The sequence below is a fragment of the Polypterus senegalus genome, chromosome 5 (genome assembly GCF_016835505.1).
Source record: "Polypterus senegalus isolate Bchr_013 chromosome 5, ASM1683550v1, whole genome shotgun sequence".
Classification (NCBI taxonomy): domain Eukaryota; kingdom Metazoa; phylum Chordata; class Cladistia; order Polypteriformes; family Polypteridae; genus Polypterus; species Polypterus senegalus.
Genome location: NC_053158.1, coordinates 52,913,779 through 52,985,867, shown reverse-complemented (window position 1 = coordinate 52,985,867; position 72,089 = coordinate 52,913,779). Strand labels below are relative to the sequence as shown.

Below are 72,089 nucleotides of genomic sequence, written 5' to 3'. Positions count from 1 at the left end.
AGTCTTTATGGGCTTCCTAGCTGCAAGACAAAGGGTAAAAAAAGAATCAAGTTTTTTGCCAGTGAGAGGATAGGGATAAGTGGGAGAGATTCCAGCATACTAGGATTTGGCAATGTGCACTGGTTCTCGAGACATGAAATTACAAATTTTCCCTGCGTGAATGAGGATACTATATGATAAACTGGCATCCCTTTAAGGTCTGCCTCCTGCCTTGTGACCGATGCTGCCAAGATAGGTCCTGGCTCTTCACAATCCATTAAAAGAATAAAGGAAATGCAGAAAAAGGAAAGACAGATGATTTGAGAAAACCCTTGAAATAGGCTGCATTAGAATGTATCACTAGGTCTTAAAATAGGCAAGTTTTGCTTCTGCAAATCAATACCACATACTTTTTTAATTTGATTATTTTGCATACATGATTTGAAGGAAGTTAAAACTTAAGGAAGTTGAGTTTCTCCTCTAGTAATCTTTGACTCTTGCGGTTAATTCATATTCCCTGAAAAATACGTCATGATTTGTTCATACAACCAAGGTGTTTAATGTGTGGTGTAAAGTGACTTTTGAGACTGCAGTTTACTTAGAGTGCTATAAAAAATGTAAACAATGACTGATTGATAATTTTTATGGATTGGTTGAAGGAGGAAAAGAGCTGAATAAGAGCCTGCATTAAGGTTAAACCAAAGCTTCTGCCCTCGAGATTCACAATCACACACTCTTAAAAACAGAATGTTGCTCAGCCTGTTTTTGGCCAAATGGATTCTAGTAAAACAAAAACTAAAAGTACTGGGAAGTGCTCAAGCTACACTTCTAATCGGTGTTTGTGTTTATGTTGACTTTGTAAACTTTCTGCTTGTGGAAATCTCAGCTACTGCAGCACTCTGAGAAGACAATTTTATTTATAAGGAAGTTCTTACAGCTTACATGGTAGGATAAGCAACATTAAAAAACAGAATTTATTTAAGAATATGTACTCAGCACAAGTAGATGTAAAAACAATAGCTTTGGCAGAGAGTTCCAGAGCTGCAGGCATATTGTACAAACGTGTCAGTTTGCATAACAGAATATCAATTTTCAGAATATACATTTTATATTGTTGCAGGAGATCAAACCCTATACCAGCAGTATCAGACCCAAGGCACACACCATCTCTGAATAAAACACCTTTCCAGTGCAGGACACAGGCACTGTGAAGAACAGCAGAGAGGTGAGGCACACTGCAACAGTTTTTCCCTCCCATCCACGAGTTGGCATGGGCCACTCCCTAGATGGGATGCCAAAGAAATATCTGAGAATTGGTATGGATCAGTGTCAAGATGGAATGCCGTGGAGCTGTCCATGAGTTGGTCCAGACTACCGCCAAGACAGGATGTCAAAGGGATGTCTGGGGGTTGTAAGAGGAGGCAACATCCCAGACAGGATAGTAAAGACTGTTAGAGGAGGAAGGGGTTTAGTCCTCAGGGCTTGTCAGAAGCAGTAGAAGGCCATGGCTATACTCCGATCACAGTTATGGGTGCCTAGCCATTTAAGAGGAAAGCTGCACTCCTCTGAAAGAATATACCTTAACCTGAAAGTACTTCTTGGCTGGCTAGCTGACTGCCTGCCATTAGCTCCTGAAGTCTTGCTGGGCCCGTCTATAAAAGGAGCTCCAATTCCTCATCCAGGTGAGCTTGCAGTTGGGAGAGAAGAGCAGAAAGTGGCTAGGAGGAGGAAGGAATGACCAGAGGGTTAAAATGAGGCAAATAAGTAGGAAGAGGTGTTTAAGTTAGGCCACAATGGGACAGAGATTTGTTATTTTTGTTATATATACATATTTACCTTCCATTAGATTCTCTGAGGAACACTAAGCTTCTGTTAATAAACCCCTATTTTATTTGCACTTTGGTGTGTCTGGGCATCATTCTGGGATGTGAGTCTCTCAGGAGTGCCTCCCGCAGGTCACAGCACATACCCTCAGACTTCTTCTTCTTTCGGCTGCACCCATCAGGGATTGCCACAGTGGATCATCTTCTTCCATACCTTCCTATCCTCCGCATCTTGCTCTGTTACACCCATCACCTGCACATCCTCTCTCACCACATCCATAAACCTTCTCTTAGGCCTTCCTCTTTTCCTTTTGCCTGGCAGCTCAATCCTTAACATCCTTCTCCCAATATACCCAGCATCTGTCATCTGCACATGTCCAAACCAGTGCAATCTCACCTCTCTGATTTTGTCTCCAAACCGTCCAACTTGAGCTGACCCTCTAATGTACTCATTTCTAATCCTGTCCATCCTCGTCACACCTAATGCAACTCTTAGCATCTTTAACTCTACCACCTCCAGCTCTGTCTCCTGCTTTCTGGTCAGTGCCACTGTCTCCAGCCCATACAACATAGCTGGTCTCACTACCATCCTGTAGACCTTCCCTTTCACTCTTGCTGATAGCCGCCTGTCACAAATTACTCCTGACACTCTTCTTCACCCATTCCACCCTTCCTGTACTTTCTTTTTCACCTCTCTTCCACAATTCCCATTACTCTGTACTGTTTATCCCAAGTATTTAAACTCATCCACCTTCGCCAACTCTACTCTTTGCATCCTCCCCATTCCACTGACCTCCCTCTCATTTACACACATGTATTCTGTCTTGTTCCTAATAGACTCCCCAGACACACACTTGACCTAAGAATTTAAACCTTTTCGTTTTTCTTATTGCTTTGTAATACGGAATGAATTCAAGCAAGTCAGAAATGCGATGACAAATTTTTAAACAATGCAATGTAACATTATGTAGTAAAGAGAAAGGAAATCTCAAGTTCAGTATGTGTAGAAAATGTATGAGGAACACAAACTCCAAGCAGGCAGACATTATATCCAGAAGGCAACAATCTTTTCCAATATTCTGGTAAATGGTGGTTTAGGGACTGGAGCCAAGGAGTCAACAGTAATTTGGATAATTACTGAGGAATTTTCCACAGCTACAGAAACACTATGTGTACCTTACTAACTTCTTGTTTAAACAAAAATAATTATTACTATCACACAAATCTGCCCATGCTATAGATGTGTTGTCTTGTGTGCCATTATTGGTAGTGTCATAATTTTATTTTTTTTCAGAACCTTGTTACTGTTTACTCTGAGATTCTGCACTTTTGTTTTGTTCCTTATGTTTTTATTTCCTGACATATTATTGATTTAATTTTATATTCCCGCAAAGCCATTTTGTGTTCTTGTAGCTAAGATGTGGGTGTCTGTTATTATACCCCTAGAAGTAATGTCACATGATGTAATTGGCACCGCATGGGAATTAGCATCTGAGTTTGGAGAGATTCTCTAAGCATTGTGTTTTCTAAATATCTGCATCTTTTGGTATTAACAATTTCTGACTAGGCATTTTAACTTTTATTTTTGGATACCTATTGGGTTTCAATGATATTCTTTTGCCCAGTTTTAACCTTAATAAAATTCATCCCCTAGTTCCTGTTCCTTGCCTTTGTGCACTGCCATTCTCCATCACTGTGGCAGAACAGGTAGAAGGTTTGTCTGCACTATTAAAACTCAAGACAATACCATTAAAAGATTATAGAAGGTATTATAATAATAGGTTTCATACTTAAAGTAGGTTTGCAAGGATTTCAAGAAATGATTCATCTTTAATTGTTTAGTCTCATTTACAGAGTATGAAAGAATGATGCAATTTTAGAACATAAATGGTTAATACAAGACACTTCAAATGCATTTTAGAGTTATAGGCTACACTACATATAAGTAAAGAAGAACAGAAATTAGAATGAAGCAGCCAACCTCTCAAGAATGGCATCATGGTAAAATAAGAAAGCAGAATAATACAAAACATCAAGGAGATTTAAACTCAAAAGAAGGTGTGACAGTTTAAGTGAAAAAAATAAAAATAATTACTCAGCATTAATGTTTATCATTATAAATCAAATAGCAGTTTACAATACACTATTTTCTCCAAACTGGATCTAAGAAATGTTGAAGTATATATGCACATACAGAAAGGAGACGAATGTAAAACTGTTACAACTTGCTGTGGACTCTGATAGTGGCTCCTACAAGTTTTTAATTATGTGTTCTGTCTACATTTGTCTAAAATCCATTTTTGGCTCAGTCTGTTACAACAATTTGTTTATTAGGTTAAGTGCTTCAGTGGTGCTCAGGCCTCATATCCTGCAAATCCCTTATCTTATTAGTAAACTGTGCATACTAGGCTGGGCCCACAGCTAAAAAGGAAGAAACAAGGCTTGTAGATTACCGAGCTGCTGCCTTTTTGTAATTTGCTTAGAGTTTTTATTGTTTTGATGGTATTGCCATTCTTCAGAAATGTAGACCTCTGTGTGTTTTCTAATATTTTAAGTTCAGAATTCAAGTTTAACCTTTCCCTATTTGGTATTGTCATAGCTGTAGGCCTTGTTATTTAACTATAGTTAAAGTACTTTCTGCTTTTTGAGAAGTAAAATTTAGTTTTGTTGGGTTTTTTTTAATATTTTTATTTTGTATTTTGGTCTGCTTCAAGTTTATTTTTGTATGCTTCTCTGCTTTTTCTACTGTATTTGTTTTTTTTGTTTCATAACATCATTTTTTTCTTTAACAAAAAGCAGATAGAATTAGATGCTTTGTTTGCAATGTATCCTTTGTTAAATAGATATCACTTTATTAATACTAATACATTCTGAAATACATCTGCAGTTCCTTTTTCTTTTTAATAGGGCCCTTGACATCATATGTAATGGTTTTCAGCAGAAAACAGAACTACAAAATGGTGTCATGATGATGTTACAGTAAGTCAATACCAAATATAAACTAAAATTATTCAGAAAAATGCAAAAATACATTCCTGGACAAAAACATAGGTTTTATAACACTGACAAAAAAACAAGTGAAAATGCACCTACTGGATGTTATGAACAACATCATTAGACTTTTGATTTTTCCATAATCTGTTGGGTGTCTGTGTTATGGTCTGTGCTGATGGCTTTCCAAATTATTACAGATGTTTTTTTTTTAATTCTGCACCCATAATCTCATTGACAAAAATATGACAGAAGTTCAAGATAGGCACTAAAAGGGCATACCATAAGCAACAAAAAAATGAATTATCAAGAAATACCTAATTACATGTATTTTGTCTAGTAGTTGGTTACTATATGAATGAAAAATGGCAGCACTGATGTGTTCACAGCAAGTTCAGATACCATCTGAACATTTGCATTAGCTATTATCCATTCATTTTCTCTGCCCAGCTTTTCCTGATTAGACTCACAGAACACTATAGTATATCCCATCTGCAATGGGTGCTAAATATGAAATAGTTTAGGTTCCATACGATCAAGTCAAACTTAACAAAACTAAATTCAATTCAACTCCTACCCATCAGAAACAGAGAAAGGCCAACAGACAGAGTAAAACTTTGAAAGTAGTAAACAGGGAAAGACGTCCTTCACCCCAATAGAAATGTTTATTCTAAAATGGTATTGATTAGATCCTGCCATGTTTTAAAAAAGGTGAGAATTAGATTTTTTCCAATTTCAAATAGTATATAACATCAGTTACCCACTGACTTAAAAGAGGTGGGCTACCCTTATAGCAACTTAACATAGCTCATGTACAACTAGACCACAAATAGTTAAGGTGACTTGCAGAGATCAACACATATTGTTTAATAATATTGTTGAATGTCTTTTAGTATAATTTACATCATCTTTTCTTTTTAGAACATTAGAACACTCTAGACAAGAACAGTCCATTCAGTCCAACAAAGCTCATCAGTCTTATCCACTTATTTCTTCCAAAAAAACATCAAGTCGAGTTTTGAAAGTCCTTAAAGTCTTATTGTCTATTGTACTATTTGGTAGCTTATTCCAAGTGTCTTATTGTTTGTGTAAAGAAAAACTTAATCAGCCTAGTCGCTCTTCTTTGGACCTTTTCTAGCACTGCTATGTCCTTTTTGTAGCCTGCAGACCAAGTTTTAGTTTTAGCTAATTATTGTATTCTTTTTAGATCTTTCGTCAATTTCTCCATCCATCCATTATCCAACCCGCTATAGTGTGTGAAAAACATGCCCCCAGACACAGACAGACAGACACCAGAATGTCCAAAATGCACACTTTATTAACTCACAGCACCACAATATTAACAGACTCAGTCCTTTCTCTTTCTCTTCTTCACAATGATTTCCACTCCCCTCCTCACAAGCTTTGTCTCCTTCCTCCCAACTCCGGCTCCACTTCTGGAGGGAGACGGCCCCTTTTATAATGACCTGGATGGGCTCCAGGTGCTCCATCTGACGTCACTTCCTGGTGCGGCGGAAGTGTCAATAGAGCACCCACATCCGGGCGCCCCCTGGCGGTGACTCCATCGCAGAGGGTTGAGCTTCGCAGCTCCATGACCCACATGCATTCCAGGGAGGCCACCCACCTGCGCTCCAGGGAAAATATTGTCCCATTTCCGGTCCCCTGCTTCTTCCGGCATCCCAGCGGGGCAACGTTCCCGGACGTCTATGACAAGTGTCAATTTAATTATATATATTTTATGACATCATACTTTTTAATATTATTTCCTGCTATTATTTGATTCCTGTTACATTTTGGGCATCATCTTATTTAAGAATTGAAGTCTGCTATCATCCCTGATCTGAACTTAAATAAACAAAAATCAAGTAAAGAAAAAACTCATCTAAAAAATAGAGATTAAATAACATGATTATGAGAACTTCATGTTTCCAATGTTATTATTCTGCAATTGCAGGAATACAATGTACTTCTGAAACAGTACTGTTTATATATGGGAAGTTTAGACTTAATATTGGGAAGAAATTACTTCCACTTTGCCATATTGTATAATGACTTTAAAAATACAAATTTAACTAATTTGTAGCCAAAGCAATAGTGCACAGCCAACCACTGAATGTTTCTGTGGCTATTTTTGGAAAGTAAGTATAAAAGTATTACATTATGGAACTAAATAGAAAAACAAACACACAAAAATGTATACATATACTTGAAAATCCAGTTCTTACTGAAAAAATAACATTTTAAAATGCAAAGCAAAGTTCAAAAATTAACAAAATACTCCAGGCTGTCAGGGGCAAGAGCCAGTCCTGACAGCAACAGATGTGCAGTCAATCCCAGGCCACACTCGTACATATATACAGTATGCATTCATTTACACTAGACAAGCATTGAGGAGTTAATCAACTGTTGAAAAATTACACAAATTAATTATGTCATTATTAATAGCCATATGGAAGCCACAGAGACATGAGAACAGCATCCAATCCCTGGGGATATCCTTACTGTAAACAGAATCAGAGTCCAAGAGCTTTAAAGCAGCAGCCTGACCTGATGCTCTCCTTACTGGCTCAGATAGATGTGATATATAAAGTGCATGGCCACTGACCTCAAAAAGACTGTAAATGCAAGTCCTACAAACAGATCATTACAAATACACCACTGAAAAGATGACATGATGATAATCTAACTTTATATTTCTTTATATAACTAGGGGGCAGCAGTCCTCCTTGTCTCGCAGGATGTTAAAGTATCTCCGAGAAAATCACGTCTCAAACCAAGATTTTTTTATATAATAGAGAGATATACAGGTGCTGGTCATAAAATTAGAATATCATGACAAAGTTGATTTATTTCAGTAATTCCATTCAAAAAGTGAAACTTCTATATTAGATTCATTCATTACACACAGGCTGATGTATTTCAAATCTTTATTTCTTTTAATTTTGATGATTATAACTGACAACTAATGAATTCCCAAATTCAGTATCTCGGAAAATTAGAATATCAATTAAGACCAATGCAAAAAAAGGATTTTTAGAAATGTTGGCCAACTGAAAGGTATGAACATGAAAAATATGAGCATGTACAGCACTCAATATTTAGTTGGGGCTCCTTTGGCCTGGATTACTGCAGCAGTGTGGCGTGGCATGGAGTCGATCAGTCTGTGGCACTGCTCAGGTGTTATGAGAGCCCATGTTGCTCTGATAGTGACCTTAAGCTCTTCTGAATTGTTGGGTCTGGCGTATTGCATCTTCCTCTTCACAATACCCCATAGATTTTCTATGGGGTTAAGGTCAGGCGAGTTTGCTGGCCAATCAAGCACAGGGATACCATGGTCCTTAAACCAGGTACTGGTAGCTTTGGCACTGTTTGCAGGTGCTAGGTCCTGTTGGAAAATGAAATCTGCATCTCCATAAAGTTCGTCAGCAGCAGGAAGCATGAAGTGCTCTAAAACTTCCTGGTAGATGGCTGCGTTGACCTTGGACCTCAGAAAACACAATGGACCAACAACAGCAGATGACATGGCACCCCAAACCATCACTGACTGAGGAAACTTTACACTGGACCTCAAGTAATGTGGATTCTGTGCCTCTCCTCTCTTCCTCCCGACTATGGGACCTTGGTCTAACCTTCTCCGGGAATAAAATTCCACTCCTATTATGTCTAAGAATGTTTTCTGTGGCGCCCTGCCCAGGGTTTATTTCCTGTCTTGTGCCCTGTGTTGGCTGGGATTGGCTCCAGCAGACCCCCGTGACCCTGTAGTTAGGATATAGCGGGTTGGATAATAGATGGATGGATGTTTTCTATAAGTAACCAGTTTGAAAATAATAAACATTTCATTTTGGGGTGCACTGAGCTAAAATGATAAGTATAATTTGTGAGTGGTCGTTGCTGATTCCGGTGTAGGGTGATTGATCGAATAGGTGATGTTAACCTGAAGTCCTGTGTGTAAAAGACAATGTAGAACAGTATTGTATGGTAAATCATGACTTCTTTGACACTTTTAAAATGCAGTCATTTTATAGCTCAGAGGTAGGTGCCATTAGAATGATGTCTTGATATGTAAACGCCTTTATTATATTGTCATTTTTTGGATGTTCACATTTTAATCTAAAAATCTTAGCTGATATGTAATCTATAATTGATAAGTCATGTCTCTTAAGCCAATAAAGAATTTTAAGTATATTTCAGTATTTTTCCATGTATTACATTACATGAAAGCTGAGATTTTCAGCACTGGTCCCCATTGCAATGGTTAGCAGGACAAGTAGGAACACTACAGGGGTTTGTTTGTGCCATCCAGCAGCTGGGTGGAACCCCTATCTTGATGGGAAGCCAATGGGCTGTTCAGGAGCTGGTCTGGAACATTGCATTGATAGGAGGCTAACGTGCCATCTAAGGGTCAGTGAGTTGCAATGCCTGGATGGGACACAAATGTGCCATCTGAGAATTGCAGATCCTGTCCCAGGCAGAGTAATGAAAATGGCCAAAGGAAGAATAGGCACCACCTATTAGTCCTCCTCTACATGGGGGAGTGTGTGCCTAGCCCTTTAAGTAAATAGATGTATGCTTCCCAAAGGGTCACATACAGTATGACCTGGAACCATTGGTCAGCAAATTGGTTTTATCCCTGGAATCAGGCAAAGGCTGCACTTTAAGAGAAACCTCCTTTCCTCAGTCAAGTGAGCTTGCAGTTGTGAATGAAGGGCAAGGGCTCATCTGGAAAAGAAATGAAGAAAGAGCAGAGAAACCTGCCAGTATCATTGTTGAGACAGAAGAGAGAAAGAGAATGGCACGCCAAGGACAAAATATTATGTCTTGAGGAGACGGACCCAGAGGTGACTAAACACTCACTCTGTGTACCTCTCTGGAACCTTTTGGTCTATAGATAAAAATCCTTTTATTTGGACTAAGTGGTAACTGTGGGTCATTTTAAGTGAGGATTTGGCTCAAGAGCACCTCATGCTGGTCACATCCTCTTTCTGCAGGATTTCTATTTCATTATATCCATCCATCCATCCATTATCCAACCGGCTATATCCTAACACAGGTTCACGGGGGTCTGCTGGACCCAATCTCAGCCAACACAGGGTGCAAGGCAGGAAACAAACCCCGGGCAGGGCGCCAGCCGACCGCAGGGCACACACACACATACACTGCGAGGCGGCAGTGCTACCGCTGCGCTACTGTGCCGCCCATTTCATTATATTTTTCAGCTAATTGTTTTACCAGAGGTAAAATGCTGCATTCTGTAGATTTTCCTGTCTAATGAGGCTTACACCTCCTTGTTAAAACAGAAAGTTGGACATTGTTTATCATTTGTTTTCAAATTAATTATTCTCACTGTTTCTGATTAATTCGCATAGATAAAATATGTTGAATTTCTCAATATGCACATTCCCTTGTCAAAGTCTTTAACTCTTTTCAAAGGGCATTTTATTTTCAGCATTACATTTTGCTTTTTCACTTAAATAACATTTGTAATTACTGTGTAGTGTATTTTGAAAGCAAAAATCAGGGTTAGGAGAAAGACAGCCTGAGATTACTTTACAGCCAGCATTCTTTACCTGTGTTGATTCAGCAATCCCTTTGTAAGTGTGTAATGTTTGTAAGTTTCAATGTTCAGATTGTGACCTTTGCTTTAGGTTTTTTTTTTTTAACACTTCAAAAAGTTAAAGTCATGAGTCTATCTTGATTAGTTCCTGTTAAAAGCATTAAAATATTTTATTATTTTTTTAATCTCAGGTGCACAACTTGTTATTAAGAATTAAAGTATTGTATTATTTTTTTAATCTTAGGGGTACACCTTGTTATTAATGTAAATTACAGAGCGGTACACAGTAATTTCAAATAAATCATTTTCTATCAACTGTCGCTAACACAGTACACTGTGTTATGTAAGTTGCCCTTTGCCTTGAATTTCAGTATGGTATGTATGCAAAGGGAAGGTAAAGGGGAATATGTAGTATATGAACATGCAGGAGGAAAGCAAACGCATGGTATCCTATGCCCTACTTGCATGATAACTACAGTATCAAACTATGTTACCAACTGGTTCACATAAACTATATACTGTACAAGACTTCTGTAGTACTAGGGTGTTGGCCATGTTAGCCATCATGAATTTAGTGAGAAGTCAAGCAAAATGACACCTTTCACTGGCCAACTAAAAAGATTACAATATACAAGCTTTCAAGGCAACTCAGGCCCCTTCTTCAGGCAAGATGTTATCATTTTGCTTGAGTTCTCACTACAAGACTTCTGAAAAGTCTGTCTTGATGGACATAATTTAAAGCAAACCCTATACTGTATTTAATTGAAGTCATGGCTTAAATTAGACACTGCTCCATTATAGAACCTCTGAAACCATTTACAAGCTGGAGAAATCATGCCAATTCAGAAAGTGGTTAAAAGGTAATATTTTAGGTCATTTAATGAAATGAAGTAATGTTTTTAATGCATTATTGTTTTCATGGCTCATATTAGTTTTAGTGTTGGTCAGGCATGCAAGTAACAATTCCACTGTACTCAAGTCAAGTTGATTATACTATGGGCATCGTACAATGAAATTCTTATTTGCATGTCTCCTCAGAACAGTTGACAATTATACAATAAAAATAAATCATTAAATAATATACATAGCATGCAACATACAGTGCCATGAAAAAGTATTTGCCCATTAATGATTTCTTATATTTTTGCCTATTCATAATAAAACTTGTGTAATAAAAAATGTAATTGCCCCCAGTCACTCAATCAAATGATGAACCAAATTAAGATGATAACGAGTTAAATTACACCCTAGCATGATTGTTGTGAGCCCTATTCAATCCAAAAATCACTTATACAGAACTTTTCCACCATTATGAATGCCTTAATCAAATGAAACTGTATGTATGAAGGACATACAAAGCAATCTCTAAAACCCTGGGACTCCAGCAAACAATTCGTAAGAGCCATCATCTCCATAATGGAGAAATCTTGGAAGAGTGTGTACTGTATGTGCTGTGCTCCGGTGTTTTCCCCTGTGCTTTTGTGGCTCTCATTCAGTCTTCTATCTATCCATTTTCCAGCCCGTTGAATCCGAACACAGGGTCACGGGGGTCTGTTGGAGCCAATCTCAGCCAACACAGGGCGCCAACCCACCGCAGGACACAAACACACCCACACACCAAGCACACACTAGGGACAATTTAGAATCGCCAATCCACCTGCATGTCTTTAGACTGTGGGAGAAAACCGGAGTACCCGGAGGAAACTCACGCAGACACGGAGAGAACATGCAAACTCCACGCAGGGAGGACCCGGGAAGCAAACCCAGGTCTCCTAACTGCGAGGCAGCAGCAGCACTACCACTGCGCCACCGTGCCGCCCTTCAGTCTTCTACAACATGGATTATAGTGATTCTACAGAGGTGATGGCTTTATTTTATGTCCAGATTAATGCTGTATAATGCTGTTGATACAATTAAACAAGAATTTTAGGCACTACAGATATATGATATTCATCCATGTTTAGAATTATAAAATATTTACAGTGGTATGAAATTTGAATATTGTCAGCCTATAGACAGTTCTGTTCTGTTGAGTGCTTAAATAAAACAGGGGTACCTCATATGCGTTTCAGTCCATATTTAAGCTTAATGTGAAGTTAGTGTAAGGTTTCACCAGCATACAGTACATCTTTTGTCACAAACATAAGCATGTTATAAAAATGAAGAGACACCAGCAAACAATTTTAAGGTTATACCATAGCATACTTCATTGACTTTTTCCTCTTCAGCCATTAAAATAACAAAGCAGACAAGAGCATTGAACCCACCATAGGCTTGCTCCCATCTCTACCCACTTCAGTTTATAGGCTGTGTAAAAAAATGGAGGATCCAAGATGGCATCAGTTGTTAACCAAGAGTGTGGACTGCAAATTTTCTGCTAAATGTGGTAGATGTTTAAATCCTTCATTGTAATTTGTTATTTGCTCATCCTTTATCATTTTAATTTTTCTTTTGAGACCCACAGGTCATTTTATTCCTAATAACAGAATGTTAAGACTGTTCACAGTTTTCTTCTAATCAGAATTGCAACTGGAGACATCCTGTTCTCTTAAGGTGAAACTGTACAACTTAGTAAAGCTAAGTAAGAACCAAAGACATTATCAATTTACACTTTCTCTTCTGCTTTGCCTTTAAATTGTGGATACAGTGGACTGAATGCTACTGGACACGCTTGACACCAAATCTCAACACAGTAAGCAAGCAGTCTTGCTACTGATAGCTGTTTGTGGGGCACCATGTGAAGCACATTGTAAAACAAGGCTGTTTTCAGAAAATTTGGAATGGAAAAAGGTGAAAATTGTCCCACACTAGTTTGTCTCATGGATCAACATCAGATGATATCATACATACTTTAGCCTTTTACGTTTTCCAATGCCAAGATGCCCTTTATGCAGTCTATGCAAAATCTCTTGTCTTTTTATACTTGAAATAATGGTTAGCTCCTTTCTTAACAAAATAACAGTTGTAAATTTCTGCTCTAATGTGGTAATACTGCTTGCATAAGTCACTAACTAAATATTTTGTAAGTGTTTTATAATCTTGCATAGAATTGCATCCTTAAAAGTTTCATCAGCTATCTGCTTCAATTTTTTACCAGAGACCTAAATAGTTGATGTCACAGGACTGACATGCATTTCAACTTCTTTTTCTGTGCCCGTTTTCTTAAAGTTTCTGAATTTCTCAACAATGCTTTGCACAATTTGACAGTAAATACAATTTATTTATCCTTTATTGAAGTTATATTTTTGGAAATGTATCATTATATATTCTATTCTGTGTGGCATATTACATTTTTCACTATGCAAACAGATATTTGTGGTCAGTTTCTATACCATCCTAAACAAATTGTCAGATAAATTGGGATTATTTGAATCATTATAAAGGGACTTGGACAGTATACAAGCTTGCACAGATTGTTTAAAGTACTGTAAGCTTTTACATATAGGAAGGAAAAATGTTAGATATGAATGCACAATGCGCAGTCTGAAACTATGAGACTAGGAGTCATAGTGGACTCATCACTCAGAAATGGAGGGGATCATGTATAAATATTGTCATTTCTACATGGTGTGATTGAAATGTATGCAAATACCCTTAAATTAAAGTCTACAATGTGCACTCGAATCACATCTGAATTCTTTGATTTTTGATTTTAAACTGTGGATCAGAAGGGTAAATCAAGGAAAAATGTGTCTTTGTCCCAAACATAGAGGGCACACACACACACACACATATATACTGTATATATATATATATATATATATATATATAAAACTGCTCAAAAAATTAAAGGAACACTTTGAAAACACATCAGATCTCAATGGGAAAAAGAAATCCTCCTGGATATCTATACTGATATAGACTGGGTAATGTGTTAGGAACGAAAGGATGCCACATCGCTTGATGGAAATGAAAATGATCAACCTACAGAGCCCTGAATTCAAAGACACCCAAAAATCAGAGTGAAAAATTATGTGGCAGGCTAGTCCATTTTGCCAAAATTTAATTGCAGCAACTCAAAATTGTACGCAGCACTTTGTATGGCCCCTGTGTTCTTGTATACATGCCTGACAACATCGGTGCATGCTTCTAATGAGATGACAGATGGTGTTGTGGGGGATCTCCTCCCAGATCTGGACCAGGGCATCACTGAGCTCCTGGACAGTCTGAGGTGCAACCTGGTGGCATTGGATGGACCAAAACATAATGTCCCAGAGGTGTTCTATTGGATTTAGGTCAGAAAGTGTGGTGGCCAGTCAATGGTATCAATTCCTTCATCCTCCAGGAACTGCCTGCATACTCTCACCACATGAGGCCAGGAATTGTCGTGCACCAGGAGCCACTGTACCAGCATAGGGTCTGACAATGGATCCAAGGATTTCATCCTGATACCTAATGGCAGCCAAGGTGCCTTTGTCAAGCCTGTAGCGGTCTGTGTGACCCTCCATGGATATGTCTCCCCAGACAATCATTAACCCACCACCAAACTGCTCATGCTGAATGATGTTACAGGCAGCATAATGTTCTCCATGGCTTCTCCAGACCCTTTCACTTCTGTCACGTGCTCAGGGTGAACCTGCTCTCATCTGTAAAAGCACAGGGCACCAGTGGTGCATCTGCCAATTCTGGTATTCTATGGCGAATGCCAATCGAGCTGCATGCTGCTGGGCAGTGAGCTCAGGGCCCATTAGAGGACATGGGGCCCTTGGGTCACCCTCATGAAGTCTTTCTGGTTGTTTGGTCAGAGACATTCACACCAGTGGCCTGCTGGAGGTCATTTTGTAGGGCTCTGGCAGTGCTCATCCTGTTCCTCCTTGCCCAAAGGAGCAGATACTGGTCCTGCTGATGGGTTATGGACCTTCTATGGCCCTCTCCAGCTCTCCTAGAGTAACTGCTTGTCTCCTAGAATCTCCTCCATGCCCTTGAGACTGTGCAGGAGACACAGCAAACCTTCTGGCAATGACACGTATTGATGTGCCATCCTGGAGAAGTTGGACTACCTGTGCAACCTCTGTAGGGTCCAGGTATCACCTCATGCTACCAGTAGTGACACTGACTGTAGCCAAATGCAAAACTAGTGAAGAAACAGTCAGAAAAGATGAGGAGGGAAAATGTCAGTGGCCTCCACCTGTTAAACCATTCCTGTTTTGGGGTCATCTCATTGTTGCCCTCTAGTGCATCTGTTGTTAATTTCATTAACACCACAGCAGCTGAAACTGATTAACAACCCCTCTGCTACTTAACTGACCAGATTAATATCCCATAAGTTTCATTGACTTTATGCTATACTCTGATTAAAAAGTGTTCCTTTAATTCTTTTCTTTTGAGCATATATATATATATATATATATATATATATATATATAGTGGTGCCCAAGAGGTACTGCAGCTCCTTAAGCTTCTGACACAAAGGCTCGGACACAAGTTCATAAACGGTTTCCCACACCACAACCACAACTCTAATGCTCTGACACCCTCAGTTGATTCTCCTCCACTCATGAAGGCAAGCTTTGTCTTCCTCCTCCTGACTCTGACTTTTAGGCAACACCAGGGAGTACTTCTGGCGCCCTGAATCTGTGGCCCGGGAATACTTCCAGGTAAGGCTGAAGCCCGACAAAGTAAGGCTTGTTGGTCTCCTGAATACTCCCTGGCAGCACACACAGAACCCACCAGAAATGAGCCCACCGAGTGCAGTGTAGTGGTGCTGTAACCAAGGAATGTTGCCTTCTAGAACCTTGGGGGAGACAATGCCTTAAGTACACTTTCTTCCTCTGCCCTTCCACTCTACTGTCATCCCAGCCAGGCAAGAATCCCAGTCCCTGTATGGCAACCTTCACTATATACAGTATACAGTGGAGTGGGTATAGAAAAGAATCCCCCCTTTCAAAATATTCCCATTTTTTTGCTTTACAGTATTAGATGAAAACACACAAGCCAATATTTTTTCCATCTTTATTTACTTAATCCAATTTATAACATCCCAGTGAAAGATATCAGAGCTGCAGTTTAGAAGAATTTTAAAAAATCAAAAACAAGAAATCTTGAAATTAATAAAGGACCCCAAACAAACTCAATCAGGTGTAAGTAACCAACCACCATTTCCATTGCAGACAAAAGGTGGTTCAACAAAATTACATTGACATTTGGGGTGATCCTTTATTAATCTCAGTATGTCTAGTTTTTGATTTTTTATCAATCTTCTGAACTGTAGCTGTGATATCTTTCACATTTATAATAGAGAGATTACTATGTTTTGCCAGTCTATATGATGATTCAGTGCTTTATAGACATTGATCTGTATTTGGTCTATAGCACCTCTAGATCTCTTTGTGTAAGTCAGAGTGATAAAATTAAGAGTTCACTTGCCACTCTCCACCAGATCTATTGAATAAAAAATAAATAAGTACAAATATATATTAGACATATGTTAACATATGTGCATGGAGTAGTCCACTCTGCTCACGCTCAACCACAGCTACTAGATGGCGCATGCATACAATTTAATTTTTTTGGCGCTTGCCTACACCTCATTTCTCACTACGAAGGACGCGTGGTTGTGTGTGTTTGGAGCAGTTTGCTCTGTTCAAACCCAACCACATCCATGGAAGTTGGTATGAATTTTACTGGAGATGTAGAAGCTTATACAAGTTATTACATTTTTTTGGCATTTGCATGCAACTCACTTCTCATTCAACCCAAGCAGACAAACTTATCTGTGTGGTATATGCACATTATATGTTCCGTCAACGAGTTACCATAAGTTTGCCTGAGACAGTTTCCAGCCTGTCCCACTCAGTTTGTGCTATAGATTGGCTCGACTACACGTCTGTCTCAGACAAGATACGACCTTACCCAGCTGCAGAGAAAGGTCCAAGACCTCTGCCCTGGGTAATTCTTAAGAGTTAGCTGACACCTCTACAAGTTCACCAATATTGTTTTTTGTTGCAGCTAGTATATCCCCTTTGCAGAGTGATGTTCAAAATATTTATCTAAAAGAAATCCATGACACACATCCATCATTGCCGGCAGAAGAGGGATACAATGTGGACACAGCATTTGTTACAATGATCCCTTCAGAGCTTGAGTCTGGTGGTGCTATAGTTTTCTTCCAAAAAATGTGTGAAGAACATTGTTGCAATCTTTATACCACAAAACATGCTTGGCTCAGCAACACAAAACTTGAGGAAATTGACTTGAGTGAACCAGAAGATGTTAATCCCAGACTATACTGAAGTAGATGAAAGTACAGCAGGGTGTGCAATCAGGAGCACTAAAGAGTATCAATGTGGTTCCAAATATATGTGGTTCACTTTATCTCAGTCCCCAAAACATTCCTTGAATAACTACACTCTTCATTTTCCCTGGAGTCTTAATTTCATTTTATTTTAATGGTATTGTTACATTCTGTGCTTTTTCCTGATGTTAACTAACCAGTCTGCCACTACCAGTCGCAGTCATTTTTCTTGCCTATTTTTACCTACAGCCATCGTCTCTTTGCCACCATGAAAACCTTTTCGTCTCATTACTGATGTATACTCTGACTTTTCCACTACTGTTACTAATACAGAAATTGCACTTATCCTGTAATGGCTATTTTTTTTAGATTGTTTGTGCCATTTTTGCGACATCGCTCTTCACCCACAGTGGAATTTATTCATACACATTGCCAATGTGACGCAAGTGACAACAATTTTAACATTGCAAGGTTTTAAAATTGTTGCCTTTTGTTGTCACTCAGACTTGCATTTAGAGATTGTGTTATAATGTTCTGGTACATTTTTGTGGTCCTCTTTCATTACAATGTTTCCTACAGTGCTTATAAACAGTATTCACCTTCCTTGGAAGTTTTCACATTTTATTGTTTTACAACATTGAAAGCCAGTGGATTTAATGTGGGTTTATGACATTAATCAACAGAAAAACACTTGTTAATGCTGAACTAATACACGTCTCTGCATACTGGTTTAAAATAATTCAAAATGTAAAACACAAAATATAACACACCTAAATCATCACTGGTGCAACCAGTTAGTTTTAGAAGTTACATAACAAAAAGTTGTTTTAATTGTGAAGTTATTTTTGTTTGCAGTTATGAACACAATAAAAAATGCATTTACAATGTTTATATAATATCACATTTATGTACAAAATTGAAAAGAAATGTAATTAAAATTAAGCAAATTACAAATGCATTTATGTATACAATATTGTTCTAAATTAATTTAATATGAAAAAATATTTTTTTTAATTCAATCTAATTTTTTTTAAATATATATTGTCAAAACACTCAAGCTTGGAGCATGTCAGTTGGGGTTTGGGACATGTTATGTTATGGAGAAGAATATGGAAGATACACTGCCATTGATCTAATTTGTGTTTGCCCTAGAATGGAGGAGTACTGTCGCTGCCCAATCTGTGCTGCCAGCACAATCGGTAGTGACAAGCACGTGTTTTGGAACAAACGAGCACCTGAGCTCAATTTTGAGCTTCATGGCAAAGCAAAGGCTGTGAATACTTATGTACATGTGATTTCTCCGTTTTTTTATTTTTAATAAATTTGCAAAAATCTCAAGTAAACTTTTTTCACGTTGTCATTATGGGGTGTTGTGTGTAGAATTCTGAGGAAAAAAATGTATTTAATCCATTTTGGAACAAGGCTGTAACATAAAAAAATGTGGAAAAAGTGATGCGCTGTGAATACTTTCTGGATGCACTGTATATTGTCAATAATTAAACATGCCAGGACACGGTGCCGCAGCGCTAGCTATTAGCTTGTGCTCCGTTCATGGATTGTTCCTGCCTCGCGCTGTATTCTTACTGGGACTGGCGTGACACTGGAAGGATAGATGGATAGAATAATTAAACACGTACTATAAAGATATTTAAATGTTCCTTAAAAGTTTTGAAGAATCTGCGTTCAAAGCTTACAGATGGCTTACCGTCTATTACAAAGCTGATTGTGTGGCAATTGGGTATTTGGAGAAAGAAAAGTAAGGACAGGAATTGGAGATTGTTAGTATGTTTGAAAGAGACAGTACTTCTGTACTAAAGCATTTCATCAAAGGTCGCGCATGGTGCAGCAAGCATCTGAGACATGAACAATCACTGCGCCACCGTGCCACCCATGTTTAATAACATGATTTAACTCCTATCATCATGAAAATGATATCATGTATACATCTCAGTATTTTAATTATTCAGAGAGCTGTAATATCACAACTGTAATGGATTCTGTTTCCTGTCAGAGGAAGAGAAAGCCGGTTATAAGAAGCATGTAGTGATTCACACGCGTAGAGTACATAGAAGATCAAATACAAAACAAAGCATTTAACTTGCTACTTTAGTTACGATGGGATTTGAGAAACTAATAAATTAAACAAATTTAAGATGAAGTTTATGATGTTCTACTTTAATGACAAAATAAACTATGTGATTAAAGTGGAAATTTCGAGATTAAAGATGACATTTTGTGCTTTTTTCCCCACTGTGTGCCTATTTTTTTTTTCCTCTCTGTACCCTGATAAGCTTTCATATGACACTCAGCCAGTGGGCTATGACTCGCCTGTTCACGGCGACTTTGATATGTGACAACTTCTTTTTTATTTTGGGCACTGTGCGACTTTGTGGACTTGAGCTTTTGAATTTTTCCAACACTCTGTCACTTGATCAGCTTCCTTTTGTTGTTTATACCACTGTTTAAACCAACAAATAGTACATTTTTCGTTGCCTCCACTTGGTATTCGCTGAAATTCTTATATTTTCCCCCGTGCTTTTCCCATTGTCTTTTCACAGAAGGCTGATCTTAATGGCTATTTATATCGATTTGCATATTCAAAGAGATGTAATTCTGGGAGGAGTTGGGGCAGGACAGCAGGTGCGTGCACGAGCGTTATTTTTCACGCTGACTGGGATTTATGTAGCGGAAGAACGTGGAAGTTGGCGAACACACAGATTCCTGCATCTGGAATTTTTTGTGCGTAAGTACATTTCGGCTTTTGTGCTTACGTCATGTTATAGTGCAAATTCTACACACTGCGTTATGCATGAGGCCCCTGAATACTCTGCAGTTTACCTATCAGACATATATAGGTGTGGAGGATGCTCTGATCTACATGCTCCACAGAGTCTACTCCCACTTGGACAAAACCGGCACCACAGTCAGGATAATGTTCTTTTGATTTTTCCAGTACCTTCAACACCATTCTGCCTCACTGACTAATGAAAATGTGAAATGCTTTAAATCTTGATGTCCCTACAATCTCCTGGATCACAGGCTACCTGACCAGCAGACAGCAGCTTGTGAGATTCAGGGACTGTGTGTCAGAAGCGGTGGTGTGTAATACTGGAGCACTTCAGGGAACTGTCTTGTCAACCTTTTCTGTTAACCCTGTACACAACAGACTTCCAGTACAATATCAGCACTTGCCACTTACAGGAAATGTCAGATGACTCCTCCATCATAGGCTACACTAATAATAGAGACAACTCAGAATACAGGAGGGCTGTGGATGAATTTGTCTTGTGGTGCATGGACAACAACCTGCAACTCGACATCAGCAAGACAAAAGAGCTAGTAATGACCTTTCAATGTGTGAAGGAGCCTCAGACCAGTCATCAGTGAGGAGGAGGAGGACGTTGAAGTGGTGCAGAGCTACAGGAACCTGGGGTTCACAAAAAACAACAAACTGGACTGGTGTGACAACACAGTGGCACTGTACAAAAAGGGCCATAGCAGATTTCTAAGGACACTCAGGTCATTTAATGTGTGCAGCAAACAGCTGGAAATGTTTTATCAGTCCACAGTAGCCAGTGTGTTGTTTATGCTGCAGTCTTTCCTGGGGAAGAAATTTGAGTGCAAAAGAAGCACAATACTGGCTATGGTTACTATATTTCCCAAGCCAAAAATAAGTGTGCACAAAAATTTTTAAAAAGTCAGCAGGTGGGTCCCCCTTGGAGTTTTCTCCATGTCAGAGCAAGGTGAGATGAGGTGGACTGCGGGGTTTCCATTTGTTAATTGTTTCTATAATGTGCATGGCACACTATTTGAGAAGTACTCATCTGTGGCATCTTCCATCACTGTGGGTTCATCTGAGGTTTGTTAAGAACAACACAGTAGGTAAAACTTTAAAAAATTGAGGTGAGCTGAAAAAATGGGTACAATGGGCCGCAGTGTGAAATACCCAGATAAACTGACAGTTTTGTAAAATCTGACAGATGCAAACAAAGAGAACAGATGTGTGGTAACTCTAAGCAGCCCTAACAGTGCACCATGTTTTTAAGACTTACGGTATGCTTTAAAAAAAAGATACATTTGACACCATAGGGTAGTTTCATTTCAGTTTTAAGTATTTTACTGCTATCTTAGAATTATTTTGAGCCAGCTTGGGCACCTACTGGCCCGCATAGTGGGCCTAGACCCCAGCTGTGAACCTTTGCTATGCGGTAAAGCTAGAGAACACCTACGCTGCTTTTGCAGTTCCGCCGCATACCCACTAGATGGCAATGTTTCGATATATATGAGGTGCTGTCTCTAACTAGAGTCAACAGGAAGGAACAGAACTTCGAATGCTACATCTAAATTCAAGATTTCAAAGCTTTAAGTACTGCTGCTTTAAAACTGTTTAAGTGGCAGCTACGGCTACATAAAAATGACGACTGTCCTGCCTCGGATCGAGCAACTGTCTGCAAGGGTGGTCCGAATCCTAGGCTGCAATCCAGGACCTTTTACTCTGCAAGGGACAAACACCTACTTGGTGGGGACTGGCAAAAGGTATACATAACATACATACATAATAATATAATAAGAAAGAAGTTCGGCGGCGGAAACTGTGCTTATGAGGCAACGAGCCTTGGCTGACGTTCTACTTGTATGGAGAGGGGTAGATTCTTACAAAAACACAACTTAATTATATAAGAAAATGAAACAAAATTTCTGCATGTTATGGATGTGACCGGCTTTATGGTCACGTGCGATTTATTCGACGTCGTTTTCGTTAATAAATTACGCGTGATGTTCCCGTCATAAAGTAATTCTGGGTAGCAAGAAACTGTCACAGCGCTAACACAAATTAAATCACGTTTATACACGTGTATATCAAAAACTGTTATTGGCACCTCATGCATTGTCAGATCGCTCTAAGATTTACCGCCTCTATACCTTGCACGTTACTGTATTCTTCGGAAGTGTCGCCACACCGATTTCGATTACGGGGGTGTCACTCCCCCAAAGTAATCTGTGTCAGCCGATGTAAATAAACCGTAATGTAATAATAGAATGTTTCAAATAACAGAAGAGTCTGTTGCGTAAGACGGACATGATGTAAGCGGAAATGGTCGCGACAGCTTTGACCAATGAATGGTTTGAATATGGGAAACGTCAGATTTCAATGTGAAAGGACATTTTGTTTAGCAAAAAGCAAAACAATCGAGAATGGATTCGTCGGACGAACAATTTAACGAAACTAACCCAGTAATCATACGCTAACCCGATCACGGCAAAATGCATGATAAATGAATAACGGTATGCGTTGGCGCAGTCACAGGAAGCGTATGAAACAGGATAGCAGTGTGGAGTGAGTTAATGTGTGATTGACATGTCACGTTACCCTGAAGAAGAGTGAAAAAAGCTTCAGGGCTCAATGAGCACTCGTTAACCTCCACTGCCTAAAAGCTTGTGTTTTCACTCCTCAGCAAGGCACGAAAGAGCGAGATCGGCGGTTTATAATTAGGGTCTGCATGGGCAAAACTCGAGTCACTGCAAACCTCTTATAGTATAGAACAAGGGTTCCTAAACTTTTAAATCTTTTTTTTAATAATAACTGATAGGAAAGCTGGAGTATTCCACATGTTTTATTTACTTTAAACAAGAGTCAGTTATCACAGATTTGATTACAGGTATTACAATTTTTCTGTAGCGAGTCATTCAAAAATATCAGCGACGATAGAAAGCAATTATCTGTGTTAATAGACTACATTAAATATGTGCTTTTTAATAGCAGTTTACAGTGTAGTTAAAACAAAGTACTGATAGCCTTTGTGTGGAATAGTACATAATAATCAGCAAATTACATTTCTTTACAAAATGACCAATACTAGAATAAAATCACTATCAACATTACCCTTTCAAAGCGTAGGCGCTTTTGCTAAGATTTTAAGAAGTGTTTTTTGAATGTTGATTGATGAGTGATGTATGAGAGACTTACTTTTTAGTACACTTTTTAATTTTTAATATAAATGTGGTTTTTAAAAAGTATTTTATATATATATATATTATTTTCAACTTTTTAGTCATGGGTTTATTTTAGTATAATTTTGTAATCAGTATTTGAACACTTATTTCTAACCGTTACTAGCGCCATCTATTGGTGAAATCTTGAACTATTCTTCATATGAAAATTTCATTTCTTAATTAACATTAACTAATTGATCAATTGGTGGAACTGATTGTTGATTCATGCATTGTTATCGGATGTGAATAAGTGTGCAAAATATCAAGTCATTTGGACAATAGGAAGTGGGTTAAATATCGATTACAAGATTTGTACCAGACAACAAACAGGTGAAGTTAATATAAGCGTGGTAAATAAAATAATAATAAAAAACAACTGAAAACAGTACCCCCACCTGGCAATTAATACTATTTAAAACACAATCATTTGTTGAGATTTTATTGAATAACTAGGATCTTGGAAAGAACTGATTATTGTATAACAGGAATATGAAACATGACATTGCTATCACAAAAGGTGCTTCGCTCAGTGGACTCTTTTTATTTCCTTTCAAATGTCTCTCTCACATTAATGTTATAAAAGAAAAAAGTGGACAGAAAATGTCAGTCAGGGGTCTGCTGGAGCCAATCCCAGGACACAAGGCAGGAAACAAACCCTGGGCAGGGCGCCAGCCCACCGCAGGGCACACACACACAGCAAGCACACACTAGAGACAATTTAGGATCGCCAGTCCACCTAACCTGCATGTCTTTAGACTGTGGGAGGAAACCCACGCAGACACGGGGAGAACATGCAAACTCCACGCAGGGAGGACCCGGGAAGTGAACCCGGGTCTCCTGACTGTGAGGCAGCAGCGCCACCACTGCGCCACCATGCTGCCCTGACAGCAAATGTATTGGTAATAAATCATCAATTATCATTTAAAACTGGAAATCAAATCCTGAGGTACAGTATATCTCTGGCAGTGTGAATGCTTAGTGTAAGGTTCAGTAAAGCTGACAGATGTAATTTGATAAAATGAATTTTGAAATTAAAATATAAATGTTCACATACCTTTGCTACATGATAAGGAATAAAGCTGTCAAAATTAATGGATGCAGTTTATTTACTTTGCTTTTTTAAATAACGTTTTTCAAATGAGCTCCACCAATTATAAAACATTATATTTTTCTAACTGAGTTTGGAAATACATCAGCCTATCCCAGTTTTACTTTTAGAATTTTTATTAAAATGAGTTAAAAAGTAGCTAAACTATTCCTAAAAAATGTATGTACTATTTGTTTATATGGGCGATAGGATAAATCTGGATGAAGAATTTGGCAAATAGTTCCATGTGAAATGTTTAATGCTATTGACTGTCATTATGCAAGATGTCTACAGCTTGCCTCATTCTTTTGATATTCTCTGAGGTTATTACAGTTCTTAGGGGACCAAACATGTCCTTCACACTACCAGTAGACAAAGTTAGCAACCCACTTTGAAACTGTTTCTGCTTGCTAATGCTCTTTAAACTTCATGTAATATCTCTTTGGTACATCCGTTACAGGATTAGATTCAATGTATGTTGTAACAGGAAACACGTGATGAAGCATTGACCAGTTGTCCATGGCCACAGAAACTGCTTTTTGTATACAGTGCATCCGGAAAGTATTCACAGCGCATCACTTTTTCCACATTTTGTTATGTTACAGCCTTATTCCAAAATGGATTAAATTCATTTTTTTCCCTCAGAATTCTACACACAACACTTCATAATGACAACGTGAAAAAAATTTACTTGAGGTTTCTGCAAATTTATTAAAAATAAAAAATTGAGAAAGCACATGTACATAAGTATTCGCAGTCTTTGCCATGAAGCTCCAAATTGAGCTCAGGTGCATACTGTTTCCCCTGATCATCCTTGAGATGTTTCTGCAGCTTAGTTTGAGTCCACCTGTGGTAAATTCAGTTGATTGGACATGATTTGGAAAGGCACACTCCTGTCAGAGCACAAACCAAGCATGAAGTCAAAGGAATTGTCTGTAGACCTCCGAGACAGGATTCTCTCGAGGCACAAATCTGGGGAAGGTTACAGAAAAATTTCTGCTGCTTTGAAGGTCCCAATGAGCACAGTGGCCTCCATCATCCGTAAGTGGAAGAAGTTTGAAACCACCAGGACTCTTCCTAGAGCTGGCCAGCCATCTAAACTGAGCGATCGGGGGAGAAAGGCCTTAGTCAGGGAGTTGACCAAGAACCCGATAGTCACTCTGTCAGAGCTCCAGAGGTCCTCTGTGGAGAGAGGAGAACCTTCCAGAAGGACAACCTTCCTCTGCAGCAATCCACCAATCAGACCTGTATGGTAGAGTGGCCAGACGGAAGCCACGTCTTAGTAAAAGGCACATGGCAGCCTGCCTGGAGTTTGCCAAAAGGCACCTGAAGGACTCTCAGACCATGAGAAACAAAATTCTCTGGTCTGATGAGACAAAGATTGAACTCTTTGGTGTGAATTCCAGGCGTCATGTTTGGAGAAAACCAGGCACTGTTCATCACCAGGCCAATACCATCCCTACAGTGAAGCATGGTGGTGGCATAATCGTGCTGTGGGGATGTTTTTCAGCAGCAGGAACTGGGAGACTAGTCAGGATAAAGGGAAAGATGACTGCAACAATGTACAGAGACATCCTGGATGAAAACCTGCTCCAGAGCGCTCTTGACCTCAGACTGGGGTGACGGTTCATCTTTCAGCAGGACAACGACCCTAAGCACACAGCCAAGATATCAAAGGAGTGGCTTCAGGACAACTCTGTGAATGTCCTTGAGTGGCCCAACCAGAGCCCAGACTTGAATCCGATTGAACATCTCTGGAGAGATCTTAAAATGGCTGTGCACCGACGCTTCCCATCCAACTTGATGGAGCTTGAGAGGTGCTGCAAAGAGGAATGGGCGAAACTGGCCAAGGGAAGCTTGTGGCATCATATTCAAAAAGACTTGCGGCTGTAATTGCTGCCAAAAGTGCATCGACAAAGTATTGAGCAAAGGCTGTGAATACTTATGTACATGGGATTTCTCAGTTGTTTTATTTTTAATATATTAGCAAAAACCTCAAGTAAACTTTCTTCATGTTGTCATTATGGGGTGTTGTGTGTAGAATTCCGAGGAAAAAAATGAATTTAATCCATTTTGGAATAAGGCTGTAACATAACAAAATGTGGAAAAAGTGAAGCGCTGTGAATACTTTCCAGATGCACTGTACATCACTGCCTTGGCACTATAAAGACCTCCCATAACCTAACGCACACTCCACGGCTATTCACTCGCCTTTCATAATGCCCTGAAAAACATCATATTTTTGTGCCACATCCGATATTTTAATTTTGACATTTTTGAGAGTCCCTTCACTTTTTAAACTTGGCTGTTACTCCTTCTATACCTTTTTCTTATACGTGACTTTGCAAGTTTACTTGTTACCAGGTTGCGAGAGGGTGAGGTGATGCCGTGGGGAACGTTTTCTCTATGATGCATCAATTCCGTTGTTTGACATACTACCACAATAAATGCTACACTGAAGAGAGGGCGCTGCATCATTTGGCACTGAATTCACACTTGGGTGAACTTGGCTTTCTTTATTGCACAACATTGTGGTGAACCATCACAAAAATCCTCACGACCCAAAGTTTAAGAAACGGTGGTTTTAGGATATAATCAAAACAGAATAACCATCAAGAAATATAATGTGGAGGCCATCTACCATCTCAGACAGCTTAGGAAGTTTGGGGTCTCTTCAAGGATTCTAAAGACTTTCTAACTCTGGCGTTGTGCAAAGTATCCTGACACAGAACATTACATCCTTGTTTGGAAACTGCTGTGTTCAGGACCGTAAAGCCCTACAGTGAGTGATGCATGCAGCGGAACGCTGCTGCAGGTTAGCTCTACCATCTCTGCAGGACATTTACACCAGAAGATGCAGGACCAGAGCTCTCAGGATTATCAAAGACTCATCACATCCAGGCAATAGCCTGTTTCATCTGTTAAAATCCGGTAAAAGGTTTTGTAGCATCCTGGCCAGGACAGAGAGACTCAGAAGGAGTTTCTATCCTCAAGCCATAAAACTGTTAAATCAGAACATGCCATCTCATCCATGACCCTCCACATACTTAGACTGGACTGTAATTGTACCATGCCATCTACCCATACCTTGTTTTGAGAATTGCTCTCTCCTTAATACTATGCACCTGTCTGACATTGGTTTTGCACAATGATCACTGCACTATTGCACTTTAACACTTAATTCTACTATACAGTATTTTGCTTAAGTGTGCTATATTTACTTATGTCCTATTATATTGTTATCGTTCAATCATGGACTTTTTGTTAATCAAGCTGATATTCTTCTAACTTTGCACAGATTTTGATAAGAGGATCAGGATGCATTTCACTGCGTTTTGTCCTGTATAATTATGCATGTGACAAATAAAGAATCTTGAATCTGTCAGAGCTGGATGAGATAACCACTCTTTAATGATCATGATATTCACCACACTGTTGCCTGCCATGCTACACAGAGTTGTCACTCTCCCACCTCCATTGTCCCACATCCATTAGAGGTTATTCATATCCAGTAGCTGTTAGACATCTCTCATCTTCAGTAGTAGTGGTGCTAGTAGTTGTAACAGCAAATGTATGGAGTATAGTGACATTCTTATTTGCATGTTGTCATTCTCAGTGGCCAGTTTAAACAAGAATTGATTGAAATGCATAACTTCATTTTAGTTAATGGAAAACACAGCATCAGCTTGCATCCCTTATTCCCGTTCCTATGCCCTGATTCCCTAAACCATATATATGTTTATCTACTATGTAATAAAACCTTACGGTCTGTATGTTTTGCATCCAGCTCTGCGAGCAGGTCCTCCATCTTACAGGGATAACTTGGGGGTTGGTGGCAGGATTGGCACTCCAGCCACTGTAAAAACCTCACACTGTTGCAGTGTGGTGCTGAGATGTCACCCACTGCACTCAGTTGTGTGGTGGGTACAGCAACGCGCTATCAGCACATGCTCCTAACCTCCTCCTCCTCCTCCTCCTCTTCTTCCTATGTATCCAGTCCCTCAGAACATGGTGGCATGACAAAGTGGGCTTAGAAGATGGTATGGCCTGGTATGGTGTACCATATACTATAACTTTCCTGCAGATATGTTTTGTTTCTGCCTCACTGGAGCCTTGAAAGTTTGGGGAAAAAAGACAATGTTACTAAAGAAATGAAGTAATAGCTGCCAGTGCAGGATTCAGACTGTTACGAAAATGGGATGTGTACACTTTTTCTTGTAGGCACAAGGCTTTTGAAGTTGAAGATTAATAAAAAAAGTTTATGAAGTCCATCTAGTTCTGTAATGAGCATGTCCAAACAATTCTGTAACAAAATATTCTTTTGGCAACCCTTTATATTTTCCATATACGGCACAGTGCAATTCATCTTTATTCTAAGCGGCCAGCTGATCCTCTGCCTTTCAAAGAGCAAGCTTTCTTATTAACAGCTACAACCTTTATACTGAATTAGAACAGACTGATTAACACCAGGAGGTTCTCACAAAGTGGGCCCCATGGCAGTCTGCTGCCATTATCTTGCCTGAAATTCTCCGTATCTGTTTTCTCCACAGCCATATCCACTGCAAAATCATTACAGCCTAGCTTACCATTGTCTTCTAAGCAGCACAAATCTCTATTAAACAGAAGATTAAAAACAATAAATTAGAAAGAAAGGAAAATTTGGAAGCAAGATAGAAGACAACAGCCATGTTTAATTATTTTTTTACTATCCTTGCACTGTTGGTAGCTTGTATTGTTTTTTATTTATATGCAAAAAATTATGTTTATTTAATTATATATGTTTTGTTCTTTGTACGCTATTTGTTTTCTGCAGTCTGTTTATCTGGAAAATCGCATAGTGGCTTTAAATCCAGACCAGAAACCACATCTTTATTATCTATGACATAGTGTTTCTTAGCTGGTATATGTTTAAAGCAATACTCCATGCAAAAAATGATATTTTTTATGTTACCCCATGTGTTTTGCAGTGATAAAAAAATCGTAGTCTCTTTGTTTTCATAGAAAATAGAGACACAAGTTTCAGATGCAAGCCAAAGGTAGCCATTGCTGTTTAGCAACAAACAATATAAAAAACAGCAATTGAAGAAGATCTCACTTTACTCATGTCACATTATCCAGACCTAAATTATCCAGTTGTTTGAACACAACATGCAAAAAATATTGTTAAATATATACTTCTGGAGAAATCAGTGCATATCATAAATTGGAAACACAGTCTACATCTTCCCTTTATTTATTGTTCAAGTGTCCTGTCTTCAGTTCAAAAACTCAGTCCCATGAGAACTGCAATTCCTGTTTATGATGTGCATTGATTTTTTTGGAAGTATTTTTAAAACATATTTCCATTTGCTTTGCATGTTGTGAGCAAATACTAGAGAACTTGCATATTAAATTATGTGATATGAGTAAACATGAGATTTTTTTTCCTCTCATATTTTTCATATCATTTGCCACTGTACAGCATTGCACACCATTGGCTTGTATCATATCAAAAACGTTTTATCTTTGTACTCCAGATAAACATGAAAATAAAACCTTTTCTCAGTCATCATTACAAATCACAAGCGGTAACTAACATGTAAAAAAATATAATTTTTGGATGGCATATTCCTGTTTAAAAAAAAAAATAATATATATATAGCATGGGCGCTTTTGCTAAGATTTTAAGAAGTGTTTTTTGAATGCTGACTGATGAAAAGCGACCAGGCTTTTATTTTATGAGTGATGTATGAGAGACTTATTTTTTACTTTTTAGTACACTTTTTAATTTGATATAAGCGTGATTTTTAAAAAGTGTATATATATACTATATATATATATATATATATATATATATTCAACTTTTAGTCTTGGATTTGTTTTAGTATAATTTTGTAATCGATATTTTAACACTCTGCGATGAGCACCCTGCCTGGGATTTGTTCCTGCCTTGCTTACTGTGTTGGCTGGGGAGATATACTGTACCTCAGGATTTGATTTCCAGTTTTAAATGATAATTCATGATTTATTACCAATAATTTTGCTGTCAGGATGGCACGGTGGCGCTTCCCGGGTCCTCCCTGCATGGAGTTTGCATGTTCTCCCCATGCCTGCATGGGTTTCCTCCGGGTGCTGCAGTTGAAAGACATGCAGGTTAGGTACATTGGCAATCCGAAATTGTCCCTAGTGTGTGCTTGGTGTGTGTGTGTGTGTGTCCTGCCTGGGGTTTGTTCCTGCCTTGTGCCCTGTGTTGGCTGGGATTGGCTCCAGCAGACCCCCATGACCCTGCGTTAGGATATAGGGGGTTGGATAATGATAAACTGATTATTTTAACACTTCCTTTAATATTTCTATCCGTTACTAGCGCCAGCTATTGGTGAAATCCTTTTATATAAAAGGTGTCCTTCCGTCCTGTGAGTGCTACGCAGGCGTGGAGTTTCACACACGCCCCGTCCATTTTGCAATGCACGATGGGATTTGTAGTTTCGTTTTTCCAGGTAAAAGATGATTTTCTACTCCAGACTGTGCGATATCTTCTTCTTCTTTCTTACTATATAAAAGCGGTCGGGATTGTCCTTCCGTCCCGTGAGTTGAAAGCGTAGCGGTATTCCGCTTATCACAGACTTACTACTTGCAGCTTGCGGTACAAACTAACATGATGTGAGCAGAGTTCTGGTGCTCCCATTGTTCCCTTGCTTTTGTGCGCGATGCGCTGGAAAAATGGACAAAATTATGTCTCTGGAAATAATTAATGTTGATGGAGTACAAATGCCTCACCACATAGTAAATATCACGGGGGTTCCAAAGGACGACCTCAATATAGAAAAAAAGTTAAAATTTCATCACAAAAATAACAGAAACTACGAGTATTAAAGTAATACCGCTCAAATGCAATATAACCAAATTAATGAGTTTGTATAAAATATCAAATTGACCTACATATTGAATTGCCTTAAGAAGTGGTCAACTTAAAAGTCGGTCGCCTTAAAAGGCGGGTGAGCCTAGTCTTGATCTATTCTTCGTATAAAAATTTCATTTATTAATTAGCATGGATTAATTGATCAATTAGTGAAACTGATTATTGATTCATGTATTGTCATCAGAAGTGAGTAAGTGTGCAAAATTTCAAGTCATTTGGACAATAGGAAGTGGGTTAAATATCGATTACAAGATTTGTACCTGACAACAAACGGGTGAACTTAAAAGAAGCGTGGTAATAAAATAGACTGTGCTCAATTAAAAATGTCATTGTAAAATAAGATTTTTTTTTGTTTGTCTGAATTTCTAAGACAAATAAACTGTGATACTAAAGTGCAAATAACAAGTTTCTTTGATGCTATAAATATAATGTATTTTGCTTATTCCAGGCGTGTTCTCATTGACACTGGAGAGCCATCAATCCCTGAATACATTGGGTGTTTAAAGCAAGCCTTGAAGCAGTTTAACACCTCAATACAGGAGATCATTGTAACACACTGGCATCTAGATCATGTTGGTGGAATCACTGACATCTGCAGGGACATCTTCTGTGGTAAGCAAAGCTCCAAGAAATGGCAGGCATTTGTTCATGGCTCTGATTTATTACAAGGTCTGAATGTTTAGTTATTATATATAGAACTTGGGATCAGTATTAATGTGGAAGAAATCTGGTTCTAGAACTAATGCTGTGCAGAGGCAATTAAATTGGTATTTTGTTAAACTCATGAATGAGCGCTGGCTACTTCTTCAGTAGAGAATTTACACTTCCCCTGTGCAGGACATGTTTGGTGAGGCCATTGACAGTAATGTTTTAGGTTGCCTTAAACAGGTTCTGGAATACCATTTAATGAGTCAGGAGGGGTAGATGGAATTCAACCTTGGAAGGGAAACATTGACCCCAAATGGGAATATCATCAGGAGCTGGATGGCACAATTTTGTTACATCAATGTAGGACGTGAGAATGTCAAAAGAATTATGATTGCTGTGTTGAATAAATAGCTTTGTTGTGGGAAGGCTTTAGTGGTGTATGAGATCAGTCCAGAAATCTTGAAAGCACTGACTACCGTGAAAGGTACTTTAGTTACAACTGTTCATCATTGTTATATGAAAAGTAGAGACAGTATCTGAAAAAATAAGAGGGGCAAAGGGGATATTTTTCATCTACTGTGAAATATCACTTCTTGTCTTAGCTTGAAATGCTAAACTTAAATAATGGAACAGGGTCCAGTAGAGAACATGCAGATCTGATCTTGTTTGCAGAACAGGAAAGCAACTCTCTGGCCTTGCACAAATCTATAAGCATTTATGTATCTTTTTTTTTTCTTTTTCTTCCCATTATATGTTTTCCTCTTTACATGAATTTTGGACTATGAAAAGACATGTCTTTTATTCATTAAGCTACAATATCTTATGGAAAATGCAGTTAGAACAGGGGTTCCCAGGCTACTGCTGTAACCATCCCAACGTAATCTATACTTACAGAGTCAAAATAAGATTCCTATACTTTATAATGAGTGTAAGACTCTGCCAATGGTGTGATTTCTCTCCTCTAATGTTTGTGATTTTAATAGACAGATATGAAGGCTTGACTGAAGATTAGAGAGAATCACATAAGAGTTGCAGTTCAGCTGTTTGTGAATGATAATGTTTTTTTTGCCTCGTTCCTCTTCAATATCCAGCACACAACAGATACATTTACAGCTGACTATGATGTGGTCACACTGAATCATCACTAATTCTCCCACTTTCCATAAAGGTGGGAAGCTGAAATTTCGCGTGCTTATTCCTTGCAGTGTACTTACAAACATTTGGTATGTTTCATGTTCTATTGTAACACCCAAGGGGACAGGTGTACCCCCTAAACTGTATATATAGATGGAGGAAACCCCTCCTCACTATTTCTGCGACTTCCAATATACATAGAAAGCCCAAATTTCCTACGCTCATCCTTTACACTTTACTTACAAACGTTAAGTATGTTTCATTTCAGGCCATGCCTCATAACGAACTTTCAAAAATAATGTCTTCTTTTTGGCGGTTTTCACCATTATGGCGTAAGGAACTTTTGAAACTGACCTCTCCTTTTGGCAGTTTCATTCCTTATTTCCATTAACAAAGAATTTGTTTCATGGCAGAGACGCACAAGGGCCGCCCCCGGTCCCCCTTCCTTTTTCCGCATGGCCGCTGTCCGCGCACCTACCACGTGGTTGGCTCCCTGCCTATATACATTAACAACATCCAAAACTCATGTGCCTCCTCACTCGCTTCCTTACTTTCCTCAGCAGTTCGTTGTGCTCACTGCTCCCTTCTTCTTTACTCCACCGCTTCAAGCCTATTACTACTCACCTTCCTTCACGTCTTCTTGCTGGTGACTCCTGCCTTTTCATTTACTCCACCGTTTCAAGCCTGACATTTTTGGGTTTCCTTACTTGCTCACGTACGTCTTCCTGGTGCTGACTTCTGCTTTTCATTCCCTGCTCCACTGCTTCTCACCTTCCTTCATACTTTCTTTCTCAATGGGTGCAAGTTTACCCCGAATAACATGATCATTTTACATCCTGAGGGCAGAACTGCAAACGTCGTTTACAAAGAGATCCTTACATTCTAAAAATGTCCATTTCTCATACACAACATTTACAATTATAAATTAAACTCTTTACAATCATCAAATTCACTCTCAATACTAAAATAAGCCTATGACAATTACATTGACAATCATGTTACGTTATTTTTAAAATGTTTCCTTTTCTTTATCATAACTTCTTTAACACACTACGTCTCCGCTGCAAAGTGTGGATATTTTGCTAGTATTATATAAGATTCTCCAGCCTTCTTAATCTTATTCAGGTTTGTTGGGATTGAAGTATAATAGAAGCTTTAGATGCAAGACAGGAAGCAATTCTGAACACAGTGAGCAATTCTGAAGTTATTTGTAATATCCACTCTCACTCAGGACAACTTAGCATGGTCCATAACCTAACCAGAGAGTACATGAAAAAAACCCATGTAGACAGAGAGTGAACATGTAAACTCCACACAGAATTAAAATTTGCACCTCAAAATTTACAGCTATGGTCCTTGCATGGTAAAGAGTGGCTTGCCATCTGCAGGTTGTGGAGGAAAGGCTACCCCAAGAGTTCAGGTACACTTTGATCTTATTCCTGAGTGAGGGTGAGATTTACTTAAGAGTCATTGCCAAAACGGGAGTACTGTGGTGACGAAACAGAAGCTAAGTCCTCAGACAGAGCTTTTGGTTTACTGGTCATTCTGTTTCCCCATTCCCTCCTTTGGTTATTAGCTCTCAATGGTGAGCAAAAGAATGTGATCATGTGTACAGGTGCCCAAAATGAAATGCCTGTGCAGGGTCTGGGGGGCTCACTCTTTGATAGGATGTGGAGTTTACGCTATACAGAAGCACCTCATTGCTGTGCATATGTTGTTTGTGAAGTCATGCAAAGTCAGGGAAAATGCTGGCTGGGTATCAGAATTTGGTACAGTATGGTTACTTGTATGTGGTAGCATTCAGTCAAGGGTTGGTTTCAGTTTTGACAGCACCACCTTCAGAATATAGTTAATTTCAAAGCAGCTATGCCACTGTTAATGTAAATTTACAGTATGTTGATTGTTTAGAAGGGGAATCATAACAGAAATGACTGAAGATAGCATGTCCCATCAATAGACTGTGTTTTACCTTTTTTTGTTTAAGTAGTACTGGAACATTGCAGCTAGTGGCATATTTGAAACGGGAATTGTTCTGTGTTGATGCATACTACAATTGAGCAATTTGCCAGAAAGCTGCATCATGGGCTTATATTCTATTTATGTTTGCTAGAGAAAACTAGAAACATAAAGACACTGTGGCCTGCAGGGGGTGCACCAGCCGCCTAAACCCAACACAGACGAACACCAGGCACAATTTCCAAGCACAATACACCTTTATTTAGTGGGAAAGGCTCCCCAACAGCCATTTCCCACAAACAGCACAGTACTTTCTTTGCCTTCTCCTTCATTTCTCTTTCTCTTTATTTCTTCCTCCACACCTCCTTCAAAAAGCGTTGCCCTCTCCCTCCCGACTCTGGCTCCTGGAGTAGTTGCAGCTGGCTCCTTTTAAGTTGCATTCAAGTTCATTCCAGGTGGCCCATTAGCTCCGGAAATACCCGCAGATGTGGTGGAAGCCCGAAATAATAGATCTCTGCAGCCTGCACAGCTCCCCATGGTGGCACTCATAGAACCCAACAGGGCTGCAGCGAACTCCAGCTCCCAGAATGCCCTTTGGGAGTCAGTGGTGCCACAGTAACCTGGGGGGTTGCCCTCAAGTGTCCTGGTGGAGATAATGCCCTGAATACATTTTCTCCCCCGGTCCTTCCATCCAGGGCCCCTTGCCGTTCACGACAGCACATATATAGTACCATTATTAAATGCATACACACATATTTAAAATTGAAAAAAAAAGATTGAGTTTTTCCAGTCAGCAAACTTCCATTTAGACTGGTTAAGGATTCATTCTACCATCCTTCTTTTCTTTTGAATCTGTGCCGCTCTCTTTTCAATTCAGTCCATGCCAATTTTATGTGTCGTATTTCTTAATGTTTTCATCCCTCTGATTCCACTCCTCATATCCTTCATGTGCCACCATTTTTATATTTTTGCTGAACAGACTTTAGGGCCATCATAGCATACCTCTGAATTTAATTGGGTAGGTTTGAGAGTGCTCAGTTCTGTTAAACTCATTTGAGCTGCTATTATCCTGCTGGCATTAAAAATCTTCTTAAGTTAATGCAAGAGACTGGAATGCTTTCTCAATTCGCTTTTTAACAGATCTTTTGAAATACTGTTATTGACTTTACTTTAGGGGGATTGTGCCAATGGTTGTTTCTTGTACTTTGTTCCTTGAATCTAATGATTGCAAAATGTCAGTATCTTTTGCTTTGAGGATTGCACATTAAGCAGATACACAAATGAGAGAGAAAATAAACAGACACCCTGTGCATTAGGATCATCCTGGACATGTTGCAAAAGCGTGGTTAATTATTCCGAGAGTAAAAGATGCAAATATCCATGTGAATGACACACACATAGATTGTGAAATAAAAAGTACCACCATCTGGATAGTAGTATAGCAGTGCTGTTGCTCCTTTATTTCTTACATTATATATTTTACCTTATGCGGCTTTCCTATGATGTTAAGACTCGCAGTCGGCTGCAATTTGAAAAATAAAATCTGCTTTTAGTATCATGCAGTTCTGCTTTCTCTTTGAAAGAAATATAAATTGTTTTAATTAGAATTGTCATTGTCAATGCGGTTTATAGACGTTTTAACAGGGCAGAGCCAAGTGGTTCAGTGGATAGTGAGATATCTCATGTGCTGTCCGCACCAACTGTATCTCCACAAGGATACGTCATTTCAGTTCTTTTATGTATTCTGTACATAGACAGACACCATATTATTAAAATAAGTGAATTTTAAATTCTTTTGATTTTTGAGCCTACTTAACAAGAACATAATTTCTCATTGTCCTGTGGTTGATGGTTTAGTAATTGTTATGACTTGTCCTTCCTACAAAAGAAGTCAAATGCAATTAAGACTAGTAGAACTTACTAAAGTATCTCAGGATTTGTAGACTCATATTAGACTGTCATTAAGAAATCCATAAAAGTGTACAAGATGTGAAACAAGCGACCACTTTTATCTCACGATTTCTTTTGACATTAATGCTAACATTTATAGAACTATTACTCTGTTAGTTTTAATTAATGTGCTGCTATCTCAATATGGAAATTTTAGCATTAGCAATGTTCATTAATGCAGCAAAATTGTCAGACCACAACAAATATACCTGAAATTTAGAGAAACGTATGGTTTGGAGTGCATGCTGTCAATCAGCGCTCATATACTGTACTACATTCAGAATTATAGAAGACACTACAGATAAAAAGTACCGATTCAAATACTCCATCATTTCTATGACTTCTATGATACTGAAAAAGCTTTATTTTAGTGTTAATCCTGGTTATTATTAGGTTTATGTTGATTTTTGTTTTAGAAAAAAGCAGTTTAATATTATGTTAGGTATCCTTTTTCTTCATTCTGATATTCTTTTTGTGTTAGAATATCCAGTTTGTGGGTTTCATGTATATGTTACCAAGGCACAGTCAAGTATGTGAGGGTCCCCAGCTAGAAGTAGCATCATTGCTTTTCACAGATGATGTCGTTCTCGTTGACTCTTCTGACTGTGACCTTCAGCATACACTCGAGCAATTTGCTGCTGAGTGTGAAGCGGCTGGGATGAGGCTCAGCATCTCTAAGTCTGAGGTCCTGGCTCTTTCATGGAAATAGTGTATTGCTTCTCTCAGGTAAGTAGGAGAACGACTGCCTTTAGTGGAGGAGTTCAAGTATCTCAGAAGATTGTTCACACATAACGAAGAAAGGGAACAGAAGATTGCCAAGCAGATTGGAGAGGTGGCAGCTCTACAAGTCCATGGTGGTGAAGCAGGAACTGAGTCTAAAGACAAAACTCTGGGTTTACTGGTTGATCTACATTTCTGTCCTCACTTGTGGTCATAAGCTTTAGGTAATGACTGAAAGAATGAGATTGTGAGAGCAAGTAGCAGAAACAAGGTTTCTTTACCAGGTGGACCGAGAACCTCTGCAATTTGGGAGAGCCTCAGAGTAGAATTGCTGCTTCTCTGGATTGTGAGGAGCCGCTTGAAGGGGTTTGGGCATGTCGTAAAGATGCCCCTCGAATGGCACCTCCTACAGCTGCTCTGGGCATGTCCCAGGGGTTGGGGATCCTGTGACAGAAATAGGAAAGCTGAAGGGATTGTGTTTGAAAAGCTGGAACCTATAACTTAGGATATGGAAGTATGCGCTTACCTACTTGGCCTGCTGCCACTCTGACCAAGCAGTTAAGAAAGTGAATTATTTTTAAAATTTTTATTTAGATTTTTTATTGTTGTTTATGAAATATTAATCTGTCTTTATTAATCTAGTAAACAAATTTAATATCTATCATTGAACAGTGATACTTGAATTGAACTAGTGTCTGAATGACACAACATATAGTTATTTGTGACCATAATGTACTGTTTTCTTTTAGATTCCAGTATGCGAGTCAGTAAACTTCCCCGTGTGCCTTACCTTGAAGAGATCATAGGAAGTGGAGAGAGGAAGTATACATATCTGAAAGATGGCGACGTAATTGAAACTGAAGGAGCCACTCTTAGGTGAGCCCTCTCAAGTAGAAATTACATTTAGTAAAGTAGTTTGCAGTACGTGGGATCTGAGCGAGGGCGTTCATTTCACGTATACATATGGACTTAAGCAGTGCTGGAAGTCAGATGGAGAGTGTGACATTTAGTACAGTAAATAAAGCATTTTATATTAAAAATGCCTATGGCTAATGTTTCATTTATACAGAGCATTAGTGGTTCTGCAAGTTGAACCAGCCTGTACATCTCATGAATTGGCCCCACGAGGACTGGTGCTCTGTGAAGAGTTGGTTTCAGCCATGCCCCAGTGCTGCCCAGAATAGGCTTTTGCCCCGCTATGACTTTGAATTGGATTAAGGAGGCAGGAGAGTGTTATGTTTTAATATGGTTGATGACTTTCAACCTGTGTGTCATGTGGGCTTAGAATTTTCAGGTTTCTGTTTATTGAAGGATTTTATACATCCACAAATTAAATATACTTAATAATATACCTTAGTTTATCTATTGAGAATCTTCATTTTTAAACATAAATATAAAAGAAACAAAGCAGGGAGAGAAACATTGATAATCTGTATGGAACTTGCAGTCGACAAGTGGTTAAGAAAATTAATTGATAATAGCAACTTAGTCAGGCATTGCACTGTATTGGACTACAGTGTCTATCAAGGCATCATTATATTTGTTATAATTTAAATTCTATGGTATGCACTCCATTTTCTTTCTTTTAAATCATTTGCTTTATTCATGTTTTCTTTGCATTGCATTCTTGTTTCCTTTGTAAAGTACTTTTAGCAGTGCTTCTTGCACAAGGGGCTTTAAAATTAAGATTGATCGTTAAAAGGTATTTTCGCACTCTTAGTCTGTTTGCTTAGTGCCAAATCGGAAGATGATTACTTACTTTGTTTTAATCTCCTCTTAGTTTGGGTATTTCACATAGCTAATTTTCAAGTGAACCTGATCATAATAATAAGCACTCCATGGAAGTGTCCTGGACTTTTTCTTTCTCTTGAAAAATCTTCAAGGAGGGTCGAAAACAGCTGCTTTTGTGTACTGCCACATATACTGTAATTACACGGTTTACCCAGCTTTAAGCAGAATGCACATTATCTGGTAACTAAAGGAGTAGAATGAAATTATGGTCTACTTTGCATGCCACAGAAACAACATGTTTCATCAAGGCAGCTCTATAGAGGATGGCAGGCTCTGCTTTGGGCAGTGAAATGTTTCAATTTCATTTAGACATTAGATGTATCAGGTGAGTTTCATTTCACTGTATTTGCTCTCCAGTAACCCACTATATCATTGTAACTACTATACTATTTAGTTCACAAATCACATGCCTTTTGCTTTTACGCCTGTAAATATTTGTTAATAATGTTCATTCTGAAATGTTTAACATTTACTGCATAATATTAATGTTAATATTTCCCCTGGGTTTGCATTGTGTCGAGGAGCAATCACTTTGAAAGGATGCCCCATTATTACGCAGCACACCTACAGTGTAAAATTAAGGGGTTTTATCATCAGTAAGACGAGTCACTGCATTGCTGTTCATTTCTTTGCATGTGAGTTAATCAACCTGATCACAAATTACTTGACTTTTTAAAAAAAAAAAAAAACAACATTTATTTATATAGCACATTTTCATGCAAATAATGTAGTTCAAAGTGCTTTAAATAATCAAGAAAGAGATAAAAGAGAAAATAGAATTAGGGAACACTAATTAACATAGAGTAAAATTAAGGTCCAATGGCCAGTGAGGACAGAAAAACACAAAAAAAACTCCAGACAGCTGGAGAAAAAAATAAATAAAATCTGCAGGGGTTCCAGGTCACGAGACCACCCAGCCCCCACTAGGCATTCTACCTAATATAAATGACCTCACAGTCAGTCCTCATTCAGGGTTCACATGGATGAACTTGATGATGATGGTCATGTGGACTTCTGGCCTTCAATCCATCAATGTAGGGACATCACAGTGCTTTGATTGGGTGGTGGTGGCACAGAAAACTGGAAAAGGAACAGAAGAGAAAGTAGGGGTTGGTACGAATTATGGAACCGCCAGGAATGATATTAATAATTAAATGCATATACAGAGTACAGTATCATGATTAAGCTAAAATGAGAAAGCCATGTTAAAATAATGTGTTTTCAGCAGTGTTTTAAAGTGCTCCACTGTATTAGCCTGGCAAATTCCTATTGGCAAGCTATTCCAGATTTTAGGTGCATAACAGCAGAAGGCCGCCTCACCACTTCTTTTAAGTTTAGCTTCGGAATAATAAGCAGACACTCATTTGAAGATTTATGCTTACGATTTGGAGTGTAAGGTGAGAGACATTCTGAGATATAAAATGGAGCGAGATTATTTAAGGCTTTGTAAACCATAAGCAGGATTTTAAAGTCAATTCTAAATGACACAGGTAACCAGTGTAGTGACATCAAAACTGGAGAGATGTGCTAGGATTTTCTTTTCCGAGTTAAGATTCTAGCAGCTGCATTCTGCACTAGTTGCAATCGATTGATGTCTTTTTTGAGTGGTCCTGAGGGGAGTGCATTACAGTAATCGAGCCGACTGAAGACAAAAGTATGAACTAATTTCTCAGCATCTTGCAATGTTATAAGAAGTCTAACTTTTGCTATAATTCTTAAGTGAAAAAATGCTGCGCTAGTAATCTGATTAATATGTGATGTAAAATTCAGGTCAGAGTCAATAGTTACCCCTAAATTCTTTTTTAAATTTTAAACATAGTAAACATGGACTGTCTTAGTAAACATAGACTGCAGTTAGATCAGTCCTGTGTCAGTCTATTTGATTTGGTCCGCAGCAGAGTCATGTTCATATCTACCTACACAAGCCAAACCACAGCGGAAATTCTTCCAGAGTTTGAAAGAACTGGTCCAAACTAACTAGGTATGACAGCATCTTGGGAGTCTCCTTTATTTAAGATTTGCAAAATACCCACGCTTCGCAGTGGCGAAGTACTTACTGCCTTAAAAAATTTTATTAAGAAGAAAATTAAACCTTTTTAAACTGAGGGAAAATATACCAATAATTATTTTTTAAGGATCTCTTTGTATACCACATTGTCAGTTCAGCCCTCCGGTTGTAATACGACCAAGCTGTGCGCTGAGCTTACTCTTGAGCATGCAACGTACAGTTGGCCATGTGAACAGTAATCTTGTTTCAGATCTCACAGCTTGGATTGCTGCTGTCATAATCGGTTTGAGTTTCATGGTTTGTTTCAATTACGACAGTATTTGCAGGACTTGTGTTGAAGTGACATTTGGCATCTGTCAAGCGTTGTAAGCATACAACCGGTTTCATCGATAACTTCACATCCAGCTTTTGAGAGTTTAAACATTCATAAACATCGAAGTGTCCACTACTCGTCACCTGTGATTCTAAGATGTTTAAGAGGCATTGGCGGTTGTCGAAAGGGGTAAAATATTTGGCCATTTCGGTACACTTGAAAGCGAGAACCAAACAATTCAGCGGCAGCCATCAACTCACATGCAGAACCATAGGTGAAGGGCTTAAGCATTTCACTCTTATAGTGCTCCTGTGTAGTATAATTATCTCCTGTACTGTCATCAGTCCACACCTTGAACCTGTCCCAGTCATTCAATACATAAGACACAATGTTCCTCCGGATATCAAGAGTGAGACTGATATGGCCGTGCAATATGTAACAAAGAGAATGGAAAAGGCAGGTGCCATCTCCGGGCATGAAAACCACTTAGTAAGTGAGTTTTATTACATAAAAAGGCTGCAGTCATCAGCAGGGAGACGTGAATCCCATGGCGAAGCAAGGAAGGGAATGTAAAGACCAGAGCGACGGCCTTATATAGGCAGGCAGCCAACAACATGGGAGGCGTTGGGATGGGGGACCCAACACCGCCTCACACGGTGACCGAGCTGCAGGCTATGGACGTATATATGTACGTAAGTAGGATTCAGTTAGCGTTGGGAACCCGCATACCAAATCTCTTGAAGATGGGCCCATAAGTACCAAAGGCCATTGGAAAGTTCAATATGGCGGCCGTGAGTGGCGTCATACCACCGAAATAAGTACATACATTGGTTTCAGTTAGCACAGGGAAGCCGCCTACCAAATTTCGTGAAGATGGGGCCATAAATAAGAAAGTTTAACATGGCGGACGTTGTCGACCGTTATGACTGTTACGCGTACAATTTCGAAATGAAACCTGCTTAACTTTTGTAAGTAAGCTGTAAGGAATGAGCCTGCCAAATTTCAGCCTTCTACCTATACGTGAAGTTGGAGAATTAGTGACGTTGGAAAGTTCAATATGGCGGCCGACAGTGGCGTCATATGACTGAAATAAGTACGTACATCGGTTTCGGTTAGCACAGGGAAGCCGCCTACCAAAGTTCGTGAAGATGGGGCCATAAATAAGATGGCGGACGTTGTCGACCGTTATGACTGTTACCATCAGTTAGAAAGCTGTGAAAAAATCAAGTAAGGCTGTCTTTGTTTTGAATTTGACCACAGAGAAATACTACAGACTGTGGTGGGTTGGCACCCTGCCCGGGGTTTATTTCCTACCTTGAGCCCATTGTTGGCTGGGATTGGCTCCAGCAAACCCCCGTGACCCTGTAGTTAGGATATAGCTGGTTGGATAATGGATGGAATACTACAGAAGTTCTTGTGATTCCACAATTGTTTTTTATAATTTCTCCCAATGATACTTTCTTTATAAAATATATGTATTTGATCCATGTTTACGTAACGACCGCCTATCAATGTATCGTTATTTCTGACTTATTATGATATTGAAATTAAACATGCTTCTTTATATCTTTTGATTGCTTGGGTCCATTTTTTTCACCATGTTTCATCAGTTGGAAATTTGTTGAAACTCAGGTAAGGATTTTGTGTTTAGAATTTGAACACAGAGGCACACAACAGAAGCTCTTCTTTTGAAATTCTGCTATTGTTTAGGGTAACCCATTTGCAATGCCTCCTGAAAAAAAATGAGGAGGAGTGAAAAGGGCTAATTGCCGTCTTACTGTATATTGGTTCTTGATACTGGTAGAGTGTACCTTGTACAGGGCAGTCTTGCAACAGATACTTGTTGGGTAAGCTCTGGATCCCTGCTGATACTTTACAAGAAAAAAATAGGCTGAGAATATTGGTGGAGAGAATTATAATGATTTCTTGTTCCTAAATTATTATGTAATAATGAAAAGTAATGCAATATTAATATAATAGACAAATAAATGCAATTGCGCTGTGATGCACACCATATCTGTGACAAAAGTTCAAAACATAACTTTCTAAAACCCACTAATTTCACAGTCATTGGTTAAAACAGACCTTCCAAAACACTAATAGCCTAATGTGGCAACCTGAATATAGAGATGCATTGTTACTTTGAACTTATTTAACTGTTTTGTTTCTTTTAGGATCCTTTTTACACCTGGCCATACAGATGACCACTTAGCATTACTTCTTGAAGAAGAAAATGCAGTTTTCTCTGGAGACTGTATACTTGGGGAAGGGACAGCGGTGTTTGAAGACCTTTATGATTACATGAAATCTCTGGAAATACTCTTAGATTGTAAAGCGGACTTGATCTATCCAGGTATTATATGTGTATTTTTGTGTTTTTACTGTTTTAGAAGCATTGTAGCGTTAACAGAACAAAGAAGTTGTAAGAAAAAACAAACGAACAAACAATTAAGAGAGAGGAACTGATACCTCACATGCACCCATTTTTAGCTAGGATAGTCTCCATACACCACTCTGTTAACCTTCATGGGAATAAACATTTTCAAAAATTAGATGAACAGATAAAATATGAACTTTACACAATGTATTTATTGTAAATAATATACTATAGGTAATAGTGAATATTTTTGGAATTAGATGTATTCTTGTTGGGTAGCATTATGGCGCACTGTTTAGCTTTCCTGTCTCACACTTTCAGAATTCTGGGTTCATTTCCCATTCTGGAGATTGTCTGTGTGGCACTTGCCTGTTAACCTCGGGTCTGCTTGGATTTTCTTCTGGTACCCCAGATTTCACTCACATTTGTTAGATGCTAATGCTGACGTCAGGTTGATTGCCAATATGCTCCAGCCGCTGATGTCATTGAACTGGATTAGGTAGTTCATTTGCTTTTTAACCACTAAGGGAAAGTCCCCTTTTTTTCCAGTGTTTTGCATACTCTTCCATTACTGTGAGTGAGTTTCATTGTTCCTTAGTTACAGTGAATTTAACTACTTAGTGACTAGGTCACTCTTCAGATGCATTGCTTTAATATAAGTAAGAAAAAAATATCAATACTAATGTAATTGTTAGCAGCACAGTGGTGCAGTGGTAGCACTGCTGCCCTAACCCTTAAGGAGATCAGGATTCACATTCAGGATGAAGATGTACAGATGTAATTGTCTGAAATCTTTTTCCTTTTTTCCTTTTTGCTTCCGCTGTCCTACAGCTGTAAAATATGAAATGACCACAAGAATAAAAACACTGCATTTACAGTTTTGAGCTGCATTCATTCTTAATTCTAATTGAACTGATAGCATTACAGTAAAGTGGGCATGAAATTGGTTAATAAAATAATGTTTAATAGTACACACCAGTGAAGAGATTGGTGACTTGGAAAAACACTTGAAAGTTATTTTTTCCTTTCATCAAAAACAATTCAGGACACAAAAATGCTGATTTTTACATTTTTTGCCATTACATTTCTTAGAGTATGGAGGGTTTGGTTGCCATGATATTGTAGTATTTAGCTGCTTCTTACTCGTCAGGTCCTGGATTTGATTCACAACCAAGTCAAGTTGTTGAGTTAACAGAGTTGAGTGGATTTTATTTCATATGCATCAACTGGACTTCGTAATTCTTAGCATTTAATATTTAATACTGCTTAGTTTTAGTGAAGAATGGTAAGAAAAAGGGAAGGCAAAAAGTCCTAACAATAAAAATTAAAAGGATACACTCCTTATTGAAATGTCAATGTTTGTTAATGCAGCTGCTCGAATCAACAGAGTTCAACTTTTTTAATAAGATCTCTTAAACAACAAAACTTTAGTGAAAAAGAAATGGATAGTTTTTAGGAAAAGGCAGCATCAGTAAGTGCAGCTTCTTTTGAAAAGCCATACTCTTTATTTGAAAAGATTAACAACAACTAAAGTGGAGATTTCTCAAAAACAAAATATATGGGAACAATATTGATAACTCTCAGGACCTTAATCTACATATAAGGATTTTGTTTCATCAGATGTCATTGTATGTAATCAAAATCAATTTGTATTTTATTTCAGGCCATGGACCAATTGTAGTGAATGCCGGGCAGAAAATTAAGGAATATATCGCTCATAGGAACCTCCGTGAACAGCAGATTCTGAGTGTTTTACAACAAAGTAATAAGGGCTTCTCTTCAATGGAACTTGTAAAAACTATTTACAAGGTCAATATGTTTTATATTTACTGATATGATTGGGTTACCGGATGATATGTGCTTGGTTATCAATAAGAAAGCATATAGTGAAGCGTTGTTTGTTAATTGCATCATCATTGGGGATCTTGTTTTAGGGAAACAGTCCCAAGCATATACTGATGAATTTAAATAAGCAGGATGGGTAGATATTAAATTTATATTTTGTACTGATATATGACGTTATATCTCACAATAAGACATAAGTCTGTTTAAGTAAATTGAAAGATGGAGGGAAATTATAAATCGTTTGATTATACAAATTTGCCAGACTTCCCCTTTAAGGCCTCATTAATTCAGATCTAAATGCAAACTTGGGCCTATTGTTTTCTGTTTTGCAGTATCTTGTAAGTTATGGCACTTCAATGCATGTTGAACAGTACTATTACTGAGCCTTTATTAATCTAATCAGGTCTCAATTCTGTGTGTCATGTCAAAGGTGTATTGCTATATATATTTGTTAAAAACACAGAAAACTATATTGACACAAAGACATGTTGTGTTAGTTAGCCCCAGACACAGATAGACAGACACCGGATGTTGCAAAAACACACGTTTTTTACAATAGTCCGGCACACAACACAGTGCTGTTGCACCAAACACCTTTATAAGAGTCCTTTTTTCTCTCTCCCTCCGGACTTCTCCTGCCACCTTTCCTCCTCTCCTCCCGAGCTTTGTCTTCTTCCTCCCGACTCTGGCCATCGATTGGGGGAAGGCGGCCTCTTTTATATCCACCCGGATGTGCTCCAGGTGCCCTCTGACGATCTTCCTGCGGCACTTCGTGTGTGGCAGAAGTGCTGACATCCAGGGCTCCTCAGTCCTCTGGGCGCCCCCTTGTGGTGGCCACAGGCCCCATTTATGGTCGAGCTTCCATGCTTGGTTTCTGTGGCCCCCATACAGACTGGGCGGTTGCCCTCTCGTGGCCCAGGGGAGGTATAATCCCTTTCCCAGTCCTTCCAGGCATCCTGGCTGGGCATAAGCCCCCAGCCGACCGCCACAATGCATAAAAGATTCAACCACGATTGTCTCACAGCTTGTCCCTAAAATATTCTATTTATTTTAATTTTTACTTCAATTTCCATCTTTATGTCCTAATGAAGATTATGGTGGCAAAGTGCCAAGGTGGAAAAAAACAATTGTAATAGGAAATTTGGCATTAGCCAGTTTATATATTTTTATATTTAAAAATATATGAAGGTTAGCCATCCATCACACGTTTACTAGTGAACCACTTGGGCTAGAACCTTGATCGTCATCTTAAGAGAATTTGGAGTAATATGCATGGTCAAACTGTATAGTCAAACTGATCCAGAAAGTGATATGATAGAAAGCAAAAGAAAAGGACTGGGATCTGTTGAGCGTTAAGAATATTGCAGAAACCTGTAACATGAAGAATTACAGCTCTGGCATTCACTCCTGTCAAGCACATGCAGCATGACAATCTGCTAGCTTTGATGAATTACTAGGGCTAGAACCTTGATCATGGGAGGAATGGAGGTCTGCGTGTATTCTAGTAAGAAATGTTTAAAATATTTAAGGAAAAGTTATGGTACATTCTTTACTACAGTGCTATCACAGATGGCCAAAGGAAGTTCTGAAAATTAATAAAATTATATGCATCATGACATAAGAATGTTCCCAATTTCCCCAGGTTTTTAAAAAAATCTCAGGTTTACTGTAAATATTGCAACAGTTATTGCATTTTTCTTTTAAAAAATAATATCCTGTAGCCCAGTTGAAGCAAGTCCTCAGGTGTGGATAATACCAGGTGGGTAATGCTGAAAGTACTGAACCCTGTTAGAGTTTTAGCTCCATGTTGAATGGAATGCTGGCACAGCTCCTTGAAACTGACATTGGGATGGCAGTCCTCTTCTGTAAATAGGGGTCCAAAATGAAGCTTTCAATTAATGAGAGATCAGAATCCATAGTTTCCTTGGGAAAGCCTTTACAGGAGTACGGGGCAGTGGTTCTGTCTTAAAGCTGAAGCTCTGATCCAGGAGGAACAATGTCAGTCCCATCAACAAGAGTCGCAATTGAATACTAGGCAATGTGAATGGAAGTAATAGTCTGCCTGGGGAGCATTTTGTCTCATGTCCTGTTTGCAATATTTAGGGACAGCTTATCAAGATGCACTCTTGCAGAGTTTCCAGTTTGGAGATTTATGGTCTGTGTTTTTTGTGGACATTGCAGTGTCCATCAAACACTTTGATAATTGACACACAATGAAGTATTCTGCCAAAAATAATCCTCTATAAAATAAGAATTAACACCTCCAAATCTGAGTTCATTGTCACCTTGTCGGGAAGAAAATGGCTTTCTGTTTATAGGTTATAGATGAGCAGTTTCTCTCAAATAGAAAATTTCAGGTGCCATGGTGTCTTGTTCATAATTTAGGGAAGTCTTGATTGTGAGGCCAAGTTATAACTGAGTGCAGTATCAGCTGTGGTAAAATGAAACTAAGCCACAGGATGAAGCTCTCTGTTTACAGATCAGTCTGTGTCTCCATCATCACTAATGATCATGTGTGACTAACGACTGCAAGAATGTGCCTGAGATTAGGTTCTAGCGCATGAGTGGGGATCTTGGCATATGTGAAGAACCTTCGGTTTGAACTGTTATTTCTTTGGATTGAGAGGTGCCAGATGAAGTAGTTTGGGCATGTAGTGAAAATGCCCTCTGGTCACCTCTCACAGGACACAAACAGACCTAAACTCAGGCAGTCATATAGGACCACTTTAGAGTCCCCTGCTAACTAAACACACGTATCTTTAGTATATGGAAGAAACATTTGCACAGACAGTTTTCAAAGTCCATACAGATACTGTAGTTCCCGGGCTAAGACTTGAAGCTAGCTGTGAGGCGGTAGCAGAAACAATTGTGTCAACGTTCTGCAACTAATTAATATAATTACTAATAACAGGCGGATGGCTAATGTGAAATTGGGTATCCTCCCCCTACTTGGATAAAACTAAACATATAGTGTTGCTAATAAATATTTTGTATTATAATTCTAAATTCCACTTTTATGTAATGCTGTTTATCTTCCTAGGAAACTCCTGAACATCTTCACAAAGCAGCAGAAAATAATGTTTTACATCATTTAACAAAACTGGAAAAGGAAGGAAAACTGAGTAAGTGTTAAACATGTTGCCAAAAATGCTTACAGTTACAAAAAAAAAATCCTTCTCTGCTCTAAAACAAATGTTTTTTAACAAGTTAAGCTAAAGCACTCTTAAAATAAGACTTGTGCAGAGGTACATACCTCACACTTTGTTCTGTAGTGGTGCTGCTATTTCATTATATGTAGTTTTACTGTAAGTGTGCCATTATATTAAAAATATGAAGTAATGTATTATGTCAATATTGTACCAATCTCCACTTGCTGGAGTGTGGGAATTTGTGATTAATAATGGAATCTATTTACTTCATTTAAAGATTGTGGACAAATTACAGATTATACACAGACCAGTAATGGCGCACTACACGATAACGTGCAGTGAATACACTTGACTTATAGTTTTCATAATCATTCTGTGTACGTTTCGCATTCATTTGCTCAGAGGTTGATCCACTTGCTGCTTCCTGAGCAGCTCTTCTTTTCTCCACCCTAGCGGCCTGCTTCTTCTTCTCTTTCGTTGCCATCTTTTTACTTTAAAACTGATTAAGTTTGTATTGCAATTACTTAGTACATTTTCTTAAATTTTTCACTTAAGCTGGCACTTAAGTTTTCAACCTGCCTCAAGAATAATTTAAGATATGAAGAGGTAGGGGAAGTGATGGCGAAGGTGGTAAGGATGAGAACGGCGCCCATACATATGTGCTGCACACCCGCCCTGCTGGCTGCTCCCGACAGTTGAATCTACAATAAAATAAAATAAAAATAAAAAAGAGGAATAACCTTGGAGGTCAATCATCACTCCTAAAGCGGATAGTACACGTCATGTAGTATATGTGTACACATTTCAGGTAAATAGCTCAAACGGTTTGTGAGCTACAGATGATTTAAAATCCTGGACAGGCAAACAGACAGCCACGGTAGTGTATTATATATAAAGATAATTTTATATGTTGCCACCAGACTGCCCTGGTGGGGTCTTAGGGTCTGAAAGAGATTAAAGTTAGGTCATGACGTGCAGGCTTATTCTCTTCACTGACTAATCCCACTTTTGATTTTTCCCATTTTTGAAAAGGCTGCTTCATGCTTTAGTAAACAAAGACATTCTACTGTCATCTCACAAAAGAGTAAGGTCATTTACGCTGGTTGTCATTATACTGTATATTTTACATTTGTCTTAGAAACAGTATGTATCCCATTTTGTGCTTAATCATATGCTTTGTCTTTGTATTGCTTTTTACAACCTTTCTTCTATTTTAGGAATAAAAAAAGTTACTATATGGTAAAATTTAATCAATCATTTTTTCAGTTGACTTATAATACTCTTTTGTAGGCAATTTCAAGGGCTGGGTTAACAAAGTAATGCTTTATACTATTTATAAAGTGGCAGATTAAGAGGGGTTTGGAAAAACAGACAAAGCAGCTTGTACATTACATAAGTCCATCTTAAAGTTACTTAGTAATCTCCAAAAGTCATCAGTTTCAGGAAACTCACTCTTGTTCAGTTAGCCCCCCATGAACAGGTATAATTTTATTTGTTGTGTGTTCATGTATTGATCTCATTGTTCTACCTTTCCAAATGTATATAATAAAGGTTTGATGCAGTTCGCTGATTCGGTTTTCTTACAACTCTGCATGGCGCCTTTCATTTTTGCTGTACATGTTCAATTCATATAATGCTAGAGTGTACAGTAAATGGAATCGTGAACATGAAAGCCGAGTATCTCAATGTTTATGATCAGTGCAATACAGCATATTTTATATCATGAATTTTACTCAAGGTCACATGCAGAACTCAAGGAGGAGATTGTCGCTAGCGCCATCACTTAGCAATACTGCCAACTTTAGATATCATACATATATAATACGCTCAGATATACTATATGGGCAAGGAAAACAGAGTGGGGAATTCAAGATTTTTTAGACAATTTTTTGTCTAACCATTATCTTTATGAGAAACAATATTTTGGCCAGAGATTTGACAAAGACATATTTCCGTCCAACTAAACAAGTGTGATGTGCATTCTGTGTTTATTTTTTATTTGAATGTTTATTTTATTTATTGGAATGTCAGAGTATTTTAAAGTATATATGAGAGTGAGAAATTTTGTAAATTGTTTCTTGTTTGTTTCATTTAGGAAAAGAAACCGTTCCTTGTGTGACTTGGAAGAGCTTTCTGTGATCCCAGTCTTGGCCTCATTTTTAACAGTCATTATGCTCTTTATGGTTATTTTTCAGTCAAAGATTTATTTTGCTACATACAGTGGGATGCAAAAGTTTGGGCAACCGTGTTAATAGTCATTATTTTCCTGTATAAATCGTTGGTTGTTACGATAAAAAATGTCAGTTAAATATATCATATAGGAGACACACACAGTGATATTTGAGAAGTGAAATGAAGTTTATTGGATTTACAGAAAGTGTGCAATAATTGTTCAAACTAAATCAGGCAGGTGTATAAATTTGGACACCACAAAAAAGAAATGAAATCAATATTTAGTAGATCCGCCTTTTGCAGAAATTACAGCCTCTAAACGCTTCCTGTAGGTTCCAATGAGAGTCTGGATTGTGGTTGAAGGTATTTTGGACCATTCACTTTACAAAACATCTCTAGTTCATTCAGGTTTGATGGCTTCCGAGCATGGCCATCTCTCTTTAACTCACACCACAGATTTTCAATTATATTCAGGTCTGGGGACTGAGATGGCCATTCCAGAACGTTGTACTTGTTCCTCTGCATGAATGCCTTAGTGGATTTTGAGCAGTGTTTCGGGTCGTTGTCTTGTTGAAAGATCCAGCCCGGCGCAGCTTCAGCTTTGTCACTGATTCCTGGACATTGGTCTCCAGAATCTGCTGATACTGAGTGGAATCCATGCGTCCCTCAACTTTGACAAGATTCCCAGTCCCTGCACTGGCCACACAGCCCCACAGCATGATGGAACCACCACCATATTTTACTGTAGGTAGCAGGTGTTTTTCTTGGAGTGCTGTGTTCTTTTTCCTCCATGCATAACGCCCCTTGTTATGCCCAAATAACTCAATTTTAGTTTCATCAGTCCACAGCACCTTATTCCAAAATGAAGCTGGCTTGTCCAAATGTGCTTGAGCATACCTCAAGCGGCTCAGTTTGTGCTGTGGGCGGAGAAAAGGCTTCCTCTGCATCACTCTCGCATACAACAACTCCTTGTGTAAAGTGCGCCGAATGGTTGAACGATGCACAGTGACTCCATCTGCTGCAAGATGATGTTGTAGGTCTTGTTGTAGGTCTTTGGTGCTGGTCTGTGGGTTGACTCTGACTGTTCTCACCATTCGTCGCTTCTGTCTATCCGAAATCTTTCTTGGTCTGCCACTTCGAGCCTTAACTTGAACTGAGCCTGTGGTCTTCCATTTCCTCAATATGTTCCTAACTGTGGAAACAGACAGCTTACATCTCTGGGAAAGCTTTCTGTATCCTTCCCCTAAACCATGATGGTGAACAATCTTTGTCTTCAGGTCATTTGAGAGTTGTTTTGTGACCCCCATGTTGCTACTCTTCTGAGAAAATTAAAGGAGGAGGGAAACTTATAATTGACCCCCTTAAATACTCTTTCTCATTATAGGATTCACCTGTGTCTGTAAGTCAGGGGTCACTGAGCTTACCAAGCCAATTTGAGTTCCAATAATTAGTTCTAAAAGTTTTGGAATCGATAAAATGACAATGGACCAAATTTATGCACCTGCCTGATTTTGTTTGAACAATTATTGCACACTTTCTGTAAATCCAATAAACTTCATTTCACTTCTCAAATATCACTGTGTGTGTCTCCTATATGATATATTTAACTGACATTTTGTATCGTAACAACCAACAATTTATACAGGAAAATAATGACTATTAACAAGGTTGCCCAAACTTTTGCATCCCACTGTAAACTGTTAATATAATCACACAAACAGTTGTACTGAAGATGCCATGTTATATATGAAAGATATATTACATGCACTAGGAGTTTTCAAATATTATCTGTTATTCTGCCTTCAAACTATGTCAAATATGTTTTCTTGTGTAGTTTTCATAATTTCAATGTAATTTATCATAACCTCACTTAAATTTGCAGTACTGCTAAAATTACCAATACCACTAAAGATTCATTTATTGACTGTGGTAAATTGAAATTAAATACTGGACTTGTGATTGATTGTCTTCTAGTAAGGATTATTTCCTTACATTACACTTCATCCTTATCCAATGTTGACTGGAAGATAACTGCAAAATGTAGTTTTTATATATACATATTGTTATGTTCAGTGAATAATAGTAGATGACTCGCAAATGGATTAATTCTATATACTTGAGCAGTTCTTGCCTAATAAAATTACATTAAAAAATAAATTCTGATCCACTGGGCATTTATCATAGTGCATTTATTACTTTTCTTGTGCTAATTAGCTCATACTTTGATTCTTTTGCAAGTAAAGTAGTTCTCTGTGGCTGCTACTGTGCAGGGAAACCTTGCGCTTACCAACCTACACTCAATCATATTGGGCCACCGTTTCACGTCGGGTCACATGAGCAGGAACGGAAGCATTCATATGAACAGAGTGTTTTACAGCAACAGAGAAGAACATCTGGTATCTTACCGAGAATGGATGCTAATCGAAGATGACTGAAAGCAAAAAAATAAAGATCAGTTGGAATAAAACCTGACACGTGAATAGAAAAGCAACCAGCCCAGCAAAGTCGATCGTCCAGCCGGCAGTGAAAGCCTGAACTCAAGAGCGACAGGTGTAAAGTTACTGCGAGCACAAAGAAGAAGATGAACTCCGCACTAAATATAAGTTCACTCTGTTCCCTGCTTGTTGACGGCATGTTTACATCTAGTGTGTTCTGCAGTATGTACAGCTTACAATTTCCTACTGACAGTACAGATAGCTTCACCTGCCAAAAATGTAGGTTTAATTTAGAGTTGGTGGGGGAAAAATATGCGCTCCAGAGGATCACGTTAGGAACCTGATGGCAATTAGTCAAACTGAAAAGTGGATTGAATCAGCTTGTTTAGACAATTAGTCCATTTCTGATTCAGCTTCACTCTGTCCAGGCCCCACTGTAGTCAGTATGCAGTCAAAATCAGCAGCACCAGCTCAGCAAGAGGATGAATGGGTAACAGTGAGATGAGGATCTAAGAAGTTAAAATTTAATTCTTTGAGACCCAGGTCACCAATTAAAACTCATAGCTGATACTCAGTAGCCCATCTTTTGAGGCTTAGAACAACAAAGTACTCATAACTGGCAATGCCATAGTATGGAATGTTAAACATCTAATTTTATTAAGGACCTTACAATAGGACATAATGGCAATGGCATAATATGGAATGTTAAAAATCAAATTTTATTAAGGACTTTACAATAGGACATAATGTAATTCTTGACACTTTCCATATTCAACATATGGATGGACTGTGGACTGGTGGCAGTATTGTTTACATCCCGTTGTCATGAATACTTTTCTTTACCCTGGTCTGATGTTGTTTGGTGCAAATGTCCTGGAATTGAGGGTGTGCACACCCAGTGATGCATTCAGCTGACTGCACCAATCTCTAATAAGCTTTGTGGTCCTGTTTCCAAACTAGATGGTGATTTCTCCTGTCAGAATACTTTCAATGGGGGATATGTAAAAGTTCTTTAGTGCAGTATATAGGAAGGCAGCCTAAAACCCACAAGCCTTCTGGTGGTAATGTTGCTGTGCTTTCTTCACCATTGTGTTGATGTGCTTGGACCAGATCAAGTCCTCTGTTATGTGAACACGAAGGTATTTGTCCACCCTCTCCACCTGAGTGCTGTTAATACTGATGGGGTGGTAGTGCCTCCGATGTTTTCAATCAATCAACATTTATTTATATAGCACATTTTCATACAAATATACATGTAGCTCAAAGTGCTCTACAAAATGAAGAATAGAAAAATAGAAGACACAATAAAAAATAAACTTAAGTCAACATTAATTAACATAGAATAAGTAAGGTCCGATGGCCAGGGTGGACAGAAAAAAAAAAACTCCAAAAGCTGGAGAAAAAAAATAAAATCTGTAGGGGTTCCAGACCACAAGACCGCCCAGTCCCCTCAGGGCAATCTACCTAACATAAATCAAACAGTCCTCTTTGTATTTAGGGTTTTCATGGAAGGACTTGATGATGATGGTCACGTAGACTTCTGTCTTTCAGTCTATCAATTTTGGTGCATCATGATGCTTTGAGTAGGTGGTGGTGGCGCAGGCCGCCACCACAAAGAAACCGGAAAAAGAAACAGAAGAGAGAGTAGGGGTCAGTATGGATTTTGGAGCCACTGTGAATAGTTATTATGAAGAATTGAACATACAGAGTATCAGTATTAAGTTAAAGTGAAGTTATAAAAAGGCCATGTTAAAGTAATGTGTTTTCAGCAGTGTTTTAAAGTGCTCTACTGTATTTGCCTGGCGAATTCCTATTGGCAGGCTATTCCAGATTTTAGGTGCATAACAGCAGAAGGCCGCCTCACCACTTCTTTTAAGTTTAGCTTTTGGAATTCTAAGGAGACACTCATTTGAAGATCTAAGGTTACGATTTGGAATATAACGTGTCAGGCATTCCGATATATAAGATGCGGCGAGATTATTTAAGGCTTTATAAACCATAAGCAGAATTTTAAAGTCAATCCTGAATGACACAGGCAACCAGTGTAGTGACATCAAAACTGGAGAAATGTGTTTGGATTTTCTTTTCCTAGTTAGGATTCTAGCAGCTGCATTCTGCACTCGTTGCAAACGATTTATGTCTTTTTTGGGTAGTCCTGAGAGGAGTGCGTTACAGTAATCTAGTCGACTGAAAACAAAAGCGTGAATTAATTTCTCAGCATCTTTCAGTGATATAAGAGGTCTAACTTTTGCTATGTTTCTTAAGTGAAAAAATGCTGTCCTAGTTGTCTGATGAATATGCGATTTAAAATTCAGATTACAGTCAACAGTTACCCCTAAGTTTTTCTCCTAAAGTCTACTATTAGGTTGCTTATCTTGCTGACAAACTTAAAATTAAACACCTCCTGGTGTGAAGATATTTGACTTTAGGCAGTTTCCCACCACAGGAACTTTGTTTTCGGGAAGCAGTGAGTTCCTGGAAGATGTAGGCTCTGAGCCACTTTGGTACACTGTATTAATCCCTGAGGAGAAATTGTCCTTTTGGTCCCTGGATTCCAACAGGAACTGTAACCTTTATACAAAATATGTAATGTGCAAAGAATAGTGATGCGGTGCAAAGTGAGACATGTTTGGGATTCAATGGACACAAATCCAAAAAATGATTTGATGTGGCGTATGACACGGTGCACCAGGGAGGAGGATATGAAGAGTGATGCAGTATAAAGCGTAGTGCTCCATCATCATCAATAACTGTCCAAAGTCCAAACTTCTAACAGATTTGTAAGATGGCGCTAGTACTGGTGATCAACCAATCCGCACAATTCATCTCCCGAGCCCCACCTATGATAGAAAAGTACCAGAAACTATCCACCAGGAACTACAAATGGCCCAAATTCCTGCCATGAGATTGCTACAAAAGTTCCTGAGTTTCTAAAATGGCCCTGGTTCCTGAAAAAAGTTCCTACGGTGGGAAAGCTTCTGTTGAGGATAAATTGGTCTTTCAGGCTGACGGTGAAGTATCTACCTTATTGTTGCATCTTGGCACTAACAAAATCGCTCTTCAGGAGGTATTAAAGAAGAACTTCACCTCCTTATGCACAAAAGCTAAAAGAAAATGTTGGAACTTAATTGTGTCTGGAACCTACAAGATTACACAGAGGAGATGTAATTTATAGCAGATTGTGTTCCCTTCACAGCTAGTTAGAGGTCTGATCTACAGATCCTTTGTGAGAAATTGAGAAGTGGCGAAAGAAATTGGTAACTGCGCTGCTGCAACAAAATTCGATGTGTCTGAGAATCTGGTGCGAGATTGGAGAAAGCAAGAATATGTAAAACAAAAAAATTGAAGTGTCGCATTTTTGAGCACGCGTATAAGTCGGGGTCTGATTTGAGAATCGATTTTTCAGGTTTCAAGACCCGACTTATACGCAAATATATACAGTATATAAATGATGGCTACAACTGAATCATGTAATGTGACATGGCCTTAAGTGTGTTCGTTACCATGTCTGATGCACAGGGATGACAAAGGGCCAGTGGAGCAGTTAGCACTTCAGTGTTGTTTGTTCTTTTCTGACTTTGCTCCCTCTGTATTTCCTTTCCTTGTATTACTAATTTGTAATAAACCAAACATTTTTATACTTCACTGTAGTACTAGGGAGTTGTACCATGTTAGCCATTATGAATGTAGTGATAAGTCCAGCAAAATGACACCTTTTATTGGCTAACTAAAAAGATTAAAAGCCTGAAGAAGGGCCCTGAGTTGCTTCGAAAGTTTGCATATTGTAATCTTTTTAGTTAGCCAATAAAAGGTGTTATTTTGCTGGACTTTATACTTCACTGCAAATTATTCTGGTGTGAGAAATGGCTCAAAATCACCCCCTACTGATCATAAAGGTCAAGAGTACCATTTCTGCAGATGTAAATTCAGATCTACTTTTGAGAGAATTTGTTTGTTTTGACACCAGATTCTCAAAATAGATCTATCAGGGGCACATCTCATACATTTGCTGCAGAAAGTTGCTACTTTGAGAACGTGACCTATTTGCAGTGGCCTAGATTGGCAACCAGTTGTCATAATAATTTATGTAATTGGCTTTTTTCTTTGTGAACAGGTTTATTGTACCTAATCCTTTATGAAGGTTTTGGGGGCCCTTAAATTAAACCACACGGGAAATCAGCCTTGAATAGGCATTTCTCCCTGTTCCTGCTGAGCAGAATATTAATTTTACTTAAAGTCACAAGGTGATTAATGGGGTCATAAGGCAAAATGGGAAACTAGGGCAAAAATCTGCTTCGTGGTCTCTGGCCTGTTCAAATGGTATTGAGTTAATGTCACTCTGTACTTGTTTGGCAGTTAGTGCTTACATAAAATCTGACAGAATGGTCCATAAGTCTCAGAGACATGGATACTCACTACAGCGTGCAGAGAGGGACAGATACTGTATGTGCTCATAGCAAGGGGTCTGCTATTCAGAGACTAATCCCTCCTTTAAGCCAGACTCTTATGTCTGACTATTTTTTCAGCTTCAATGCTGAGGTAAGAAGTGAGAAATGTAGCTCTGTACATAGTGCAGTATCATTATCATTTAGTATACTGGTGTATATTTACTATCTGTTGAATTTATATGTGTTTTCTTTTGCATTACTATGTAACAAAGTATTATTGTACTGAATGCTCTTGAAATAACTCATGTCTCAGTGGCACCTGCGGCTTTTCATCTGAGTTATTCAGAGAGAAAAAGTTAAACAACATATAAGCAGCATGCCTTCCAGCTAAGTTAAATAGATGCTTTATTTATAGCATTTCACAAGGAAATTGTAATCTTACTTGCTTCAGTAAAGGAAGATGACGCATGAAATACACTGTAAACAAAGCTTCTCCCATAAATGACTGCAAGTACAATTGAATAAAATGAATGATAGTGTGCAGCCCTTCAGTGCTCACTTGCATGTAACTGTCAGGTAAAAGGCTGCAAGTAGAGATGGGATACAAACAGGGGTGCAGACTATACATTGCGTAGGTGCCCCAAGACTCTCCATATGAGACCAAGATGCCATCTACGAATGGTCACACAGTTGACTGCCCCCCTAAAATCGTTGAGCAAACCTAGAGAATAGTCACAATAATAAAAATGATTTGAAAAGTCCACACTGGTTGTGTTTTAGACTTTTAGTTGCCACAGGATACTTAAGCTACATTCAAGATGTAGTTAAAAGTGACTCAAGCCTTTGTTATGTGCCTTGTGTTCCACACCCATAACCATCAGGAACTGCCCTCAGCTCCATAAAGGCAAGGGTTTCCCACAGTTCCTGGTGGTTCGTTCAAATGTGCTAGGGAGTTGGTGAGCTTACTTGTGTTTTTGTTGTGCTGGCATTTCCTGAACATTTCCACAATTTCTCAGACCTCAAGGAACAATGAATTTGCTCATCAATAGGTTTGACCATGGTCTGTCCTAAGTTTACAGGATGTTCTCTCTTTTCATCTCCTGGCCAATTTCCATTCTTTTTGGCCTACTGTTATTTATTTTTGTTGAGGCAGCATACTTACTGACAAACTCCGTTTCAAAAAATTTACCCCATTTTATAGACACAGCCCTCTGGTATCAACCTCCAGTCTCTTTATATGGCCTTCTCTCCCTCAGTTTTTGCTTAACAAGTTTCTCTAATTTGTAGTTTATAATGCTGTATCTGTAAATATTTTCTTGAACATTAAGAAAAATAATACAAGCTGTTTTATGTGGGGTATCCTTAAATCTGACTGATTACAAGTCATTGATGTTTTGTGTTGTAGACATGGGCCACAAGGACTTAATTGTTTACAATGAATCTGCTGCATTTCAACATGATTATAGAATGGCTCCTGAAACACCTCAGCTATTGGTACTACTCTGCATTTCCAAAATCAACATAAATGGAGAGACTTCTGTTTCAAAGCATGTTTTTACAAGAGCACTTTCACTCTGTTGACTCTTTTCGTGTTTTGTCTCTGTTACTAGATTCACATTGCCGAGCTTCTTCTAGACCAGTGTTTCCCAACCTTGGTCCTGGGGGCCCCCTGTGGCTGCAGGTTTTTGTTCCAACCAGATTCCTAATCAGTGGTAACACCTGACAGCACTGATCTCATTTAAGTAGCTGATATTATTTTTCTGTTATTCCACATTCAGAAAGCACAGCAGCATGATTTTTACATTTATAAAATATTTAGAAATACTGTATTTCTGCTTTTGCTATAGATTTAAATGCTTAACTCTCTTTTGTTGATTTCATTATATTTTGCCCTTTATCGGTGCAGTTTTTCCCCTTTGCTGTATCTTATTAATGACAATTAAAAATGAGCAGAGCAGACACGCTGGCAAACAACACACTGAATAATCAAAGGCTGCAACTACTTTAGCTTCAGACCCACTAAGTCGTAAACAATGGATTAATTAAACAATTAGAAGACCTAGAAAAGTAGAATGAAAATCAAGATGAAAAAGAAAAAATACATTATAACCATATAACTGCTTTGTACATTTTAATATATATATATATATATATATATATATATATATATATATATATATATATATATATATCTTTTTTAGTAAACTTAGTTTTCTAATGTCTATATTGTTCCCAAAACACAGAACTTAGGCAATAACACATCACTCAATTAGCCCAGGAGTCCAATTAAAAACAGAAGCTGTTTGGAGCAAAAACCTGCAGCCACAGTGTGCCCCCTGGACCGAGGTTGGGAAACACTGGATTCTATACATTAACTTTAATTTTCGGTGTGGTTGTCTGTTACATTTAATTTTTTTTTGACACTTCAATATTTGGTAACTGTTGTCTGAAAACAATGTGTTTCCTAACTACATCAACATATGGATGGTGTAATGATTAATGTTACTGCCTCATGAATCCAGTGTCCAGATTTTTAATTTTCATCCCAGCCCTTTTCTACTTAGAATTTGAACTTAGGTTGCTCTGTGTATGGCAGATTCCCCCCTACATTCCAAACATGTGAACATTAGATTGATTGGAAATTCTAAATTGACATAATGTAACTCAGTGTGTGTGTGTGTGTGATTGGACACTGTCATTAAATGTCCAGGGGCCTCATGTATAAACGGTGCGTATGCACAGAAATGTTGCGTAAGAACTTTTCCACGTTCAAATCGCGATGTATAAAACCTACACTTAGTGTAAATCCATCCATCCATTTTCCAACCCGCTGAATCCGAACACAGGGTCACGGGGGTCTGCTGGAGCCAATCCCAGCCAACACAGGGCACAAGGCACAAACCAATCCTGGGCAGGTGCCAACCCACCGCAGGACACACACAAACACACCCACTAGGGCCAATTTAGAATCGCCAGTCCGCCTAACCTGCATGTCTTTGGACTGTGTGAGGAAACCGGAGCGCCTAGAGGAAACCCATACAGACACAGGGAGAACATGCAAACTCCACCCGGGTCTCCTAACTGCGAGGCACCCTACACTTGGCATAAAGCCACGCACTTTTCCACGGTACCTCATACCTTGTCGTATGCAAGTTCTCCGCTCGGTTTTGCAGACTGGCGGCACCCAGCGTCAAAGCAATGCTACTGTTCCTGTGTGGTTACTCATTATTTTCCTGACACGGCTTTATAAATACACTGAAACTAACCGCATATTGTTTATTAGTGTAACGCATCTGATTGTAATTAACTTGTAACAATATAATGGTCCAGGGAACAGCCATAGTATTCCAAATACCATAACTGCTTTAGCGTTGTTACTCTCACTTCTTCTTCTTCTTCTTTCAGCTCCTCCCGTTAGGAGTTGCCACAGCAGATCATCTTTTTCCATATTACTCTCACTGCAGCACTCGGAGTATTTATATCACTGTATCTGAGTGTGAATCACAGCAGCAGCTGATCAGAAAGAGAATTATCGGTATACAGCATCAGGCACACGCTGCCTCAGCCACGGCAAAACGTTTTAAAGCCTTTCCTGTATGAACCTCGCGGTTCAGAAACAGTTTCATCCCAAGACCTATAAACACACTCAATCATTGCTCCTTGTAGAACTGTTTGTACTTATAAGTACAATTACCTCACTGTAAACTTGCACTACAGTTATAATATTGCACAACCTGAGCCACTTTATAAAGAAAATTTACATATGATGACGCTTTCATTTTTAAGGTGAAATGCAGCAAAATATGTTTATTATATTATACAGATAAAACTTTAACTTCATTTAAATAATCTATATTCTTCACTGGGAGTGTCATGAAGGATAGAATAATTAAACATGTACTGTACTACGAAGATATTTCAATGTTCCTTAAACGTTTTGGAGAATCGGCGCTCTAAGCTTACAGATGGCTTAACTTCTATTACAGAGCTGATTGTGTGGTGATTGGTTACATGGGGAAAGAAAAGCAAGGACTGCTGTGACGGCTACGCCAATATATATTGAATATAAAACAGAAAGAGAAAATAACAACACAGCTAAAAACACAGCAACAAATTTCAGCAAAAGTTAAATGCTTGTGTCATGAGCACGAGGCGGCTATGCAGTGTCTGCAACAGACGTGGCCATCCACCGTGCATAAGCTACTTTACTGACATTGGCGGGCGAAGGAGCCACCGATTCTTCCTCTGCTCAGTGCCACCACAAGCCTAGAGCAGCCCCTGAGTACTGCTGCAATAAATTATTTCATCGAAGGTCGCACACAATCACTACGCCGTGTAACTCATGTTTAATAACGTGCTTTAACTCCTATCATCATAAAAATATCACGTATACATCTCAGTATTTTAGTTATTCAGAGAGCTGTAATAGCACGAATGTAATGGACTCTGTGTCCAGTTGGGGGAAGAGAGCCGGATTAAGAAGCAAGTAGTGATTCACACACATAGAGCACATAGAAAATCAAATACAAAACAAAGCATTTAACGTGCTACTTTAATTACGATGTGATTTGAGAAACTGGTTAATTAAACGATTTTAAGATGAAGTTTATGATGTTCTACTTTAATGACAAAATAAACTACGTGATTAAAGTGGAAATGTTGAGATTGAAGTTGACATTTCGTGCTTTTTCCCCACTGTGTACCTTTTTTTCTCTGTACCCTAATAAGCTTTCATATGACACTCAGACAGTGGGCTACAGCTCGCCTTTTCACGGTGACTTTGATATGTGACAACTTTTTTATTTCCGGCACTGTGCGATTTTGTGAACGTGAGCTTTCAAGTTTCTCCAACACGCTATGTCACTCGATCAACTTCCTTTTGTTGATTATACCACGGTTTATTTGAACAAATAGTATGTTTTTCTTTTGACTCCACTTGGTATTCGCTGAAATTCTTATATTTTCCCCCCGTGTTTTTCCCATTGTCTTTTCACAGAAGGCTGAGCTTAAGGGCGATTTATATTCATTTGCATATTCAAAGAGGCGTAATTCTGGGAGGAGTTGGGGCCTTAAATAAACCGCGTGCACGAGCGTTACTTTTCACGCTGATCGGGATTTATGTAGCGGAAGAACGTGGAAGTTGGAGTACGCACAGATTCCTGCATCTGGATTTTTCTGTGCGTAAGCACATTTCGGCTTTTGTGCTTACGCCATGTTATAGTGCGAGTTCTACGCACGGCGTTATACATGAGGCCCCAGGAGTGGGCTCTGCCTTCTAACTAGAGCTCTCTAATAAGCCAAAATGGCTTCTCTTGCATATTTTCCAATACCTTATCCAGTTTAGGTTTTGGTTCTTCCATTATTCTCATAAAAAAAGAGTTGTTTAATTTTGCTTTTTGATCCAAATTTTGGTTGTTACTTGTTATGTCCCACATGTGTCAGATTTGATTCACTTTCAGTGCAGGATTTACGTATAAGCTAAACAAGCTATAACTTAGGGCCCCCACCTTCTTGTGGGCCCACAAAACAAATCTTATTTGGCACTTACATAGAATATCTGGACTTATAAAGGGCCCCATGTCTCAAATAGCTTAGGGCCTTATCAAGTCTAAATCCGTCCCTGTTCACTTTTAAACAGGAGTATCGCATCATGTAATCAGACAATAAAAATGTTATTGATCAAGATGTTACATACTAGATGAACCTCTGATGAGTTTGGAATTCCTTCTAGATATTCTTCTTAAGTCTTTCAAAATGTGTACTTTTTACGATAAGCCATTGCTTAAAGCATACAGTAGTTGTGTGAAAATGTTACAAGTAAAGTTCAAGTCTTCCTCATATATTTTGTGTAAGGTGTGTTAGAAATGTTTTAATAAAACAAGGTGACTAAAACATATACATTAAGAATATGACATGACTGAACTGACATCAGCCATTGAAGTAACAGCACCAACAGATGTTTAGGAAACAAAACAACAGAGCTAAAACATTATTTAAAAAAGGAAGTCAGAGGGCGAAACAAAGTTGTAACCCAATTAATTATTAAAGAGGGTTCTCTTACCATACATTCTTTTTAGAAGTACGATTGAATGTTTTTTTGAATACCCAAAAACTTGGATACCCGAGTCGCTGCAGCACAAGCATTTTTGGTGAAAAGGAGGAGAAAAACCAAATATCTTTGCTCTATTAAACACGGTTGTGATAAAATGAGTTTATGGTGAAATGGAGGTGACCAAGATAAAAACACTTTCCAAAGTTGTGTTGAGACATTCTTAATGAAATATTCAAAATTATTCAACAAGAAGAACAAAATTAAATTTGTACGAAACTGTGTATAATCAGTTTCTGACAGTCCAAAGCCAAGGATCATGGCAACAAGTTGGCTTTTCTTGTTACCTCCCAAGGTTGAGGTTATGCAGTCACAGTTGCTTTGCTGTAGGATTTACAGAGCAACTTCAGTCACTCATGAAAATTCCGTGTTATTTCCATCATTTGTAAAACAGTAGGTCTTCTTCACTACATTGATGATGGGTAATTACTTCAGAACTATAACACAAACCCATTCTACATGCTCATTTTATTTTTTCTAGTGCAAGATCAGTTCATTCTGCCCTTTTTGACCATCCTCACTCAGTTTATTTGATTCTTGGATTTGCTTACAGTTTCTGTCACCGATACGTGTCATTGAAACACAAGCATTCTTTACTCTGTCATTTCAGTTGCTGTTTCCCCTGTCAATGGCAAACATATGTGTCATCTATATTACCACAGTTCTTTTCCTACATTTACACTTCCATAATGCAATAGACCCTCTGTGAATTCTTGGAGCTTCCACAGACAGCAAACATTTGCGTGTTTCCTAACTGTAAATCTTTGTCTATGAATACATTTGTAGAATCTTTGTACTCTGTACTAATCACATAGTTTTCATTTTCTTTCTATGTCTAATTATTCAGACCCACTAAGTCGTAAACAATGAATTAACTCACGCAGGGAATCTTGGTCAAATTAAAAAGCTACTTAACTTTCCTTCTAGCAAAGAGAGAGACGAACTAAAACGGAAGGGTGAGTGTTATCGCAGTTTACAGCCGATTACTGTCCTCTACCCTAGAATTTTGACAAAAGTTGACATCAGCCCTGAAAGAGTTAATAAACTTAACCATCTCATTGGCTGCCACCCCTGCTAATGATGTGTTGTTTGCATTACAGGATGAATTGACAGCTTGTTAAGATGGCGTAACTGTCCTACATATGCTGTCAGAAGATGGTACGTTTTGGAACTACTATTAAATTCTCTTTTCACTGTTTGAACTTTTTCTTGCTCTCCGTTGACCTGTTTTTCTACTCTATAGTCTGTCCTATTTTTGCAATAATTCCTCAAGTGTGTGTAGATTCCCCTAATTATTTTTCCTTATCAGCAAAGGGAAATTGCCAAATGAGGAGTATTTATTGTTTTTGTGAAAAAGTCAACAAAGTGAAACTGCAATACATATGAGGTCAGTCACCTAACACCAACACCATCATGTAATGCCCATAATGTCAATCATGAAGCACCCATTGCATGTTGAGAATCAATAGAGTCTAGCTGCAGACCTTCAGAGCTCTGCTCCTTTGAGGGGGTTGTTGCTTAACCTTGTAAGTCAGCGGTGTTACGTGGTATACCTAATTATACTTTGCTTAAGACTATGGTTGTGGGAGGTTATCTGACTGAAGAATGATGGTGATCAATCTGGAGATACCTGTGCTTCATGTAAAAATTTGAGCTTTTTATTTCACTTGACAAACTTGCAATCCAACAAATACATTTCATTTACACTTAGATCATAGTCTCTACATGATCTTATTGGAAATGCCACAGAAGGCTTCATAATATTTTGTCTCCTTTGTTGGTCAGACTGTGTTTGCCTCTTAGATCTCTGAGCATTTGAAACTGGTCTTGATTTGAAACATCTGTTTACTACAGGGGTCTCCAACACGTTGCTTGCGAGCTACAAGTAGCTCGCCAAACGGTTCATGAATCCTACATAAATTTGAAAACTTGATTAGTCAAATTAGGGGCGGGCGATCTTTCCAAAAAATCATATCACAATCCTTCCTTATAGAAAAAAACCTGATCTAAATCTGTTAAGTAGTTCTCTCGTGAAAAGTGGACAGACAGGCAGACAGACAGACAGACATTTGATTTTATATATTATATATTAGTAAACCTTCAAAATAATGTGCAGTTAAAATCTCAACAGCATTTTCAGCATTTCTGGAGCTTAGCAGAGCCAGATAACTATACAAATCTTCACCAAGCAGTTCTGAAAATGTCTGCTTTGTTTGGGTCTCCATCCTTCTGAGAGTCTGCCTTTTCTGACATGAATGTCATGAAATCAAAGTTCAGAACAAGACTGATAGATGAACATTTAAATGATTTAAATAACATAAGAGTTAACCTAAGTGGCTACACTCTACCATACACCTGCCTCTCTTGTTGACTCCATGCAGTGCCAGTCATCTGACTAACTAAAAAACACATCACACACGCAAGTGGACATGTGAATACTCTTGTGAAGTGAAACAGTGACATGTAACAAAATGACAAATGAATAAGTAATATCTGTGTATTTGTAATTGCATTGTTTTGTTTTGACAGCATTCATGTTTTAATTCAGTAGTGTGAGATACACTAGAAAATGCATACAGACATACAAAATGAACTTGCAGGTGAACTAAATATTTTTTTGTGTGATGTTTTAATGCAAAATGTGAGTTGTGGACACCAACATTTTATAAATGTTCAGGCAAAATAAGCTTATTTAGTTTGTTTGGGTTGAAATAAGCTATGAGAATAAACGTTAGAAACATGAGTAGCTCTCAGCCATTTTCATTTTGTAAAAGTAGCTCTAAGGGGAAAAAAGGTTGGAGAGCCGTGGTCTACTACCTCCTTGTCTACATAAAGGAGATCCTTTTTATGCTCCAATCACTTCATTAAAAGGTTTAGGCCTAATCGTATATATAATAGCTAAAAACTCTCCTGTATTTCCTCATTCCACCACCAGGTTTCCTTTTCCTCCCGCCAAGCACCCTTCTTGCTGTCACCGTGACGATGCGGTTTCGGCTCCACGCTCCCATCACTGTTCGGAAGCCCTTGAACCCAACACCGTCGATAGATATAACCGAGGTGAGCTAGACAGTGAGACAACATTTGAGCAAGGGGATGGTTCAAAAAGGTGCATAGTGCTTTTGTTAAAATAGTCAACAAAAACAGTGTTCAATAAATAGTGCAGTTCATTCAAAATTCTTCAATAAATAAATAATCCATAAAAACACGTGGAGGTAAAAATAGAAAAAACAATCCTTTAAAAACAAGGTTAAAACGTTCAAACAGGAAGCAGTCTTTAAAAAAACAACAACGACAAGCCTGGTGCTTCTTTTCTGTTAGAGTCTCACCTGCTTCTCCCAGTTGGGCTTTGCAGCAGGCGAGACGCCCTCTCTGCAGCTGACCTTCTCTATCACAAACACAGCTCTGGAGACCTCCCGATCCTGGCTTCAGTCTGGCACTCATCCCAGACCTGAGACTTGGACTCCTTGGTCTCCAGGACGCCCACACCAAGGACTTCACCTCCAAGCCTCGCGACTCCCACTGCCTTTCCGGTCTTCTACGGCCAGTCGCCTTTCACTGGTCACTCCCGCTACCTGCTCGCTCAGCGGGAGTGACTTCAACGCCAACGCCTGGGTGTCGGCCTAACACCCAGCTTCCTTGCAGCTGCCCACGAGCGCTCGTTCGCTCGCCCACACGCTTCACGTGTCTGTCTCTTTCTCTCTCACCGACTTGCTTCCTCGCTCCCTGTAACCTCCGTTCTCTGTTTTTCTCTTTCCTCTGATCTTTTTCTCAACCAACTCGCACTTCTTTTAAACAGCGAGGGGCCATAGCAGCTGCAGCACATTAGCCACGGGAACAATTACGGATGTGGGCAGTCCCTCACCTGTGCACTAGGTGAGAAACGGCCACACCGCAAAACGCCCCGTGGCTTGCTATGGCCACTACGCCCCCTCATGAAGCCGCCTCGAGTGCAGTGATTATTTATTTAAAAAGAAAAAGCCTTTGCTCAGCGAGCTGTGGACCCATAACACCACAGTCAACCTTACTAAATCAGCTGTAGTTTCTCAGCTGTCTGGTAACTCATTACTGCCACCCAGTGCCTCTCTCACCTCCTCCCTAAACTCAGCCTTGCAGTCTTCCTTTGGATTCCACCATTTGGTCCTTGGCTCTACCCCCACTCTCTTCCTCTTCTTGATCTCCAACGTCATCCTACAGACCACCATCCTATGCTGCTTAACTACACTTTCCCCTGCCACCACTTTGCAGTCTTCGGTCTCCTTCAGATCAACTCTTCTACATAGGATGTAATCTACGTGTGTGCATCTTCCTCCACTCTTGTGCATAACCCTATGTTCCTCCCTCTTCTTAAAATACGTATTCACCACAGCCATGTCCATCTCTTTGACACAATCCACTATCCTCTGACCTTCTTCATTCCTCTCCTTGACACCATACCTATCCATCACCTCCTCTGCGGTTCAGAGGTTGCCCTGAGAGGCCAATTGAATTGCATATTTATGTCACATGATTTACACAACAAAAACAACACAGTAGTACACAGTACCTCCAGTGCATGATGTGTCTACTGCAAGGCACAATAGTCATCATTAGTCCTGAATAGGATAACCCTCCACAACTCTAAACTTAACCATAGTGTAAGGATATATTATGAGAATGACATGCAAGGTACACCATGAAGTGAGCACATTGAGAAAGATGCCAATGACTGGGCATGGCAAATGACTGTGACTGACGTAAGGCAAATACTGCTAACCATTATTAAAAGTGTGCAATCTGATTGGCTCGTCAGCAAAACTGAGCTGCTGTTCAGCTCTATTGAGAGATTTACACAATGTTAGCAGAAACAGAGAAATGCAAAATGGCATTGAGAAAAAATAAAAAAGTACCAGATTCAAACAACAACTACTGTATAATCAGAAAATCATGGCAGGAGAGGTGTTTATATTTCATCAATACAATTTGCACAGTGCCTTGAGTACAAAGACTGTGCACACTAAAATTGTCCTTCGTTTGCCTTCACATTTACATTGTTATCTTGTTTCGTGCTTTGTTTCATTTGAGTCATCCTTGTAATTTTTTTTTTGGTGATATGACAACTGCTTGAACACAAGAGTTCATTAAAATGTGCATATTAGTGTTCCCTACTTTTAATTTTTGCACTGAAGGAACAGACATAATCATTCTGGTGGCCTTGATACTGACAAACCTGAAGTTGGAATTGTGTAAATAACTAAGAAATACAGTACATGCATTAAAAATGAGGACATCATTATCGGCCAAAAATGTGCTAATGAAACAAGAAGGCTGATAACAAGAGGCGTAAGAGCTGTGGTACTTTATGCAGGCAGCAAGTGCCATACTGCAGATGGAAAGGTTTTGGGCAGAGTAGGAAGTGATAAGAAAGAATGAAACAGCCATGATCTCGCCCAATCAGAAAGGCTTATTTCAGGGGGTCTGAATGTCTCAAGCTTATTATCACTTCTCCTGTTATATAGAGAAAAGGGTAATAGACCCACTTCAGGATCAAAATGTGGTATTATTTTAAAATATTAAAGCAAACACTCATTTGAAAAAGTATATCTCATTTTTTTTTAAATGCAGTATGTGGATATATCATTATTTGATCTTCATTTAAACAGTATCTATAAATAAAGGCAGAACAACACGCCTTTCTTTTGTCTTGTAAACAAACATAAATGTAACAAACAATGTGCCACATTTACATTTTATAGGCCATCATAATTTAAAAAAACATAAATGCAAATTGTGTGTGCAGAAAATTTAAGTAAAACACTTTATTTATCACTATGTCTAATGAATCAAATTAGATTTAGATGCACCAAATCAAGTGCAAATGATCAAAAAATCATTAGAGAGGATCTTGGAGGGACTTATTTTATTTAAATCTCATTTAGTTTGGTTTGCTCTTTATTTTTGAAGTATGTGGCCAAAAATGAATTAGTTCTCTGAAGCCGTCTGAAAAAAGGGTGTTGATGCCTATGGGTCTGAGAAAGGATTTAAAAAGATCTCCAGACAATTGAAAATCAACCAATTCACAATCCAGAAGATGATCTACAAGTGAAGAAGATTTAAAAAAAATGACTACTTGTCCAGGCAAGGCTTCCCTAGCAAGTTCAGCTCCAGAACAGAACACAAGATGCTGGAAGAAGTCTCCGTGAACACCTCGATTTCATTACAGCACCTACAGGTAGGTCATGATGCCATGAATATCACAGGTGCATGAGTCTACCATTAGAAAGAGGCTGCACAAGTCAGATCTACATGGGAGGAGCACAAATAGGAAACCTTTCTGTCCAGAAATAACATCAGGGTGGGACTAAAATTTGCACATAAACACCTAGGTAAAACCAGGACTCCTGGAACAATGTGTTCTGGATAGACAATGCAAAGATAGTTATTTAGCCGTATTACCAGAAGACATCCATTTATCCATCCATTTTCAAACCCTCTTACCTTGAGCAGGGCTGCATGTCTGGCAAAAACCAAAGACAGCCTTTGACCAGAAGAATCTGATGACCATCTGTTAAGGATGGTTGTGACAATGTTATGGTTTCAGACTGCTTTGCCACATCACATCCTGTGCAGCTTATCATCATAGAATCCACTATGAGTTCTTCATCGTACCAGACCTGCTTGTGAATAATATCAAACCATCTGTCAAAAGAATGAAGCTAAACCAAAAGTGGATCTTGTAACATAACAATGATCTTAAGCATAGCAACATATCCACCAAGGACTAGCTGAAAAGAAAGAAACATAGAGTTACAGAGTGGCCAAGTCAAAGGCAAGATCTAAAAACCCCATCAAGATGCTGTAGAGCACTGATTCTTCACCTTTTTTTGAGTCGTGAACATCTTTAAGAATCTGATGAAAGCTATGGACCCCATTCCCCAGAAATATTCACATAAACACAACTTTGCATACAATGAATGTAATGTACTTTATTTATTGAGATTTGATTGTCTCATAGATACTGTATATGACATACACAAAGTGTTATTAAACTGTAAAAAAAACACTACTTTTTATGCAAAACGTAATGGCCACTCATTATAATAATGAAATACAATTCTCTTGTGCAAATTAAAACAGATCTACTACTACTACTACATCTACTCTAAACCAACAGTACTGGACTGTATAGTGAATATAAGAGTATGTAGAGTTTCTCCTACTATATATAGGATTTTGAGTGACCCCCTTCTGTGATAGAAGTGTCTCACATTGACCAATAATGATATCACTACCCACTTCGCACTAGATACGTTTTTTAGCCTAGCTCACCAGAAACATACATTTTGTCAGTTATAACTGACCTTGGACACACCAACTCCAAGTTGATGTTGTCTTGACAAAGCTATTAACTGGAGTTTTTGTTTCCTTTGATTTTATGATGAGCTGCCCATATCTCACTTACAGTGACTTAGTATCCATTCTGTTTGAAGTTTTCATATTTTATTGTTATACAACATTGAATCATAGTGGAATTCATTTGTTTAAAACAAAAAAAGTC

General features: G+C 38.6%; 1 protein-coding gene across 1 annotated transcript; it reads left to right on the top strand.

Annotated features, from left to right (window-relative positions):
• The first annotated feature begins 21,874 nt into the window (after window positions 1-21,874).
• On the top strand, window positions 21,875-51,728 carry lactb2 (lactamase, beta 2). The gene is made up of 7 exons (XM_039754637.1): window positions 21,875-22,117; window positions 32,009-32,172; window positions 38,718-38,844; window positions 44,255-44,433; window positions 46,121-46,266; window positions 49,343-49,424; window positions 51,547-51,728. The coding sequence occupies exons 1-7, from the start codon at window positions 21,996-21,998 to the stop codon at window positions 51,588-51,590; spliced, it is 864 nt and encodes a 287-aa protein (XP_039610571.1). The 5' UTR covers window positions 21,875-21,995; the 3' UTR covers window positions 51,591-51,728.
• Window positions 51,729-72,089: the final 20,361 nt, after the last annotated feature.

Bases quoted from the DNA above. Each gene is read 5' to 3' on its own strand.
- lactb2 (XM_039754637.1), top strand. From the start codon at position 21,996: ATGACGACTGTCCTGCCTCGGATCGAGCAACTGTCTGCAAGGGTGGTC. The intron at 22,118-32,008 runs GTATACATAACA...TGCTTATTCCAG, and splicing joins TTGGTGGGGACTGGCAAAAG to GCGTGTTCTCATTGACACTG. The intron at 38,845-44,254 runs GTGAGCCCTCTC...TGTTTCTTTTAG, and splicing joins ACTGAAGGAGCCACTCTTAG to GATCCTTTTTACACCTGGCC.